Source organism: Leucopleurus acutus (assembly GCF_964270905.1).
Source record: "Leucopleurus acutus genome assembly, chromosome: 13".
Taxonomy (NCBI): domain Eukaryota; kingdom Metazoa; phylum Chordata; class Mammalia; order Artiodactyla; family Delphinidae; genus Leucopleurus; species Leucopleurus acutus.
Window position 1 is genome coordinate 23,549,142 of NC_139155.1, and position 60,568 is coordinate 23,609,709.

Consider the following 60,568-nt stretch of genomic DNA (forward strand, 5'->3'; position numbering starts at 1 on the left):
GGAGAAGACGGTCATCTATAAGCCAAGGAGAGAGGCCTCAGAAGAAACCAACCCTGCCAACACCTTGATCTTGGACTTGTACCTTCCAGAATTGTGAGAAAGTAATTCCTATTGTTTAAGCCACCCACTCTGTGGTATTTTGTCATGGCCACCCGCAATGGTTACTTTTAAGTGTCAACTTGGCTGGACAACCAGTGCCCATATATTTGGTCAAACATTATTTTGGACTTTCTGAGAAAGTGTTTTTGAATGAGATTAATATTTCAATCATGGACTTTGATTAAAGCTGTTTACCCTCCCTAATGTGGGTGAGTCTCATCCAATCAATTAAGGCCTTAATAGAACAAAGACTGACCTCCCCTGAGCAAGAAGGAATTCTGCCGGAATCCTGCATTTGGGCTGCAATTCTTCCCTGGGTTTCCAGCCTGCTGGCCTACCCTGCAGATTTCAGACTTGCATCTCCACAATCGTGTGAGACAATTCCTTAAAATTAATCAATAAATCTCTCTCTCTCTGTCTCTTTTTTTTTCTCTCTCTCTCACATACACACACATGCACACACACACATCCCATTCTGTTTCTCCGGAGAACCCTGACTCATATCTTGCTCTAGCAAACTAATACAATATGAGAAGTATAATTCAAGAAAGCTGTGTAAAAAAAATTTCAGAAGGCTCTATCCAAAATGTTACCAATAATTATTGGGTGGTAGAATTTGGAGTGTTTTAGGTTTCTTTTTAGTTTAGCTTATCCAGACTTGTGATTTTTTTTTGTGACCATGTGTTATTTGCGTAATGAAATTTAAGAAAAGATTTCCATTCGGAGGAATGTTTAGAAGCAAGGGCAGATAACAAAGAACCCAGAGGACACAGGGATATGGTGGCATGCATTATAATACCACTTATCATTAAGATTTGGATGAACCATAAATCAAAGTACATCTACTACAGTGAGAAAATCTCAGCATGCAACACAGTTAGCTTATGATATAGCTACTAAGGTTGTTCCTGGAATATGGGTAATAAACATGGGTCATTTTTCCTATCAACTCTATTTTTCTGCCATTTTCAGTAATTCATTCAGTCAGCGGGCAAGCTTTTGCTGGGCACCTTAGTGGTCCTTATGTCCAAGGACCTCACTAAATACCAGAGATTGAAAGACAAACAAAATAGACTCACTCCAATCGAGACGTTTACATTATAGTGGGGGAGATCATACGGTATAATGTGATACGGGCTCCCACAGGGTAAGAATTGTTTGTGCCCATAGGAGGGGCTGCCAGCCTGGGAGAACTGGGGATGAGAGGAGGCTTTTTAAATCATCAGCACAATCCTGCAAGTTAATTATTATGACTCCATTTTGTAGATGAGTAAACTGAGACTTAGATAGGTTAGATAATTTGCCCAAATCTCGCAGGTGGTAGAAGAAAGGAATGTGAGCACAGACTGACTCCGAAGTCCATGTTCTTTCCACTGTACTATGTGCTGTGTCTCTAATGCATTGTCATGTGGACAAGCAAACAAGTAGGTTACATTGAAATATAATCAATTTAATTTCTACCTTGACGTAAGGACCCTGGTCTATAAACTCTCTATCATTTGTCTTAGTCTTAATTACCTTATCCTACTCTTTTACCAGTTCTCTTAATTGCTAATAATTGTAACAACAATAATTAACATTTATTGTTTCCTATGTGCCAGATACTATACTCTATACTTAAGATAGTTTCTCTCGGGTATTCCCTGGCAGGCCAGTGGTTAGAACTCTGTGCTTCCACTGCAGGGGGCACAGGTTCGATTCCTGGTCCAGGAACTAAGATCCCGTGTGCTGTGAGGCCAAAAAAAAAAAAAAAAGATAGGTTCTCTCAATCAATCCTCATAACAACCTAATGTGGTAAGCTGTAGAATTATCCCTATTTTATAGACAGAGAAACTGAGGCTTAGAGGGTTAAGTGATTTTAAGTGTCAAAGCTGGGATTTGATCCCAGATCTAGATTTTTTTTTTAAAGTAGTATAGTATTTATTTTTTTTTAATTTTTAAAAAACTTTTATTGGGGTATAATTGATTCAGATCTAGATTTAGCCATTTTGCTGCAGTGCCAAAAACTAGACAACTGACAGCCTAAAAACTCTTTGCTGGTTGCTGGCTTTTTTTTTGCGGTACGGGTGCCTCTCACTGCTGTGGCCTCTCCCGTTGCGGAGCACGGGCTCCGGACGCGCAGGCTCAGCGGCCATGGCTCACGGGCCCAGCCGCTCTGCGGCATGTGGGATCTTCCTGGACTGGGGCACGAACCTGCGTCTCCTGCATCCTCAGGTGGACTCTCAACCACTGTGCCAACAGGGAAGCCCACTGGCTTTTTTTAATTAGGAGAAGATTCTGGAATGTAATTGATCTTCCAGATCACACAGGAATGATAGTGAATTTCTCTTCAGTTTCTGAGGAGGAGCTCCTTAAGGGAGTTTCAGAGAGTCTATTTCATTTTTTGTGTTGCTCTATTCATTAGTTGTCCTCCTTGGGATGCTGGGACTCTGGGTTGTACTAAGAGACAGACAAGGCTGCTGGGATGTTTGGATTTGGGACCAAGGGCACAGAAATGGACCCCATTGCAGATTCTGTCTGGGTAGCGAGCTTTGGTGTTCCGTCCCTCTGGAGCCACATCTGTGCTCCCCACAGAAATCTAGAGGGCTCTGGACTCTCTGCACAGAACAAACTAGGGAGTGTCCACAATGACGAGACACTGGGAGAATTTGTAAGACAAGACAGTTCAGCCCTGGCTGCCTGTTGACCGGGATGCTCTTTTCCTGGCTCAGGATAGGAATGGCCTCACATGAGAGGCAGGCAACAGAGGCAACAGATGTCCTTGGCGTCCCGGGGCCTGGGGAAGTCTTGGCAGAGAGGAAGGGGAACCAGCCCACAGCCAAGGGTTTGATTGGGAACAAGGCTGAGACACACCTGCAAACCCACTCACCTTCAGCATAAGGTACATCTGGTTCAGGTCAGAGGCAAAGAGGGCTCTCAGAACGTTGATTGCTTACTGTGAAAGCATTCACACTTTGCCTGTTTGCCAGGGAGTTTCAGAAAGCTCAGAAAAGCAGCAAAGGTTGTTCAGAGCCTAACTGACCCAGGGTGGACTTTCGTAAGGGTTGCCCAAGCTTTGGAGCTTAGTTGATAGGAACGTGCCTGACCTTCAGGGGTGGGGCCTGGGGAGGTGATAAGCCCCTGCTCCAGGAAGCACTCGCACACGGTGTCGTGGCGGCAGCTGTGAAACCTTAGAGCCTCTGAGAGTCTTGCCCAATACCCTGGTTGCTCGGGTTATCTGTGGACCATCATGGTACTCTGCCCTCCACCAGGCTGCAAGCGGTCAGAGGCGGAGTCTTAGCCACCAACTGCATTCTTCACCGGATGCCTCTGCCACGACTCCTCACCCCGCAGCCCGCTCCCAGCACTCCCTCCACCCACTGTGCACCCGCAGGCAGAGAACTTGAGAATTCGTAGGACAATCTACCCCACGCAGGCAGGGAGATGGAAGAACAGAAGAGTCGTTGCGATGGTGCAGGCACCTTTCAGCTTGGCCCAGATCTGGCAAGCTGGGTACAGCACGTGACCCTCATGGGCACTGAGAATCGTGATAGTCCTGGACAGTGAGAGAATGTGGCTTCCAGGAAGAGCCCAACCTCTGGTGGCAGTGCCGGTGGGGTGGGGTCCACCATAGCCAGGAAAGATCAGCACTCAGCATCCAAGGCCTGAAAAAGGAACACTAGGGACAGGCACCTGTGACACTAGGCACCTGTGACAACCTCTATGCTGGGGGCAAGGACACTTGTGCCCACCTGCTCGGGTTGACTGTGAGGGAGGGGTTTGGACCAGCAGTGGACAGATAAGGATCTGAAGGCTCTGTTTACTAAGGACCCATGGGCTTCACACTTTCGTAAGATCTGTTTCTGAACATCGCTTAGAGACCTTAGGGTCTGTTTTATACAGCAGGTGGGGGGTTAAGCCAGATTAAAGGTTATAAAGCAGTCATGGTAAATGGATTGATTTTTCCCTAAAAAAAGAGCATTTACTGAATCTGATTAACCTTTGAAAACCTGCTCTTGTCCTTCATTTTTACAAAATTTAAATAAGGGGTTGCAATGGTCAGTATCATACTGACACATGCAGACTTAATATTTGTTGAGTAAATCCACAAACACATACAAATTCTGTCAATTCGACAAATATTTGCTAGATGGCTAATAAGTGCCTTTATGAGGATTAGAATCTAGTTCAGTGGCTTAACTTTCTCCCTGTGACACGGTAAGAAATACATTTTACATTGTGACTATACACACGCAAAACCGGAAAAAAAGTTTCACCGAACGATTTTTATCTTACTGGGTGAAATGAATTCTGATTTTTCTATTCTGTTTTCTTTTTCTATTCTACTTCTTATTTAAAAAGCTGATGAAGACCCACTGAATTGATTTCATAACCTATTAATGAGTCACAGTCTGCAGTTCGGAAACACTAGTTGATATAAGAAGTCACTGAATTTTAAATTTCATCCATATTTAGCTAAAAGCTGAGGGAGTGAATTCAGAAGCTGGTGATCACGAGTAGATGCCTGCTTACCTGCTAGTGTTGTGTACAAAAGTGTGTCAGGGGAGCCACGTGGCCAAAAGGCAGAAAAGTGAGTGATCTCCCATTGACCCTGAAGGAAACTGGGAAATTAAATTTCCTCTTTGGCTATCTTCCCATAAACCAGAGATCATCATGATAGGCAATGACTAACATATCTGTCATCACTGAAAACACAAAGACTTTCCCCAGCTAACAAATCTTTAACTGAAGAGCTTATGACATATGCAGTTAACTAAGGGCAGACACATCTGAACGAGTCCCTCGAAGATACACTCAAACCAGAAACTGCTAGTTCTGGAGAAGCTGTCTGATGTTAATGACTCAGATTCTTAGAATTCTGACTCTTATCTGCTCAAGAAGTGACCACTCCTGCCTTTCTCTCCCCTTCACCTTTATAATTCTCTGGTAGCACCTATGATACCCTATTTCTTATACGTTATTGACTTATAAATCTGTCTCTCTCCTAGATTATAAACTGCTTGTAGACAAAAAAATGGTTTCTTCTCCATCTTTATATTCCCAGAATGAGGCACAAAATAAGAGCTTTGTCAATGTTTGTAAAACAATTGAATGATATTGGTTCAAATAGGTGGGAAAGGTATTAATAGGAAAAGTAAAGACAGTTAACTTATTGAGGAAAACTAAGTTGCAAAAAAGAAAACTGGACTTTATGAAAAAGATTTTATTTATTTATTTATTTAAAAATTTTATTGAAGTATAGTTGATTTACAATGTGTTAATCTCTGTGAAGCAAAATTTCTTCTACAGCAAAGTGATTCAGTTATACATATATATATTCTTTTTCATATTCTTTTCCATTATGGTTTATCACATGATACTGAATATAGTTCCCTGTGCTATATAGTAGGATCTTGTTTATCCATCCTATATATAACAGTTTGCATCTACTAATCCCAAACTCCCAATCCATCCCTCCTTCACCCCGCCTCCCCCTTGGCAACCACAAGTCTGTTCTCTGAGTCTGTTTCTGCTTCACAGATAGGTTTGGCAGATATATTTTTAATTGTTTGAGGAAGCTCCATACTTTTAGGAAGCCCTAAAGTCAAAACTTGTAAGCAGATAAAATCGATGATTCTTCGTTCCTATCTCCTTTCAAACAACCAACTTCCTAATTAACTAATTTAAAAATCTCATTGATCTTACATAAGTTCAGAAGCACATATACCTAGCAGCATGAATTTCCCTTTATTTACCCTCTGGCAATAATGTTGCTACATTTCAAGGCACATCTCCTGAATGTGCTCTGGGACTTCCAAATTTGGAACCATTCCGGGTTGACAAGACCTATTTTTTTTTTTTTTTTTTTTTTTTTTTTTTTGCGATACGCGGGCCTCTCACTGTTGTGGCCTCTCCCGTTGCGGAGAACAGGCTCTGGACGCGCAGGCTCAGCGGCCATGGCTCATGGGCGCAGCCGCTCCGCGGCATGTGGGATCTTCCCAAACCGGTGCTCGAACCTGTGTCCCCTGCCTCGGCAGGCGGACTCTCAACCACTGCGCCACCAGGGAAGCCCGACAAGACCTATTTTGATCGCAGTTGTAAAGTCATCCTGGACTAGAAAAACGCTGTTCTGTTCTACATTCAGCATGTGGTGCTTATTTTGATTTTTACACATTTTAGGTAGAAGAGGAGTGATGTCTGGATGTGCAGGGAGGAGGGAGGAAAAACAAAGATCTTTATTTAAGATCTTCCCAAAAATATACGGGGTTTCCATTCAGTATTTTGAATTTGCTTGCCTAAACTATTTTGGCAAAATTACTCTGCATCATCCAGTCACACCATGAAGACAAACATCTCATCCAGCAGGTCCTTATTGTAAGGAAACAGCAAGAAGAGGGAAGGGTGACTCCTGAGTTCCAGTGATTGGGCAGATTCAAGCTTTGGCCGTTAAGTTAATTCCAGGATGGATTTCACAAAAGCTCAGGTGGGATCAATACCGAAATAATTGTGATAGATCAAATGTCATTGTATAGAGCAAATGCCATTAGTAGAGCTATGCTAAGGGTCCCAGGCCACTAACTCCTCCAGGACACCATCTGGAGAAGTACTGTAACTGTACACTTAGATGGCCATTTGTGGTGCATGTGTGGTGTTTCCAACAATGAGGGAGTGGTGTGTGTTAGTAATACATAGGGAACGTTGCTTATGAAATTGGCTGCATCCAATTCTATTCCATTCCACGTGATCAACACCAGTAAAGAGAAGATCTTGCTGTTGCTTCCCAATCTGAGGAGGGTCACCAGTGTGATTCCTTATTAGGAGCCATTCAATAATGGTGTTATCCCCGCCAGCCTCAAAGTAGCCGTGGAGACCTTCACCCAGTGGCCATCTTTTATACAATAAAGAGAGAGCCTAGCTGGTCATGAACAATTTACTCTCCCCCCCAACACCGCCCATGCAAATGAAATTTGTGCTCAGCAAAAGATCCATTTACTTTATCTCTTATTGCATTTAATTAGCTGCTGGGAAATAAGAAAACGCATTATTTTTTAGCAAGCTAACTTATTACAGTTCTACCTCACTTCTGTAGAATTAAACTCAAGTGTTGCAAATGCCTCAAGCCAATGTTTGCTTTTGTTAAAGCAGAAAGAAACACTAAATATGTGCTGAAGGTTGTAAAGATTCAGATAAATGAAGGAATCATTTGCTAAAAGTCTGCTCTAATGGACCGAATATTTGCATCCTTTCCCAGATCCATATGTTGAAACTTAGTTCCCAATGTGATGGTGTTTGGAGGTGGGGCTTTTGGGGGGTGATTGGGTCACGAGAGTGGAGCCCTCAGGAAAGGGATTAGTGCCCTTACAAAGAAGAGCTGAGAGAGAGCTTGCTTCTCTCTCTGCTGTCCGCCATGTGAGGACACAGCAAGAAGACAGCTGTCTGCAAACCAGGAAGCTAGCCCTCACAAGACACCACATCTGCTGGCTCCTTGATCTTGGATTTTACTGTCTCCGGAATTGTGAGAAATAAATGTTTGTTGTTGAGCCACCCAGTCTGCAGTAATTTGTTATAGCAGCCTGAATGGACTAAGACACACACATGTGTAAAGCACTGTGCTGAGCCCACAGGTTTGGAGTGAGGTCTGCAAAGACTGGAACACAGGCCTTGCTTTCTACAGCCTCCCAACTCTGGGTCAGGGGGATAGGTTCTGATGTAATAATTTGAATACAGGGCTTCCCTGGTGGTGCAGTGGTTGAGAGTCCGCCTGCCGATGCAGGGGACACGGGTTCATGCCCCGGTCTGGGAAGATCCCACATGCTGCGGAGTGGCTGGGCCCGTGAGCCATGGCCGCTGAGCCTGCGCGTCCGGAACCTGTGCTCCACAGCGGGAGAGGCCACACAGTGAGAGGCCCGCGTACCACAAAAAAATAAAAATAATAATAATAATAATAATTTGAATACAAGTTGGCTAGTGATAATCTTGTAATCACCTATAATGGAAAAGAATCTGAAAAGGAATATTTTATACACACACACACACACACACACACACACACACATACATACAACTGAATCACTTTGCTATACACCTGAAACCTTGTAAATCAGCTATACTTCAATTAGGGAATTCTCTGGTGGTCCAGTAGTTAGGACTCCATGCTTTCACTGCCATGACCCAGGTTCAATCCCTGGTCAGGGAACCTAGATCATGCAAGCTGTGGCGTGGCCCAAGAAAACCCAAAAAACCAAACAACAAAACAAACAAACAAATAAACAAATGATACTTCGGGACTTCCCTTGTGGTCCAGTGGTAAAGAATCTACCTTACAATGCAGGGGACGTGGGTTCGATCCCTGGTCAGGGAACTAAGATCCCACGTGTCGCAGGCAAATATAAATAAATAAATAATAAATCTTAAAAAAAAAAAGATACTTCAATTTTAAAAATTAAAAAAATTTTTTTTTCAGGAGAAGGAAGGATTTATAGCAAGTAAGGAGAACACCAAGGATCTGTCCCAAAGCAGTGTCTCCAAAGAAATCAAAATTATTTTCAAAAATTGGCTAGTGATTAAGGCCATTGCAGGAGTGCAAGTGCATGGGGAGAAACTGACCAGGCTGTTAGGCCTGGGGAGGACTTTCAGGGTGGGGTTTGAACAAGATCTGGAAGAAGTGGTTAAACAAGCAGTGGTTACAGGGAGGGTAACCTGGGCATGAAAAATAGACACCGAGTGTAGACATTTTGGGGGGAAGTGACTGAGATAGCAGTGAGTGTGTCAGTGAATTGGGAGAAGGGCAGCAGAAAGGAAGAGGAGGCCATGTGGGGAGGTTAGGCAGCCAGGTGGCCAGGTAATGCCATCTGCATTTTGCACACCCTGGAGAGCGGGCGTCTCCTAGAATTCTGTCCTAGGTGTCTCTCTTGCCTTACATTAGTCCTGGCCCTGATTGTACAGAACAAACAACCAGAAGAGCCCTTAGGCTCCCAGCCTGTGACCTCTCAGAGGGCAGGGATCATGTATTGATATTTTTATTTGTATATTTATCTTTATATTCCCTATGCCCTCGTGTTGGGCAGAGAGCATGGCACCAAGGAGACTCTCAATAAATGTTTATTGAATGAATAAATATTTGTTTAACGACACAGTCAGGGCAACCAAGGCAAATATTGTCAGCAAATAAATACTGGCCTCTAAATAATCAGTCTCCAAACAGAAATTCAGCAAGGTAGAAAGAGTATTTGTTACATTAATGTGTGGAGGGAAGACCTTGCCCTGGAATGAGTTCAGTATTTAAAACTTATTTTCCAATGTGTAGAATGCGTATAACTTGGTCTGATACCCTTAACACTGGTCTGATACCCTTAACACTGGAACAAATGCATGATTCACAATACAAAACTCCGAAGTAGAAAAAATGTTCTGTAAAATTTATCCCATTCAGTGTGCTTTCCTCCTACATCCATTCCTGGAGGGAATATTTTTTGAAAGAAATACAAATAGTTCTTTTAAAAAAAATACATAAGTGTCACTCTATTGTTAGATTTGGGGTTGCTATGTTACTTCATTATATTAAATGTCACTTCTGCTCATCCAAGAACAATCTTTCTTTTCCTTCTCTCTTTTTTTTTTTTTTGAGGAATAACGTATCTGTGGCCTAAATAAACATTCATTTGGGAAAGTGAATTCTTAGCACAAAATTTGTAATAATGAATTCAGCTTTACTTTTATTCTAATAGAGTTTTAAATTCAGGAACAAATAGAAAGGAACAATTAGAACTCTCTTTTCTCTAGGGATCAAAATCAAAGGGAGAAAGACAGCTAATGTCCTTCTTCTACACCCACTTCGTACTGTAAAGTGAAGTAACACACAGTTAGTAGCTTTCTACCAGGTCCCTGGGTTTTAAATAATGGGCAACTCTGGAAGCACTGAATTTACACCCAACTAGAACCGAATTAATAGAAAAAAGTGAGTTAATGATACTCTTCATCTATGATTAAGTATATTCATTGTCTAACAGATAAATGACTTTAGTACTTGTTTTCAGAAGCACAAATTGAGAGGTGAAAATGCCCTAAGATGTACAGAGGGCTCTGCCTTCCTGCTTCTCCACCAGCCTTCTCCCTCCTTCCCCTCCTCAGCCCCACTGCTACAAAAAACAAAACAAAACACTGCAGCTTATTTTTTTAATGTGTTCTCTTGGGGGGATGTGCACAGTAATTAAGAAATATGTCTTAGACTTTTTTTATGCTTAAAAGTGCATGAAATAAAAAACACCTGTAACTATCTATTCTGATAATCCCTGTTGATTTTTTAAATTGAAAGCAATAAATATGTTTGGTAAGAAAAATTCAAACTACACAAAAAGGTATACATTTGAACTAAAAGCTTCCTTCTTCACCCAATTACTCTCCTCCTAGGAGACTTCTGTTAATGATTTCTTGAGTGCCCTTTTAGGAAAAAAAAAATGGCTATAGCAGCACATATTTCTTTTTAAAAATTTACGTACATTGATTTATAATATATTTTCCTCTGAACCTTGATTTTTTTACTTAATAATATACCTTGAACATCTCTTTATAACAGCACATATAGATCTACTCTATTTGTTTTATAATGCTCCCTAGTATTCCATTGTATAAAGATACCCTAATTTATTTAAACTGTCCCCTGCTGATGGACATTGCAGTAATTTATTTGATGTTACAAATAATATTTCAATGAACACCTTTTAACATATATCCTGATGTCATTCTTCATATGTATTTACAAGGTAACCAGGGTTAACGTATACAGTTGCATAGATTGTACACTGCACAAACTGCCTCATCTGTGTGGGCACCAATCACTTTATAGACATCATAACTTTATTTTAAAAGTATTTTATATATATATATTTTAAAAGTTTTTATTGGAGTAGAGTTGATTTACAATGTTGTGTCAGTTTCAGGTAGACGTCATAACTTTAAATACTTATTATGATACTTTCCTGGCAGATAGACATAAAATGTCTTGAGGAAGGGGTTCTTTTTTCTAATTTGCACAGAATCATCACTGCCCTGGGTGAACCACTATCAGCAGAACTGCTGAGTCAAAGGGCACATGCACATGGCCTTTTGATAGATATTGTCAAGTTTCCTCCCAAACTTAAGAGCTACAAAAAAAAAATTCCTAGTGGGTAAAATTAGGTGATTTGCTTGTTACCTACTTTCCCTTCCTTTCAGGGGACGATCTAACGTATACTCTCTTGAAGGAACAGAGACCAGTAGGAGAGAGAAGCAGCTGCTCTAGGCCCAGAGCACCTAAAGTCTGCAGACTTGATTCCTGAACAAATATATGTTGATAAAATTGACTTCTTTTTCTCTCTTCTTTTCTTTTTCTTTTTTTTTTGGCTGCACTGCATACGCGGCATGCGGAATCTCAGTGGAAGAGCGTAGTTTTAACTGGACCACCAGGGAAGCCCCTTTTTGTTCTTTTCTGGAGCAATTAAATGAACAATATTGGGAAAGATGCAGGAATGCTGTGACGGAGCTATGGTGGGAGGTCGGTATTGTGGGATAAAGATGGAATTGTTGAAATACATCTGTTGTGGGCTATATGAAAGAGTGCTCTATTACTGTAGTTTTCTCCAATCCCTCAAGGAAGAGTCAGCTGTCCCAGTCATAGCCTGGATTTCTAATCCAATACACATTATAGGGCACTTTTGGACATGGATGTACTGTTCTGTTGGTCAAATTGTGCCTGACGTCGTTCTCATTGTCATAAAATGCCTATACACTTGTCTGTCACTGGAATTCTATTGGATTCTAGTGTAAATGCAAAATTGAAGGAAAAGTAAGTGCAATCCTGAGACCGATTCATTGCGGAGGAAGGAACGTGTGAAGCAATGTCCACAGCAAACTGAAAATGGAGACAAGGAAGGTGAGGGATGGGGGGAAGAAACCAAGGTGGGGAAAGGTCAAGGTTGAGAGAAAGGAAGACCATAGAGAGAGTAAGAATGGCCTGTAGAGGTGAGTGGCCGAACCCTCCAATGACTCTGGTTGGTCAAAGCCGGAGAGGAAGCCCAGCCCCATCAACCAGGTTTGAGACTTTGGGCAAGTCCCCTGCTCACTCTGCCTGTCCCTCAGTTTCCCTATTTGTCAAAGAGGCCTGAGAATGACCCCCTTCCTAGGATTGTGGGGTACAACGTGACAAAGAGCATGAGAATGCTTGGGGATGTTAAAAGCAGGGACAAGACGACATGTGGTCATGTCTGTGGTCTTGATCTGCCTCTCACGGTGCTGTCTATTGATCCAATTCTCTTCTAGGATGGAGCTTGCGTAGCTTTCTCCCTGGGCCCTTGCAGAAACAGGAAACTAACACGAGAATCTTCAAAGTTTGCAAAACAGCATGGCCTGTGATGAATCTCTAGCAACTATCAGGGGCAGATAGCCTAAAAAGGTGTTATCATGTATTTCCCTCTCGTGATAAAACTCTAATCTGTTTTAATGTTTCATCTTCAAGGACAAAATGCAGCTGACAGCCGGCCCCGAGCTTGTTTAAAGGACAGCGGCGTTCCTGGAGGTAGTCACTTTGCCTTTCATCAGGATGAGTTCTGAGGGAGAAGCCTCAGCGCCCAGCTCAGGTAGGACAGCACAGAACATTTTCTGGATTCAACCGATTCCACTAAACCTTGTAGTTCGACACAGTTCATTGATTGCTACAGATTTAACCAGATGGGCTGGAAAATGTTTATATACGTTTATGGTTAATTTTTGGAAGTAGGGGTGTTGGTGATGGTGTGAATTAATGTCTCAGATAGGAAAGGTGTTTAAACTTGAACTTCTTCTTCTTCTTTTGCTTTTATTTGCATTTGTTTAATGCTGAATTTATTCTTGCACCATAAGTTTTTGCTTCTTCAGTTTCTTCTGGGGTATCTTCTTTTCTGTGCAACAATCTGCCCCTTTTCAGTAAGGCTCACTGGATGGTGGCAGAGGGAGTTCACGCAGGGGTGAATCGGACCATGAGCTCTGTAAATCCAGAGACACATCTTGGGGCTTTGTTCACCTGGATGAGCTCAATGCCCAGAGAGAATTGACACCAGAGCACTTAAGTTCAGCATTACACTCTGCATGTTAAAGCATTTGCAGAAAACACTCAGCACTCTTTAGGGGCCACCAATGCTGTACCAGCCCCACCGCCGTCGTGACGATGGAGGCGCACACATTGCTTCTGCAAAGTGACATCTTTCAGAGGCTTGGCGGTGTTTTTAGATATGCACACTTTGGTGGTCTGGGCAGTGAACATGGAGATTTGAACCTCTCGATTTGCATGATTCTGTCAGCTTCCTGGGTCAAGTGAGTAGCGAAGTATTTTCAGAGATCATTGCAGGCTATTTACAGAAGAGTTTGAAATATATTCTCACATCCTGGTACTAATAACGACTGCCAAGTAATATAGTCAGGAAAACAGAAGGCAGGACAGCTGGACAGTGGGCTGGATAAGGAAACGGCTGAGAGCGGCTTTCTGTTCATAGTTTGTAGAACTGGAGAGACTTCACAGGCTCCTGCTTCTCTGTGCCTGAGGGTATTTGAAGAAGAAGGATAAAGCCAGCGCTTCTCCCTGTGGCATCTACTATACTCAAAGATTTGAAACAAAAGACTGTTGCTTTTATATTAAAATAAACCAGATATGTAGTAGAGTGGGAAGCAAACAGGGGGCGGGGTGGGGGGTGACGTTTGAGAAGAGCTTCCCAAGGGGTGTCCGCCTGCCACGGGCAGCTCTGGGCTCCCATCAGTGCTGGGGGCTCATGGAAGAGTCTGGGGAGCACGAGGTCCCCTGGATCATCCAGGGTCCTCCATCTGGGACCCCGTGCCCATGCTCCTCCTGTCTCCCGGAATGCCTTTGCCTTTCTTCTCTGCCTCTCCCTGCTAAACCAGTAAGCCCAGGTGCTGATGCACCTTCTTTTACGAAGGATATCCCGAGGGACTGCTCTTCGTCACCTCCTCTCTATGGCCCTTACCGAGACCATATCTCACCTGCGTTCCCAGTGGTCTCCAGAGGGCACAGTGCCACCTGATGCACGCTCTGCCTTGTTGAAAGTAGGATCTCCGTAAGCATTTGGAGAACAAGGAATGAATGAATGAGAAGTTGGCATTCCCAATTAGTGGCTCAGCAGACAGCCAATTTGATTTCTTTTTAGAAGTGAAAATCAAGACAGACTTTGGCCTGACCTGGGGGAGGTTTCTGAAAGAAGATGAGAGGGAAGAAATTAAAAACCATTCCTTTTAACAGAGTTTACTGATGAGACTATGCACAAGGAGGGGCTTCTGAAAATCCTGACGCTAGAGATCAAGCCATGTTGATTGCTGCTGTCATTTGTCTTCACTTCCCAAGTCTAAATCAAAAGTGAATTGCTGATTGATTCATTCTGCCTGTTGCCCTTTTCATCAGTAATGCAGACCCAATAATTACCCTCTTTTGATTTTTTCCATCAGCCCCTGCACTTCTGACAGTAAGGAAATATTAATTGAGAGTGAAAACTGAGTTGTTAAACAATAAAATTAAATAATTATGGTATGTGAAGGACATCATCTCATCAGCCCATCAATCTGTTGCAATCGAATTATCAGAGAGACTTCCCCTCTCATTCCCAGAAAAACTGTGCTGTGTCCTAAGGCCATGTTAGGAGAACCTTTGTTCTTTTGGCATCATGTCCTGGTCTGGATGCTTCCCAAGTTTGTGCTGTGTCTGGGACTCTTTGGGGCTGTGAGCTGCGTCCTTTGTGGGAAGTGTTAATAGAGCTGAATTTGGATCGATAAGTCTCCTGGGTACCAATTCTGGTTGTGCCCTGATTTCCTCTGTGACCTTAAGCCAACCAGGAAAACTTGTCTGCCCTTTTGTTTTCCCATTTGGCAAGTGAGGAAGACATTATTTCTCTGCCAAATGTCTCAACACCTGAACACAAAGAAACTTTAGACACGAGGGGTTATTAAGAGTCTATCTCTATGACAAAGTGAGAGAGTGGCATGGACATATAGACACTACCAAACGTAAAATAGATAGCTGGCGGGAAGCAGCCGCATAGCACAGGGAGATCAGCTCGGTGCTGTGTGACCATCTAGAGGGGTGGGATAAGGAGGGTGGGAGGGAGGGAGACGCAAGAGGGAGGAGATATGGGGATATATGTATATGTATAGCTGATTCACTTTGTTATAAAGCAGAAACTGGGGCTTCCCTTGTGGCACAGTGGTTGAGAGTCCGCCTGCCGATACAGGGGACATGGGTTCGTGCCCCGGTCCGGGAAGATCCCACATGCCGTGGAGCGGCTGGGCCCGTGAGCCATGACTGCTGAGCCTGCATGTCCAGAGCCTGTGCTCCACAACAGGAGAGGCCACAACAGTGAGAGGCCCGCATACCACACACACACAAAAAAAAGCAGAAACTAACACACCATTGTAAAGCAATTATACTCCAATGAAGATGTTAAAACAACAAAAAAGAGTCTATCTGTTGTATTTCTGTCCATGGTGTGTGTGGGGGAGATTTCAGTCCTGAGTCACCAGTGAGACTTGGCAGAGAATCCTTATACTTGCAGCACAGATTTTATTTCTCCAGCTGCTCCTGTGGCCTGGTTTAATTTTATCTGCTTTTTGGTCATCCTAAGCACTGCACGGATTAGTTCAATGCAAGGATATGACCTCCTCGATCTTATTCTCACTCTTGGCAGATAACCCAACTCTGGTCTTACTGAGAAGACGGAGGCAGATTTGGATGAATTGAACTCGCTCATCCTCATTTTCACGCTGATGGATCTCCATCTCTGCGGTTGTCTCCCAGTTTCAGATAAAAAGAGGAGGCATCTCTCTCCCTCCTCCCCAGAGCTAACCCTGTCCCCTGTCCCCTTGACCCCTCCCTTCAGCTCTTCCTATTTCGCTTTTCACTGCTTGCATTACCCAACTCTTAGGCCTCCCTTGCAACTGTTTTCAAACATGCCCAAGCTTTATTCTATTTTAAAATCACACAACAAAACCGAAATGCCTTTCTTGACCTTGCTGTCTCTTCTAGTCTATTTATTGCCTTCCTTTTGCAGCAAGATGCCTCCATTTCCTCTTTCCACATAGCCCCTGAGCTCTGCAGTCTAGCTTCTTTGTTGAAATTGCATTCTCAATAGTCACTTGGGTGCCCTTGTGCACCCAAAGAGGGCTTTGTTTTAGCCTCATTCTTATTTTCTCAGGGCATTGGTTTTCTGTCCCTCTGCTTTTTTCTTCCAACCTTCCACTCTGATGTACTTCTCTGGTTTATATTTGCCCATCTGACTCCTAGTTAGATTTCCCAAACTTGTCTAGCATTGTGGCTAAGGGTCTAGGCTCTGACATAAGCCTGCCTGTGGGTGAATTCTAACTCTGCCACTAATTAACTGTGTGACCTTGGGCAAGGTCATCTCTGTGCCTCAATTTCCCCATTATGAAAATGAGGATCATAATAAGAGTCCTAACGTAAGAATCAAACAAGATAGTCTATGCAGTATTCACCCCAATGTTTGGAACATAGAAATAGTCAATGAACATTGCTTATTAGCATAACAATAAGCTCCTAGAGCATAACAATAAGCTCCTAGAGCTAAAATATAACTTTTTCCTTTTAGGACACATTGCCCACATCACCCAACACAGAGCCAGACAATAAATAATTATTGGTAAATAGATTCTCGCACTTGGATGGAGAGTCCAGGGAAGGATGGGGGGAAGGAAGCTCCCCAAATCTGCAAGTACCCAGGTTTTTTTGGTTTGGTTTTCCCAATAAATCATTTAAATTGCTGAGAGTTTAAATCAGTCGTTTCAGGTCCTGTGGTGTTTGTTGGGCTGGAAGGGGCATCAACGGTAAAGCTTTGGCTGGTGGTACACCAATCAGTCACAGTGAAGCTACTTGGCCTGGAGCACAGTGTCCTGTCCTGAGATTAAAAGCTGCTCCAACAGGGATTAAGGAGGGAAGCGCTGCAGCGGCTGCGGAGTACGGAGGCTGCCTGGAACCGGTCCATTGAGTGATGCCGCCATCTAGTGGTCTCACGGGGAACGGTGCTGGACAGAGCCCTTTCATTCGGTGCAGGGGAAGGACCCTAGAATTGAAGTCTTTTCTTTAGAAACTGTGAGTGGGACTTGGAATGAGGGACGAATAAGGGGCAAACACAGCATAGGAAAGGAGGAAAAACACCTCAGCACAGTTTGGCGAAGTAAAGGGCCCAAGGGATGCTTATGCCCACCTAGAACAACCTTGTGGGTATCAGAGGACAGTTCCCTCCCCCACTTCAATTCCATCTAAATTTTGATTTTTTTTTTTTTCCTCATATGAGTCTCTCTTTCCAACACTCTGCGCTGACCCGTTATCCTGAACAGACCCTGCTTCACCTTCTCATTTCCCTTCTTCTATGTTAGGAGCTCAGGCCTGGGAAAACTGACCCGACTCATCCCATCTGGCTGCTTCCCGAGGAACAGCCGCTCTCCGCGCCGCCCAGGACCTGAGCTTCGGCCAAACCGCGCTTCTTCACCACGTGACCGCCGCAGGTAAGGGCCGGCTGCTGGCTGGGGCGGCCCGGGCTGCGGCGAGAAGAGGCTAAGGTCCACTTGTGTTCCCCAGTCCCTTCTGGAATGTCACTCAGGTCGTTCTATCAGAGAGCTGACGTTCTCTTTGTAAAACTGTACTAGGCAATGTTGATGAAGCCGTTTTTTCTTTTCACAAACTATTTCAATCCATCTATGATCAATAGATGGATTATAGATTGTTATATTAAGACCACTGTATTAAGAGCTTTAGATGGGAGGGGACTGAAGGGAAGGTATGGATGCTTCAAACTGAAGTGTCTCTGCCGTGTGTCCTTACCTGGTCAGCGCGCAGGACACCGTCTAGGAGCTGGATATAGGCTTAGAACATAGTGATGGAAAGTATAGATTTTGGAGTCTGGAACTCTGCTCTGCCACTACTAGCTATTTTACTTTGGGTGAGTTTTTTGTATTACTCTAAGCCCCAGTTTCTCCTCTAAAATGGGCGTAAGTAAACCTGCCTCTCAAGATGATTGTAAAGGTTAAGTGAAGTACAGAAAAGACCTCATATTTGAGATATTGGGACTGGATTTTAGAAAGCTTATGGAAGAAGTTGGTTAAAGCAGTGAATTATAAAAAATGATACGTAATCAAATATTTTACCTTAAAATATAGAATTTCCCAATCTTTAATGTAGGGCCATGGCCTTTTCTTTGAACATGGATCCTCTAGTGGGCATTTTTTGATATGTCTCTCTTGCACAAGCCACACGCATAATACTTCATCTATGAGTTCTAGTTTTGGTTTCTGTCAATGTAGTGAGACTTTAAAGGCTTCTGGGAAGATGCGTGTAAAATCACTTTCTGTAAGATCATCCCAATTCCAGTAAATCATTCCAGATTATTAAGGCTGTTTCCAAACTTCTGTCCACATGAATCCTAATTGGACAGCAGTTATTTTTAGCAGCTTCCCATTGTTGAATCCTTCCAAAATATTCAATTTTGCTTTCACAGAAACAACTTCCTTTCTTTGTATACTCCTATTTCATCAGTTTCTATAATATTTAAATTTCACAATTACAGTAACAAGTACAGCTGTCATAAACTGATTCTTGGTAAGCCTATGAGGACTAGTGGAGCAGAAGTTAGCAGTGGGTACTGTCAGCCACAAGCATTGGTTGGTACCGTTCGTGGAGGGCCTGCAGAATACAGTTAACAAGTAGAGGTCAGCTAAACAGGCTCTCCTGCAGTGTATACAGAATGCTAAGTATAGTGCCTAGTATATACGTGTCCAGTAATAGTAGCTACTAATATTGTTATCATTAATACCTTCAGTGTTGGAAGGATTGTTACAAATCTAACAGTTTCTTCCCCTCATTTTACAGATAAGATCAAAGTATTATGTAATTTTGGCCTTCATAATATAGATTTTGGCTTTAATAAGTTAAAGGATTATTGACGATAAACGTAATATTTTGAGTCAGAAGGATTTAAATTTGCAAAGGCATCTGGGAGTCAGCATAAAACACAAAACTCATCTAAGTCACCCCAAATCCATGTCTGTTCAGGAAGACCAGGTAGGACCACAACATGGCAATGAAGACAAGCTGCAGGGTCGTGGTGACGGTGAAACTGTCTCCATCGGAGACAGGGCATTAGCACAGAGGGAAGGACTTCCCAGAGGGGGAAGAATTCGTTGAAGAACGTACACAGGGCTGAATGAAACTACAAGCAGAGCCTTGCCTTAGGTGTCCAGGTGTCCTCCCGGACTCAGTCACACTAGATGAGGCACCTGGGAAACCCAGAGCAACCTGCCAGAAGGAGGACCCAACACTCCCAGCAAAGAACGACTGTTTGGGGGCGAGTGGGTTTGTAGGTGGAGTTATGAACACCTAAGAATTCTTTGAAACCATATACTCTGTTTCTTCGTAGTTTATTTACAACATTCCTCTGAGAGCTCCTGTATTGCAACAGGTTTGTTTGATTGGGTTGGGTCAAAAGGACTTAATTTGCCAGAGAGGAGGAGGGAAGCCGGCAGCAGGGCACTTGGGTGGAGGGAGGCCTTTAAGAAGCTGCAAGCTCAGGAGACACAAAGCTCAGGTAAGGGGTTCTGCAGCCCCGAATGAACTTTTCTTCTGTGTTATTCTTTTTTTGTGTGTGTGTGTGGTACGCAGGCCTCTCACTGTTGTGGCCTCTCCCGTTGCGGAGCACAGGCTCCGGACGCGCAGGCTCAGTGGCCATGGCTCACGGGCCCAGCCGCTCCACGGCATGTGGGATCCTCCCAGACCGGGGCACGAAACTGTGTCCCCTGCATCGGCAGGCGGACTCTCAACCACTGCGCCACCAGGGAAGCCCTGTGTTATTCTTTAAGCAAACTTTTAATTTAAGAATAGTATCCAACAGGTGTGTACAAATCATAGCCTCTGCAGCTCGATGTGATTTTAATTTTATTTCGAAAGTGAAGTTCAATGTGCTTCACACACGTGTGCCCTCCCTCCCCAGGTCTCTGCAAAGACACTGACCTCTCCCCTCTTGTGCCCTCTGGCCCCAGCTCTTCCTCCCACTTCCGGGACCTCTTATGCCAGTGGCCTCAGGTGAGTGGAGTATGCCACTTCTGGAGGTAGTTAATTTCCTCTGGAGTATTCCGGGGGTTCTTCTACACCAGTGTGTGTGTACTGTCACAAGGCACCCTGTAAAAACGGGCAGTGCTCAGGCCCTCCACTCCCTGAGACTGATCCTGTAATTATGGAGCAGGCCTGGGGCTTAAAACAAGCACTCTGGGGGATTCTGATGTAGGAGGCCCAGCCAAAGAATGCTTTGCTTTCTCTGCGCCAAACATGGAGATGAGCCCTGATGACCCGAGACTGAACTAGATCACAGTTTTTATCTTGTGCTGTGGAGGCAGGAGGTGGGAGGTGGTGAGCCCTGTACTTTTCTTTCATTTTTATTAAAACTATTATTATTTATTTATTTATTTGGCTGCGCCGGGTCTTAGTTGTGGCATGCATATGGAATCTAGTTCCCCGACCAGGAATCGCAAACCCCAGCCCCCGGCATTGGGAGTGCGGAGTCTCAAACACTGCGCCACCAGGGAAGTCCCACCCTGTATTTTTCTAACCACACGCTGAATCTCCCAAGCAGGGCGTTCAACCCTCACGTACTTTGCTCTGCTTGAGAGCCTTCCATGACCTTAAAGTCTAGATGTGCCTTTTAAGAAGTGACAAGGCAGGATGCTTGGCTTCTGAGGCCTGGGGAAGTGGCCTTGGGTGGCTAAAGCCCTCAGCTGCTGTGCTAATGCTGCCAGAGAAGGCCCGTGTGAGGAACAGGAAACCGCGTTTGCTTTCCTTCCCAACGGAGAAAAGCTTCAGGCGTGATTTTCTTATGCCTCAGAACAGGGCCACCAGCTGTTTTTTAATGAGGTCTGTGCCCCCCTTGGTGAGTGACCATCAGCCTGAGGGAACTTTGCTGCTTCTAAGCTCCCCATACCCACTGTCCGGCGCCCATCGGCTCTGATCCAGAGCGTTCAACCTGAGGAGTGGCAGGTTCCATTGATACAGAAGGCTGTGTCCAGAAATTCCCCAGAAAGAAACAGCCAAGCATGTTTTCTGCCTGTGTGATTTTTTAAAACTTCTTGTTCTGGAGAGGAATCGCATAGTATTGCTGGTTTCTTTCTGTTAATGCATTGGTTCTCAAAGTGTGGTCCCCAGACCAGGAACATCCCAGCATCACCTGGGAGCTTGTTACAAATGCAAATTATTGGGTCCTGCTTCAGATGTACAGAATCAGAAACTCTGGGGACTGGGTGTGGGAATCTGTGTTTTAACAAGTCCTCCAGGTGATTCTGATGCAGACTTGGGTGTGTGAACCACTGGCTTAATGTAAAGTGTATGGGAACACCTTTTCACTCAAAGAAAATCTTGCTAGTTAGTGGGAGTGCAATTTTCTGGGGTGGGTGGGTGGGTTGGTCTCCCTCATTTCTATGGTGAGGGGAGGTCTGCAGGCCAGAGATGGAGAAGAAATAGAGAATGCGGTTCTGGGGTAAAGAGGTGTATTCATGGTTCTCTTGAGTGTCTTCTGACCAAGAGAGCATGACCTAAACCTGCTGGCGGGGGAGAGGCACAGAGATGATGGAGAAACCAAATCCCCATGTACCTCCAGGTCAAACAGAGTCAAATGTTCCAAAGCACAGCTGTTTAACAGGACTGGGCTCTATCCGTAACTTGCATTAAATAAGTTCCAAACTCCAGTAAAATCAGCGTGGCCAACCTGCCCTTGTTTGCCCAGGACTTTTCTGGTCTTAGCACTGAAAGTCCCATGTCCCAGGAAAGCCTTCAGGGCCAAGCTCCAATGTGTGTTTTTTGCACACCACCAATCAGTTCTCCAGTTCTCGGTGGATACTGACTGGGTGTCCTACATTTCAGTTCAATTGACTTCAGTTCAACTCAGACACTATCTACTTGAAAATAGCGTCAGACCCCACAGGTTAAGGGCTCAGTCCCCATAATGTAGAGGCCAATCACAAGTCCACGTTGTCACCTGTGCTTGTGACCAACATGCTAAAGATTGAAGGTTCTCGCAACCCTGTCCCTGGGTTCGATTAATTTGCTAGAGCAGCTTATAAAACTCAGAGGAACATTTTACTTCCTGAATCACTTGTTTATTATAAAAGGATGTAACTCAGCAACAACCAGATGGAAGAGATGCGTAGGGCAAGACATGGGAAAAGGGCAAGGAGCCTCCATGCCCTCTCCAGGTGCACAACTCTCCCCAAATCTCCGTGTGGTCACCAATCCGGAAGCTCTCTATCCTTTTGTTTTTTTTGTGGAGGCCTCATTACTTAGGCACGATTGCTTAAATCATTCACCACTGGTTACTGAACTCAATCTCTAGCCCTCCTCTCCTCCCAGGAGAAGAGGGGGTGAGACTGAAATTTCCAGCCATCTAATTACAGGATTGGTTCCCCTGGCAGTCAGCCCCCACCCTTAGGTGACCTAGGGTCACTTCATTAATATAATAGAAGATACCTTTAATCACTTAGGAAATTCCAAGGGTTTTGTGCCAGGAATGGGGACCAAGACCAAATATATATTTCTTATTATAAATCACAATATCACAGGGACAAAACAAGATGATTGGTCACTGGTCACCCTATTCAGTGACTGCCCACTGGAATTACCTGGTGAGTTTTAAAAATTACTGATGCTCCGGCCCACCTCCAGATATGATGGTAGATTTGGTCTGGGGTATAGACAGGGCATTAAAATGTTTAAAAGTTCCTTAGGGGATTCTAATGCAGCTAGGGTTGAAAACCACTGTTATTTCTCCTACTAAAAAAAAAAAAATTTAAAAACCAAAACAAATAAAGGTCAATGGTTCTGATGAAGTTGAACCCCTACTGCACACCATACACAAAAATTGACTCAAAATGGATCAACAGCCTAAGAGATAAAACTATAAAAATCTTAGAAAACATAAGGGTAAATCTTCATGACTGGAGTTGGCAGTGAATTCTTTTTTTTTTTTTTTAAAGATAGGTACTTTATTTAATTAATTAATTTATTTATTTTTGGCTGTGTTGGGTCTCTGTTTCTGTGTGAGGGCTTTCTCTAGTGGCGGCAAGCGGGGGCCTCTCTTCATCACGGTGTGCAGGCCTCTCACTATCGCGGCCTCTCTTGTTGTGGAGCACAGGCTCCAGACGCGCAGGCTCAGTAGTTTTGGCGCACGGGCCTAGTTGCTCCGCGGCATGTGGGATCTTCCCAGACCAGGGCTCGAACCCGTGTCCCCTGCATTAGCAGGCAGATTCTCAACCACTGCGCCACCAGGGAAGCCTGGCAGTGAATTCTTAGATATAGCGCGAAAAGCCTGAGCAACAATGACAACAACGAAGATAGATAAATTACTTTGTCAAAATGAAAAACTATTGTGCATAAAAAACATTATCAAGAAAATGAAAAGCCAACATACAGAATAGGAAAAAATATTTGTAAATCATATATCTGATAAAGGTCTACTATCCAGAATATATAAAGAACTCTACAACTAAAAAGCCAAAAGGATAGACAACCTAATTAAAAATGGGCAAAGGATTGGAATAGACATTTCTCTGAAAAAGGTACACAAATCACAAACAAACATACAAAAAGACACCAGGAGTTATTAAAAAAGTGCTAATCAGGGCTTCCCTGGTGGCGCAGTGGTTGAGAGTCCGCCTACTGATGTAGGGGACGCGGGTTCGTGCCCCGGTCCGGGAAGATCCCACATGACGCGGAGCGGCTGGGCCCGTGAGGCATGGCCGCTGAGCCTGCGCGTCCGGAGCGTGTGCTCCGCAACGGGAGAGGCCACAGCAGTGAGAGGCCCGCGTACCGCAAAAAAAAAAAAAAAAAGTGCTAATCAAACCCATAATGGCATACCGCTGTACACCCACTAGGCCGAATGTAATAATAATAATTTAAAAAACTGGAAAATAACAACAGTTGGTTATGTGGGGAAACTGGAACCCTTGCACGTTGCAGCCACTGTGGAAAACAGTTTGGCGGTTCCTCAAAAAGTTAAACGTAGAATCACCATATGTCTCAGCAATTCCATTCCTGGGTATATACCCAAAGAATTGAAAGCAGATACCAAACACTTGCACACCATTGTTCATGGAAGCTCTATTCACAATACCCAGAAGGTGAAAACGATCCGGGTGTCTAACAAGAGATGGATGGATAAACATATGTGGCTTATCCATATGATGAAATACTGTCCAGACCTAAAAAGGAATGAAGTACCCATACATGCGACAACACGGATGAACCTCAAAAACGTCATGCCAAGAGAAAGAAGCCAGACACAAATGTCATAATATTATTTGATTTCCATTTATATTAAATATTCAGAATAGGTAATCCATAGAGACAGAGAGCCAGTTAATGGGACTGGGGAGAGGGCAGAATGGGTAGTGATTTCTTAATGGGCATGGGGTGTTCTTTTGGGGTAATGAAAAAGTTTTAGGACCAGATAAACGTGGTTGCACAATGTTGTTAAAATAGCTAATTGTATGTTACATGGATTTCATCTCAAAAAAAAAAAATCAGTGGTTCACTCTTATCCACAAAATACAATTAAAACTAAACTCTTTAGCAGTCAGTCCTTCACAGCAGGCCTTTAATTACTTCCTGTAGCCTTATCTTTTACCACTCTCCTATTTTAACTGTTATTACTACCACTACCATGATACTACATAGAATCCCATTAGAATCCCAATGTGTGAAATACGCTCTGCCTCTCCATTAAAGCTCACCCACGTGCAGTGGAACGTCTCTACCAGTTCTTCCAGCCCACAGTCCTCTCTTATCTCTTGGAGCTCCTAACTTTTCATCCTTCAAAGCGTGGTACTTGGGACCCGGCAGCATTGGTGTCACCTGGGAGCTTATAAGAACGGAAAAATCTGGAGCCCCCGCCCGAAACCCACTGAGTCCAAACCTGCATTTTAACAAGTTCCTCTGATGATTCAAGTGCACATTAAAGTCTGGGACGCACTGGTTTACTTTAGTGGATCTCAAGTCAGGCTGTAGATCAGAATCACTTTGCAAGCTGTATTTATTTATAATGTATATTTTAAATAATATATACACATGGAAAAATTACAAATTCTATATCTCGTAAACAAAGAACAAACAGCATTGCTCTGGCCATTCGGGTTTTGTGTTTCCATACGAATTGTAAAGTTTTTTGTTCTAATTCTGTGAAGAATGTCATTGGTAGTTTGATAGGGATTGCATTGTATCCGTAGATTGCTTTGGGTAGTATAGTCATTTTCACAATATTGATTCTTCCAATCCAAGAACATGGTATATTTCTCCCTCTGTTTATGTCATCTTTGATTTCTTTCACTGGTATTTTATAGTTTTCTGAGTACAAGTCTTTTGCCTCCTTAGGCAGATTTATTCCTAGGTATTTTATTCTTTTTGTTGCAGTGGTAAATGGGAATGTTTCCTTAATTTCTCTTTCTGATTTTTCGTTGTTGGTGTATAGGAATGCTGGAGATATCTGTGCATTAATTTTGTATCCTGCAACCTTACCAAATTCATTGATTAGTTCTAGTAGTTTTCTGGTGGCATCTTTAGGATTTTCTAGGTATAGTATCATGTCATCGGCAAACAGTGACAGTTTTATTTCTTCTTTTCCAATTTGGATTCCTTTTACTTCTTTTTGTTCTCTGATTGCTGTGGCTAGGACTTCCAAAACGATGTTGAATAAGAGTGGACATCCTTGTCTTGTTCCTGATCTTAATGGAAATGCTTTCAGTTTTTCACCATTGAGTATGATGCTTGCTGTGGGTTTGTCATATATGGCCTTTATTATGTTGAGGTAGGTTCCCTCTATGCCCATTTTCCGAGGAGTTTTTTTTTATCATAAATATGTGTTGAATTTTGTCAAAAGCCTTTTCTGCATCTATTGAGATGATCATATAGTATTCATCCCTTAATTTGTTAATGTGGTGTATCACATTGATTGATTTGCATATATTGAAGAATCCTTGCATCCCTGGGATAAATCCCACTTGATCATGGTGTATGATCCTTTTAATGTGCTGTTGGATTCTGTTTGCTAGTATTTTGTTCAGGAGATTTGCATCTATGTTCATCAGTGATATTGGTCTATAATTTTCTTTTTTTGTGATATCTTTTTCTGGTTTTGGTATCAGGGTGATGGTGGCTTTGTAGAATGAATTTGGGGTGTTCCTCCCTCTGCTATATTTTGGAAGAGTTTGAGAAGGATATGTGTTAGCTCTTCTCTAAATGTTTGATAGAATTTGCCTGTGAAGCCATCTGGTCCTGGACTTTTGTTTGTTGGAAGATTTTAAATTACAGTTTCAATTTCATTACTTGTGATAGGTCTGTTTATATATTCTAATTCTTCCTGGTTCAGTCTTAGAAAATTGTACCTTTCCAAGAATTTGTCCATTTCTTTGTGGCTGTCCATTTTATTGGCTTATAGTTGTTTGTAGTAGTTTCTTATAATCCTTTGTATTTCTGCAGTGTCAGTTGTGATTTCCCCTTTTTCATTTCTAATTCTATTGATTTGTGTCCTCTCCCTTTTTTTCTTGATGAATCGGGCTAAGGGTTTATCAATTTTGTTTATCTTCTCCAAGAACCAACTTTTAGTTTTATTGATTTTTGCTATTGTTTTCTTCATTTCTATTTCATTTACTTCTGCTCTGATCTTTATAATTTCTTTCCTTCTACTTATTTTGGGTTTTCTTTATTCTTCTTTCTCTAGTTGTTTTAAGTGTAGGGTTAGATTGTTTATTTGAGATTTTTCTTGTTTCTTGAGGTGAGATTGTATTGCTATAAACTTCCTTCTTAGAACTGCTTTTGCTTCGTCCCATAGGTTTTGGGTTGTCATGTTTTCACTGCCATTTATTTCTATGTTTTTAAAAATTTCTTCATTGATTTCTTCGGTGATCTCTTGGTTTTTTAGTTGCACACTGTTTAGCCTCCATGTATTTGTGTTTTTTACAGGTTTTTTCCTGTAATTGGTTTCCAGTCTCATAGCATTGTGGTCAGAAAAGATGCTTGATATGATTTCAATTTTCTTAAATTTTCTGAGGCTTGATTTGTGACCCAAGATGTGACCTATCGTGGAGAATGTTCCATGTGCACTTGAAAGAAAGTGTATTCTGCCACTTTTGGGTGGGATGTTCTATAAATATCAATTAGATCTAACTGGTCTATTGTGTCATTTAAAGCTTGTGTTTCCTTATTTATTTTCTGTTTGGATGAACTGTCCATGGGTGTAAATGGGGTGTTAAAGCCCCTACTATTATTGTGTTACTGTTGATTTCTCCTTTCATGGTTGTAAGCATTTGCCTTATGTATTGAGGTGCTCCTATGTTGGGTGCATAAACATTTATAAATGTTATATCTTCTTCTTGGATTGATCCTTTGATCATTATATAGTATCTCTCCTTATCTCTTGTAACACTCTTTATTTTAAAGTCTATTTTATCTGATACAAGTATTGCTACTCCAGCTTTCTTTTGATTTCCAGGTGCATGGAATATCTTTTTTAATCCCTTCACTTTCAGTCTGTATGTTCCGTAGGTCTGAAATGGATCTCTTGTAGACAGCATATATATGGGTCTTGTTTTTTGTGGTTTTTTTTTGTTTTTTTTTGCGGTACGCGGGCCTCTCACTGCTGTGGCCTCTCCCGTTGTGGAGCACAGTCTCTGGACGTGCAGGCTCAGCGGTCATGGCTCACGGGCCCAGCCGCTCCGCGGCATGTGGTATCTTCCTGGACAGGGGCACGAACCCGTGTCCCCTACATTGGCAGGCAGACTCTCAACCACTGCGCCACTAAGGAAGCCCATGGGTCTTGTTTTTGTATCCATTCAGCCAGTCTGTTTTGTTTGGGGCATTTAATCCATTTGCATTCAAGGTTATTATTGGTATGTGTGTTTCTATTACCATTTTCTTAATTGTTTTGGGTTTGTTTTTGTGGGTCTCTTGAGAAAGAAAAACAGAGCTGGAGGAATCAGGCTCCTGGACTTCAAACTATACTACAAAGCTACAGTAATGAAGACAGTATGGTACTGGCACAAAAACAGAAATATAGATCAATGGTACAGGATAGAATGCCCAGAGATAAACCCACGCACATATGGGCACCTAATTTATGACAAAGGGGGCAAGAACATGCAATGGAGAAAAGACAGCCTCTTCAATAAGTGGTGCTGGGAAAACTGGACAGCTACATGTAAAAGAATGAAATTAAAACACTACCTAACACCATGCACAAATGTAAACTCAAAATGGATTAAAGACTTAAATGTAAGACCAGACACTATAAAACTCTTAGAAGAAAACATAGGAAGAAACACTCTTTGACATAAACCACAGCAAGATCTTTTTTGACCCACCTCCTAGAGTAACAGAAATAAAAACAAAAATAAATAAATGGGACTTAATTAAATGTAAAAGCTTTTGCACAGCAAAGGAAAGCATAAGCAAGAGAAAAAGACAACCCTCAGAATGGGAGAAAATATTTGCAAATGAAACAACAGACAAAGAATTAATCTCCAAAATATACAAACAGCTCATGGAGCTCAATAGCAAAAAAACAAACAAACAATACAGTTAAAAAATGAGTGGAAGACCTAAATAGACATTTTACTAAGGAAGACATACGGATGGCCAAGAGGCACATGAAAAGATGCTCAACATCACTAATTATTAGAGAAATGCAAATCAAAGCTACAATGAGGTATCACCTCATGCCAGTCAGAATGGCCATTATCAAAAAATCTAGAAATAATAAATGCTGGAAAGGGTATGATGAAAAGGGAACCCTCCTGCACTGTTGGTGGGAATGTAAGTTGATACAACCACTATGGAGAACAGTATGGAGGTTCCTTAAAAAACTAAAAATAGAACTACCACATGACCCAGCAATCCCACTACTGGGCATATACCCTGAGAAAACCACAATTCAAAAAGAGGCATGCACCACAATGTCCATTGCAGCTCTATTTACAATAGCCAGGACATGGAAGCAACCTAAGTGTCCATCAAGAGACAAATGGATAAAGAAGATGTGGCACATATATATAATGGAATATTACTCAGCCATATAAAGAAACGAAATTGAGTTACTTGTAGTGAGGTGATGGACCTAGAGTCTGTCATACAGAGTGAAGTAAGTCAGAAAGAGAAAAACAAATACCATATGCTAACGCATACAGATATGGAATCTAAAAAAAAAAAAATGATACTGATGAACCTAGTTGCAGGGCAGGAATAAAGAGGTAGACATAGAAAATGGACTTGAGGACATGGGGTGGGAGGGCAAACCTGGGGCGAAGTGAGAGTAGCATCGACATATATACACTACTGAATGTAAAATAGTTGGCTGGTGGGAAGCAGCCGCATAGCACAGGGAGATCAGCTCGGTGCTTTGTGACCACCTAGAGGGGTGGAATAAGGAGGGTGGGAGGGAGGTTCAAGAGGGAGGGGATATGGGGATATATGTATACATATAGCTGATTCACTTTGTTATACAGCAGCGACTAACACAACACTGTAAAGCAATTATACTCCAATAAAGATCTATATATAAAAAAAGGAGCATTGCTCACCACCCAGTTCCTCAAGAAATAAGTCCTAACCCCCTGCAGTCTTTGACCGACAGTGCACTCTGAGAGGTGTGAGGTGATCCCTCATTGTGGTTTTGGTTTGCGTTTCCCTGATGATCAGTGATGTTGGTGTTGCTCTTTATCTTTTGATGCGACTGTTCCATCTGCTCACCAAGGTGACATCCTGAGGAGGCCTCAGGGATGCGGCTTCTTTTCATTCTCACCCTGGCACAGGGCTTTGTGTGACGATGCTTGTTAATGATGAGGCTTCAAAGAGTGTCTGTGGCTCATATGATGATTTGTTCTTTTTTAGTTCCATGGACCAAACACAGAAAAGAATGCTGGACCAGCCCCTTTGCATCCCCACTGCCCAGCCCAAGAAGAAAAGGACATCAGTGATATCTTTCTTTTCCAAGGTCTGAGACAAATTATTAGGAACAAATGTCCCTGCTCAGCAGCCACTATGTGTACTTGCTCTTCTGCCTTCGTTTGGTTCCTTCCATTCCTTCTACTGAGGTTCCTTCTCCTGAAAAAAGTTTGATGACAGCTCTTTAAACACAAATAGGATGTTTATATGATAACAAGAAGATGAGTTGGGAAGAATTTAGCTTGCTGAGAACTTAATGATAAAAATATAGAATGAACTGCAGTGAATATTCGGAAATACTGATGAGACTTGGTAATCACCTGAATACCAAATAGGGCTGTGGGTCTCCTCTCCAGCCCCCACCCACTAATAAGGATGGTGAGGAAGTGGTTTGTTCTTGGACCTTGTCTGGATCTTGGTTCTGACTCCAGGACATGTTGGTATGTCCTGTGATGTGCAGAACACCAGGACCTTCCTAGCATCAGGGGTTAAATGCTCTAAAAACCTATCTCTTGCCTTGAAGTTAATTAGAGTTTAGTCCTTGAAGTACAGATTTCTGCATCAGCCACACAGCGCTTCCAATTTGCATTATTTATGCATTTCTTTTCCTAATCTTAATTGCTCAGATGCTCGCATTCTGAGGTAGGACATCCGTCAGGTGCCCTGAAATGCCTGTAGATGTGCTTTGCTAATTGTGTCAAATGCTGTTGAGAGGCTGAGTGAGGTGAGCTCTGAGAATTGACCCTGGGATTTAGCTACACTGGGGGAGAGGGGGTGGGGAGGGGGTATGGATGCCATCAACCTGATTGCAGAAGGTTCAAGGGAGAATGGAGGAGAGCAGCTGAAGAAAGCAAGTATAGACACGTCTTTCAAGCTTTAGCTACGAAGTAGAGCAGAAAAATGGGGAAGGGCTGGGAGAGGGAGAAGGGTCAAGGAATCTCTGCGACAGGAGGAACACAGCTTACCTTGTCCTCTTTAAGGGACCCCTATTCTCAGATCACATCAACACTTCTAAAGCCCCCTTTCCTCAGCTCTGTCACACCCACAACTGCCTAGACACCTCTCTCCATAATGCCCCCAAACCTACCTCAACATTAGCTCTGCATTATTTTTCTCCACCCCTTTCCCCTTCCTCCATCCATTTCTTCATTATGTAGATCAAACTAATATATTCCCAGCAAAATCCAGATGTCTTTAGGTGGAGAAATAAGGATTAAAATTGAGCGGGCAACACAGGATTTTCTTTAGAGGGAGGGATTAGGGTTGGCGATGGGTAGGGTGTGACTCTGAACACTCCCAAATCAATACATTTTTGACTCGCCACCCAGGTCTCTTGGAAACTGAGCCTCCAGAAGCAGGAGCCTCTGAAGAATGTGTCTTTCAACTTGGCAGAGAGAGCCTGCGACCCCAGTTTTAAAAAGCGTCATATGGCAATGAGAAGCCTAGGAACTATGGCCTGTGAGACCCCAGACAAGGTAGGAAGGGCAGGGGGCACTTGGCCAGCCCTCACGGCCTGGAGTCCTCAGCACTGGGATGGGGGGCTTCATGTACTAGTTGTCTACTGCTGTGTGACAGTCCATTAGGGGCCTGGCGTTTATTATCTTACAGTTTCCTTGGGTCAGGAGTCCAGGTACCACTTAGCTGCATCCCCTACTCAAGGTCTTGCAAGGCTGCCATGAAGGTGTGGGCCAGACTGCATTCCTTTCTGAAGTTCAGGGTCATCTTCCAAGCTCATGTGGCTGTTGGGAGAATTCATTTCCTTCCAGTTGTAGGACTAAGGTCCTTATTTCCTTGCTGAGTGGCCGCCCTCAGCTCCTTGAGGCCACCCTCTCACAACACGGCAGCTCACTTCTTCACGGCCAGTGGGAGAGTGTCTCCCACTCCTGTCTGCTAGATGGAGTCTCATATAATGTAAGGGAACCATGGGAATGATGTCCGTCACCACTGTCATGTTTGAGAGGCCACAAGCAAGTCACTGGCTCCTTACACACTCAAGGGAAGGAGATTGTACAAAGGCACACATGACTCATTTGGGGTCATCTTAGGGTCATCACACCTCAGGACCATCAGCCTTGGGAAACAGAGCTGCAGGAAGGATTAACACACAGCTGGACATCACCCTCCAGTGAATTTAATTTTTCTAATAATCAATGCTTGTTTAGTAAAAGATGTTTTCCCCACCTCTTCCTTCAGCATCTGTAAACTTAAGCGACCATTTTGCCTTATCCCCTGTAAAGGTACCCAATACACCCAGATCGCTAGATCGTCCAGGTCCACCACCCTCCTTGACGGGCCCTCCCCAGCCTCACCTACCCATAGGCCATGCTGCAGACTGCTCTCCTTCCAAGACCAAATTGGGCTCTTGGGTCGGGTTAACGGAAGCATTTGTACTTTGCTGAGAGTTGTGGCAGCAGGTGCTGAAGAAAGCCACGGCCTCTTAGTCCAAGTCCCGGGTTATTGGAAGATTAGGAGTGGAGACACTTTTCAACTCATGGGGAGCAACTCCTGTGCTGCTAATGCTTTCCAAACCTTGGTAACAGGTGAGAAAGTATAAAATGATGGTCCTGGACCTGCTGGTGCATGGACTGTATGACCCCATGAGTTCTGAAGTCATCCACGAGAGCCTGAAGACCCTGACCATCATGCTGGGCAAGATCCAGGGGAAAGGCTTTGGCTCCTTCTTCATAGACATCACCCTTCGGACCAGGACTTTGTTAGATGATGTAAGTGAGACAACGCAGGATGATTCCAGGTTCTTAAAGTCAAATGTGAGCCCTGGTTGGTGTGTTGCTCAGGAAACAAGGCCTCTATTGTTCACTATTTATTAAGAAATCTTGTTGAGAGATTGGTACCGTGCTGGGGGTTATGGACGACATATAAAGACATGTAGGATTTCATCACCGCTCTGCAAGGAGTTTTCACTGTCATGGAGCAGTGAGTACATGTACACTGCTGATGGTGATGCTCATGTGTACTCAACGCTCTCTTATAAATGTAACAGTAAGAGTAGCTTGCACTTAGTGAACCCTTACTGTGTACCAGGCACAGTGCTGGGCAATCTACATGGATTGTCTCATCTAATCTTCCCAATAACCCTGTGAGGCAGGCACTGTTATCTTCACTTTATAGCGGAGGAAACGAAGGCCTAGAAAGGTTAGGTAACTTGCCCACGGTTCACAGAGCCGGTAAGTGGATATGAAGCCAGGCCCTTTGCCCAGGGCCTGCACTCTTAACTGCCGGGTGACAAGGCAGGTAGAGCAAAAAGTGCACAGATACAGAAAACGCGAGGACTGAGAAGCTAATCAGTTAGCTTACCCCAGTTACACACACACACACACACACACACACACACACACACACACACACACACACACACAGAAAGATAAGACCTTTAGAACGGGGAACAGAGCGACAGGGAACTTGCATTTACTCGCAGAGCGTCTTGCGTGAGTTCCCAACACCTAATTCCCCGGGAGTAACCCAGCGAAAGCGAGGTGCCTGCCCCTCACGGGAGGAAGAGAAACCTCGAAATTATAAAACTTGGAGCATATAGAGGAGCTGCTGGGACATTTGCCTCTCCTTCCGCTCAGAGAGGCAGAGAGGCCTTTGCTCTGGGATGTAAACCGGCCCTCTCTGGGGCTGGGAGAGGAAGGTCTCTACTCCACCTCCCTGGAATATAAGCAGATATCTCCAGGCAAGCGTCTCTAAATCTCTCTGGAGGCGTCATCTTAACGGCCAGGGCTTGTTTGCCATGCAAGTATTTTTTAAACCCAGGTCGACGGTAGTGTTTGATCAGGAACTCCTTGGCATGGTGAAACCTGGGAATACTTGTGGGGAGCTGTTTCTGACAGTTTGTATCCCTGTCATAGAGTTCTTCACTGCCTGCCTGGGCTGTGCCCCATCACATGATTGTCAGACTCCCAGGGGGACAGGCAACCCCTTACACATCTCTGTACATCTCACAGCATTAGGGTCATGCTTCAGGTAGAGTTAGGTCTCAATAAGTGCTAGTTGAATTGAATTAAACACATACAATTAAACACATACACACACACACGTAGAACAGTGAAGAAAGTGCAACACGAAAGCAGTTTCTGTATGTGTCATGTGTGCTAAAAAATTGTTTTAAATACTTCAGAAGATGATCAGTGGTCTCCACTCTTGCTGAGTGTCTGTGACCCCCATTTCTAGGTGAGGAGGCCTGTCCCAGACCAGTCCCTTCTGGTTCACTTGGAGCTGGACAAGATCAAGAAACACTGATATAAAAATCCCTTCACCATGAGTCAGGAGGCTGAGTTGCTACCCTGGTTCGCTGTTCCCTGATGGTGTGACTCTAGGTGAATCACTGAAATGCCCTGAGCCTCTGTCTCCCTAACTGGGCAGGGAGATACTCGGACCAGACAGCTCCCCTGGGAGAGGGAGGAAGGGCTGAAGCCACTGACTTGCAGTCAGGGACAAACCAGCGAATCAGACCCAAAACAGGGAGAGCTGGCAGGGCGTCAGGGAAGAAACAGAATTGTTATTTCTGCTGCAGGTGGGAGAAACTCAGACCAGGGTAAAGAGAGATGGCCTGGCAAACATGCTGGAAGTAGTAAGCAGGGGATGGGTCGAATGAATTAGGGTGCAGCCCCAAAAAATCCCTTTACGTATTGACATGGAAAGAGCTCCCAGAGAGAATGGTGAAAAATCAAGGTGTATAACAGTGGGATGGTCCACATCCATTGGTTTAAAAATGTGGGAAAGGGCTATGTAATATATATTTCATTTTTTTCTTCTTTATTTTTTGGAGGAATCACACAAAATTTATGACTTTGTGGGGAGGGAAATTTGGTGGCGGGTGGAGAGGTGTAGGAAGGGAGACTTACTTTTTTGTAAACATTTTTGGTTATTTTGAATTTCGAACCAAGTAAATATAATCAATCTCCAAAATGTTAAATAATGAAGAAAAAAGCTGGGAAGCTGGGAGTAGCACCAGTGAGCCCCCAGTCTAACCCTCTCGTCTGCTGAAGAAGAGGTTCACTGAAGACTCAGCCCGTCTCCGCTCTGTCCCGGAGCCCGGCTGGCTGAGTGCCATAGACTGGATCTGATGTCCCACCTGTAACATGCAGCAAGGGACCAGGGCTGTGCTGTTCTCTGATGCAGCTGCCTTTTGGCACTGACCCGAGGTTTCTTGTTCTGTTCACGGGGGACCCACAGGAGAATGACAGCCTGAGATACTCGGCCTTTGTCTTGTTTGGGCAACTGGCTGCCTTTGCTGGGTGGAAATGGAAGAGATTTTTCACCCGTCAGGTGAAGCAGACTCAGGATTCTCTCCTGAGCCATTTACAGGATAGGAATCCCCAGGTTGCCAAGGTGAGTCCGTGACTCTAGCCAACAGCATGAAACCTCAATGCCATTCCTCAAGGGAGTTGGAATGCAGCCCTGCCGCGTGGAGATGCCAGGCCCTCAGTTCCTGCCAGTTCAGTTACGGACACTCAGCCGTGTATCCATGTGAATCCTGGAGAAAGTGCCTCGTCGATGGCTAATCTCTCTCTGAGCAGGAGTGTTGTTTTCCATTTGCTCTTGCCCCACTTGCCCGGTCCCAGCACCTGTCAAATGCCAGATACACTCAGGTTAATGGGGGTAGCGGGTGGGGGCAGGGAGGTGCTGCTTGCTCCGTGGGGCAGCACCTCCTATCAGAGGAGATTTATTCATGCCCAGTTAGCTTTTGTCACTGCACCTGGTACAGATTTCCCACCCTTGGCTTCTTAGTTTCCTATGAAGCTTTTGTGTTATTCTTGGAGAAAATGTGTCCTAACCGGGTTGGATCAACCTCAGGGCTGCTTTGGAGCAGGTGAGTGTTTCAAAACCACCAGGAGCAAAGGTTCCACCAAATCACCTGCCTTCTTTAAGGTCACGCATGAGGGAGGGCGAGAGAGAGAGGGACAGAAAGGTTGAGATTGAATTTAGGAATCCAGCACTACTTTTGATGAGACAATAAGGGCTGTGATAAAGTGTAAAGCTTTGCCCTCCCCACCAGCCCCAAAGTATAGACATGGTCGTTTTATAAGCATAAATTCTTTAAGATTCAAGTTTTCAAACTTCCTGGAAGTTACTTTCACTCTTAGTGGCCCCCAGACCACAGATTGGGTGCAACACTTTTCCTTGCTTGGGATTATAAAACTCTCTAACATTTTTGACAATAAGATGGTAATATTATTTCTCTCAGGCTTGCAAAACAACTTTTCGAGCCTGTTCTCCGTATCTGAGACAAAGGAAGGACTACAGCTTCCAGAGTGAAGAGGACCAAAGGAACCCTAAACTCTGCCGGCAGCTGGTGAGTGAGCAAGGGCAGGAGAGGTTCTCCCAGGTTCCCTGCCCTCCCAGTGTTAATGCAGAAGGTGGCTGGGCACATCAGGGAGTTACCCCCTAAAACGACTCAGACCAAGTATGTTTCAACTGTAATTGACCCATAATGCGATGTACATGGCAAAACACCCAGAGGATTATGCATAAAATATATTGGCAGTTCCAGCTTAGATCATTGGGTGAAATATATCGACAGTTCCAGCTTAGATCGTTGGGTGAAATATATCGACAGTTCCAGCTTAGATCGTTGGGTGAAATAAATTGACAGTTCCAGCTTAGATCGTTGGGTGAAATATATTGACAGTTCCAGCTTAGATCATTGGGTGAAGTATATTGACAATTCCAGTTGAGATCATTGGGTGAAATATATTGGCGGTTTAGATCATCATTTGGATAATGATGCCTCCTCCACTGAGAATCTGAAGATTGTTTATCCTCATGCTCTGCCTTTGACAACTGTCTGCTCGTTCTAGAGTCAAGGAGGTTTACTGACTCCCTTCCTCACGTGTCCCTTTGCCAATTTCTTTCAGAGCCACTATCATCCAGAGCTCCTGCAGTTCTTCTATGCAAATAAAATCCTGTAAACACAGAGCAGCAGGGAAATGGTTCCAGTGAACACATTGCTGGGGGCTGATATTCCCCCTTTTAACTCTTTGGATACTTCTGCTGCTTCTTGTGATTATGATAGAAAAGGGGGTGTTGGGAGAGCAATTGATGGCAAAAAATAATACTGTGGAATTGTATAATTACACCCAAAGTACATTCTAAATAGCTTTTATATGTCTCATTTTCTCCCCACAGAAATTTGATGAGAAGGTGCATACTTTAAAACATTTAAAGTATATGTAGATTCAGTGCTTATTTCTCAGCTATTTTCTTCTTAAGGATATCTCTGTCACCAATTTTTATTTATTTTATTTTTTATTTTTTATTTTTTTGTGGTACGCAGGCCTCTCACTGTTGTGGCCTCTCCCGTTGCGGAGCACAGGCTCCAGACGCGTAGGCTCAGCGGCCATGGCTCACGGGCCCAGCCGCTCCACGGCATGTGGGATCTTCCCGGACCGGGGCACGAACCCGCGTTCCCTGCATTGGCAGGTGGACTCTCAACCACTGCGCTACCAGGGAAGCCCACCAATTTTTATTTTTAATTTTACTTTTAATTTCTAAGGCTTAGGAGAATAACTACTACCTGAAGTGTATTTTTTTGTTTTTTTTTTTATCTGCTATTGATACTTTGCCATTTGCTAATAACATCTTTTTTTTTTTTTTTTTTTTTTTTGCGGTACGTGGGCCTCTCACTGTTGTGGCCTCTCCCGTTGTGGAGCACAGGCTCCGGATGCTCAGGCTCAGTGGCCATGGCTCACGGGCCCAGCCGCTCTGCGGCATGTGGGATCTTCCCAGACAGGGGCACGAACCCGTGTCCCCTGGATTGGCAGGTGGACTCTGAACCACTGCGCCACCAGGGAAGCCCAACACCTTTTCTTGGTGAGACCTATTTAAAGTTGGCCAAGGTACCAAGACGTTGGTGTGGAGGGGGATCATTAGCTTCTTATCATCTTCAACAGTCAGTGCCTCCAAGATCATTCCAAACAAGAATTAATAAAGAGAAAAAAATCGATGACCATGTGTTGAAAAACCTCAAGTTAATGGTAATGTGTGGAATAATAATAATGAATAACATACATTAAGAATGTTTGTAGTTTACTGGGCACTCTCTAAGCGCTTTGGGAGTATTACTTAATACTCACAGCAAGCTGTGAGAAAGGTACTATTACTACCCTCATTGTGTAGATGAGAAAACTAAGGCACAGGGAAATTGACCAAGATGACCAGTAATTGATGGAGCTGGAATTCAAACCCTGATTTCTGGAGCCTACGTTCAGTCATCGTGTGATACTGCCTTGTTATGGAATAATTGACGGATGGTTAAAAATGTACAAAAATAAAAGAAATTTTAAACACCCGCCACTTCTGCTCTTCTGTTTGACTCAGTTAACTAACTTTCACTTTTGTATGTACTAAGTACACATTTTTATTTAATTTGTGAGCTAAGTGTATATTTTTATTAATCATGTCTTGGCTCTTATGTCAATTTTGGGGTGATCAATCCTAGTTATAAGTAGGGTCACATTACTCTTATAAAAAGTTTCAAGAAATCTCTCATAGTCCCTCTCACCTTCCCTCCAACCAGATTGCTACCCAAGCTTCTCCTGGAAATCCTGTTACTACCACTGAACTTGGTGTTTGGGTCATACCTGGAACAACTATGTCCAGTATTGAAAATGGAAAACACAAGAAGGTCACACATGCTACAGAGGGATCTTAATGTCAGTTTGAGAGCGAGGAGCTCAGTGTTTCTGCCGTAGCTCTCCAGAGACAGGACCATGTAACACAGATGAGGGGCGAGGTGTGTCCTAGAAGAGACGGGATGTGGGAGGTGGCCGAAGGGGCACTTGGAGCCAGACATGAATGGGGTTTCTTTCTTCCTGTTTTGAAGCTTGGGTACTTGACCAGGAGCTCTTGGGAGTGACCCAGGCTCAGGAATGAGCTGGTGAGATGCTTCTGAGCTAACAGCCCTCTTCCTTCCTAGATGTTGGCCTGTTTGAAACTATGTCACAAGGTTGGTTTGTTCTAGAATCTGATGCAGTTCTAGTAAGTGATCAGTAAGTGGTGTGAGAAATGACTGCATTCTGCCAGCATTCAAAAAGGTAGGGGTAGAGTGGGGCAGGCAGGTTACATGCCCTAGAGTACAAACATCTGTGCACTGAATGCCCCTCAGTTGATTAAAAGTGTGGAAGACGCTGTTGAATTATTTGACTTTAAGACGTGTGGTAGACTGTTGCTTTGGTGGCCTCCAATGAATCATGCCTCCTGATACTCATGTCCTTGTGTAAATCTCTCCCCTCAGATCTGGGCTGGCTTTGGGACCTGCTTTAACCATTAGCATGTTCTGGAAGCACCATGTGCTAGTTCTAGGCTATGCTTTAAGAGCCCAACAGCTTCCTCTTTTGCAGTCTGGGTTAAGCCAGCTGCCATGTAAGAAGCCAGACTACCAGAAATGAAGAAGAATGTCTGAAGTCTCCATTTTGGAAGGAAGACCAAGCGAACCACCCAGAGATGCCAAGTGGAGGAGAACTGAGGAACCCAACAATACGGTTCAGCCACTCAGGATGGCTCTTCTCTTGCTCTCTGTACATGCCCTGCTCGGCCAGACCCTGCTTCACTCACATGACTATCCAATCCTCTTAATTATAGGGCTTAATTAGCCCCTGGTAACCAATGAGCCCACCTGATGTCAATTCCGCCTATAAATAGTAGCCTCCTTCTCCCCTGAGTAGCGAGACTGCTGGCATGTCCTGCCTGGAGTCTGCCGCACACGGTGGGGTGTTGCTCCAGGACCCTTTGTGTAAGATCCCCCTGTGCAATAAACGTCCCCACCGCTGTCTCCAGGCTCTTTCTTTGGCCTCAAGGCTGGGCAACTACAAGGCTTGCAGGCCGCGGGGTACAGCCCAACACCAACCCATGGTGAGGTCTGAGACCCAGACATATGACACAAGTTGGCCGTTCCAGCCAGACCCCAGTCGTTCAAGCTACTCCAGCTGTCATCATGTGGAAGAGACCAGCTGTCTCCATCAAGCCCATCCCAAATTGCAGAATTGTGAGTAAGTAATCAAGTGAGTGTTATTTTAAGTCACTAACTTTTGGGATAGTTTGTCACTCAGCAATAAGTAACCAAAAAAAAAAAAAAATTCCTCGTCACTAGTGTTGTCTTTTGGCCAGTTTTGTTTTGCTCTTACTAAGTCCTCTTTGAGTTTATACTTCTAGAAAGTTATGTCGTCATGGAATGTCAACATGGAGAGCAAGGGCCCATGCCTTGTTTTTATTTCCGTATCTCACTGTATCTATCCCAGCACCCAGCACATAGCAGATGATAAGGAAACATTTGCTAAATGACTGAATAGTTCCAAACTAGTGGGGATAGAGTCCAAACATTAGTTTGCCATTCTGGGCTCTCAGCCATGGGCTCACATGCTTCCCTTCCAGCTTTTTCTTCTGTTACTCTCTTTGCTTCAGTGAAGTTTGGCCCATCTCTTCCCTAAACACTGCTGGGTCTCTTAGGTTCCCTGCCTTTGCTCAGTCTGTACTTTCTGCTTCGAATCCCTTCACTCCCACACCCAGGCACACTCACACGTACACACACGCACATCTCGCGTGTATTTCTTGTCCCTACTCCAAGACCTGGGTCAGATGCCTGATCCCCTCAATCAGGGAAGAACTCGCATCTCGGAATGCTCAGAATATTCTAGCAATCTTCTGCCACTTAACATGTTTTACCTCATTTGAAAGTTTTTTAACCTACAGGTCTTTTCCCCCTCCGTTAGACTGAAGCTGCTAAAGGTTGTGCCCCATCTTGTATATTTTTGCATCTCCTATATGACCTCAAAGGTGCTCAGTAGGTGCTAGTAAATGAATGTTGATTGGGGGGAAAAGCCAGAAAGTCATCTGAAGCTATTGCCCCTTGGGAGGAGCCCGTTTTGACAAGTGAGGGTGATCATTTCTCTCCTTATAACCAATTTACAGGTTACTTTTATGCTTATGTATTTAAAGTTTTTCTTCCCCCATGAGATGCCTTTTAATTTGAATGCCAACCTAAAGACAATGCTTTGACATTTCTTACTTTGAAACACTAGACATAGGACAGTTGAATGAATGAAAGAGAAAGGAAAGTTCAAGTGCTACCATGCTAAGTGGTCAGGGAGGGGTGTGCATAAAACTTGGTCCCTGCTTTCAGGTCACTCATGAAATCGGTCTTTTTAAAGGGAAAGGAGGAGGGAGAGAAAAAGACACAGAAGGAAGTTGAGGACGTAACAAGTGTGATCAGTACTGGTCATTGGTGTGAACAGAATCCTGGAGAGTAATTGAGGGAGTGCTTTACATGTTATAAGAACACTAGAGTGTGGTTTGTGAAGAGGAATGGGCAGCCGAGTAGGAGAGCCAGCAGGTAGTGTTGGTAAAAAGGCAGACACATATTTCTGCTCTTCTATATTTTCCAAGTTTTCTGCAATAAGCATGTATTACTTTTACAATCATAAAACACATGCCAAAATGCTCTTTTAAAATTAAAGGTCAAAATTAAATGCTCTTTTAAAATTAAAGGTAAAAATTAAATGCCTATTGGTGTGTAACGTGATATATTTTGGAAAGCTTGGGATGGTTATTGTTCACTCTCAAGTAGTATGTGTTTGCCTTTGTCCTTTTGGGGCATTTTTTTTTCTTTATTTTTTGGCTGCGTCGGGTCTTAATTGCTGCACACGGGATCTTGGTTGAGGCATGCGGATCTTTGGTTGCGGCGTGCAGTCTCTTCATTGTGGTGCTCAGGCTTCTCTCTAGTTGTGGCATGCGGGTTTTCTCTCTCTAGTTGTGGTGCAGGGGCTCCAGAGCGTATGGGCTCTGTAGTTTGAGGCACGCGGGCTCTAGTTGAGGTGCGCGAGCTCAGTAGTTGTGGAGCAGGGACTTAGTTGCCCCACGGCCTGTGGGATCTTTGTTCTCTGACCAGGGATCAAACCTGCATCCCCTGTATTAGAAGGCAGATTCTTTTACTGCTGGACCACCGGGGAAGTCCCCTTTCGTGGCATTTTTGTTTTAACTTGTTGATGACATAACTTGTTGACAAGTGAAAGGGCTTATGGGTAATTATCAGGGTATTGATGATACTGAATTTCCATTCTTCCAGTCTGACCATAGGAGAATAAGGCTCTTGTTTCTATATTTATTTATGTGTTAAATGTTCTTAGAAAATCCTTGGGTTCTAGATAAACCCAATACATCCCAATTTACTGAGGAGAGATGGTTTGATATTCAAAGGCCCCTGTTATTTACCAAGTTAAGCACAGACTTCCAAGCCTGACATATAAGACTCTTCAGAGACAGCAACCTCTAATTTCCCTTGGCTCTTCTTAAATTCCTACTTCCTGAATACTTCACCCTCCATGTCCTTGTTTCCACCCACCATTCCCTGGGCTGATTCCAAATGCCCTTCTTCTTCCGAGGGAGAACAAAGCAGTTGGGAGGATGGGGCCTGGAATTAGCCACCCTCCTGCCCCCCCTCCCAGTGTGAATCTGGCTCTGCCACTTACCCATGTGACTCTGGGTAAGCCAGGGCAACAAGCCTCAGTTTGCTGATCTCTGAAATGGACACAATAACTCAACTCAAAGAGTTGCTGTGCTACAAATATTCAATTAAATAACACTGAGCACTTCACACAGTGCTTGTGTAACAGGGAAGAACAAAATCTGACTCCATGTTGGATCTGTTTCTTTTACATTTAACCTTTGCTCTCTGTTACTTTTTGTTACCATAATCACTAAAATGATGTTGTCTATAGCTGTTGGCATAAATAATGTCATGCCTAGGGGAACCCTGCCCGTCTGCCTGAATGTTAAACTAAAGTGCCTTTGTTCAGCTCACAGGGAGACTTTCTGACAGTGCCCACCTGTGAGTGGCTGCAGAAAAGAAGAAATTAACACATCCCCTCCCTGATGCTGGCCAAGCCAAGAGATATTTTGCAAGACTAATGGCCTTTTCCCTTCACTTCCTCACCTCCTCCCCCTCTCTGTTCTATAAAGGAAACTGGCATCCATACCTCGATAAGATGGTACTCTAGGATATTAGTCTGCCATCTTTTCAGATGCCTAGCTTTCCGAATAGAGTCGCTATTCCTGGCCTCAACACCTCGTCTTCCGGTTTATTGGCCTGTCGTGCAGCAAGCAGAGCGAGCTTGGACTCGGTAACAAATCTGGCTTATAGAAGGTGCTCTGGAAACTCTAGGTAATTTTGCTCCTCACCTGCAACCAGCTCTCCAGATATTGTTCCTTCTCTTTCTGAAGGCACCCAGGTCTTCAGCAAGGCCCACTCTGGTCTGGAGTATGGGGGTGTGAGTCTCATCCCAATTCTCCCCAGTGAATGACTGGAGCCCCAGGGGTAGCTGTGCATCCTGCTGCTCACGAGGCCCCCAAGACTGTAGCTTTGAGCCTGGCCCACCACCCATATTCAGTGAAGATGGTTGAGTTTATTGAATTGCAAATGCTGGTGCCTCAACCAAGCCTGAATCTGTCACCTTGTAGGTGTTGGAATGGCTTAATGCATCTTAATAAGAAAGAATCGTAACTGAATAAGAATAGCAAGTTGTTCTTTTCCACTGGGCTCTTGCTGGGGTGCTGTGACTGCTCAGAGCAGGAGGTGGGCCTTTTCTTGTGTCTTTTCTTCCTCCAGAGATAGCTTCAAGGGCTCCCTTCATTCTGTCCTAACAGCTCTGTTAATCATTCTGTGCTGTATCTTGGGAGTGATCTCTTGTTAATAATTAACGCCTTACCTTCTGTTTCCAAATGTGACTGCTGTAATCATGTTCCTTTCAAGCTAATGAGTTTCCTGCAGCACTTTGCAAATGTTAACCAGGAAATGGCCCAAATGTCTCCCTGCAAGAAGAAGTGTTTTTCAGAAATGTAGATCAGAGATTTAAAATGTCATTTCTTAACCCGTGCTACTAGAGGCACAAGCCTCTGCCAGAGCAACAATATGACCAGAAGTCCACAGCTTTCCACGTGCTTATATTGACTACATCAGCAGATATAGCCTCCCTGGAGAAAGAGAGAAACTTGATTCCCAAATGTGACATCATGTGCACTGGAAGGACACAGGACTTGGCAACAGAAGACCTGCACCCTGACTTTGTCACCTACTGGCTTATTGCCTTCAGCAAGTCACATAATCTCTCAGAGCCTCCGTTCCTTCATCTGTGAAGTGGGAGGGAAACTCACCACACAAGATATTCTGATGATCAAATGAGATAGTCTGTGTAAACTGTAAAATGTTACCCCAAGATGAGGTGTTATTTACATGGTAGCCACTCATTATTGTAGCCTATTTATACAAGGAAAAGCGGTGGAAAGAATGAAATACAATATTAACACAGGTTTCTATTTAAAAATAACAAACAATCGGGACTTCCGTGGTGGTCCAGTGGTTAAGAATCCGCCTTCCAATACAGGGGAAGCAGGTTCGATCTCTGGTCGGGGAACTAAGATCCCGCATGCCATGGGGCAACTAAGCCCGCGTGCTGCAACTACTGAGCCCACGTGTTCTGGAGCCCGCAAGCCACAACTAGAGAGCCTGTGTGCTGCAACTAGAGAGCCTGTGAGCTCTGGAGCCCACACACGACAACTAGAGAGAAGCCCACGAGCTGCAACTAAGACCTGACGCAGCCCCCCCCCTCAAAAATCCATATATAAAAATCTTAAAAATATAAAAACAGTAAAATTAGGTACACCACATCGCTTTACATCAACATGCTTTGCCAGATAACAAGTACCCCTGTTACTCTGTGAAAGGGGATTCCATTTACAAGTTCAACACGGATCTATTTTGTACAATTTAGTTACACCCAAACCTTTTCTATATGATAGGAAGAGTAATGTTCAGAAATCATGGCGATTTTCTTTTGGATCACTCAAATATTGGGATCAAATTTAACTCAAAACATTTATGACTCTGTTAAGGAAAAATAAAAGTTTCAATCTGTTTAGATTTAAAGGCTGCTAGAGTGACAGTTTATTTATTAGACCCTTATAAGCCTGAGAAAAACGAACCCAGGAATTGGGGATTTTCTGACCAGCAATAAAATCCACGCCATGTGCAGAACGCTGGGTTAAATTAATTCACTAGTGAGCTCATCTTACAACCTTAGCAAACGAATTCAATTCCCTAAACAAAAACTTTATGACATAAGGGAGCAAATCTAATTTCCTGTATTAAACATAGTTTACTTGTTTAGATGGTTAACCTATTTTATTTATGTGTTGCTTCTTATTAGCTACCAGTAAACAAAGAAAGGATATTATCTTGATAATGGAATATACACAGTTAAGTCTGTTTTCAGGCGTACCTCGTTTTATTGTGCTTCGTTTTATCGCCTTTCCCAGATACTGCAGTTTTTACAAATTGAAGGTTTGTGGCAACCCTGCGTTGAGGAAGCCCACGAGTGCCATTTTTCCAATAGCATTTGCTCACTGCGTGTCTCTGTGTCACATCTCTGTGTCACATTAATTCTCTAAATATTTTAAACTTTTTCAGGATTATATTTGTTATGGTGATCTGTGATCAGTGATCTATGTTGTTACTATTGTAACTGATTCGGAGGGGTCACAAACGTGCCCATATAAGACGACAAACTTAAATAAATGTTGTGTGTGTTCTGACTGCTCTACCATCCGGCTGTTCCCTTATCTCTCCCCTTCTCACTGGGCCTCCCTATTCTCTGAGACACAACAATATTGAAATTAGGCCAATTAATAACCATACAGTGGCCTTTCAGTGTTCAAGCGAAAGGAAGACGTATCTCTCACTTTAAATCAAAAGCTAGAAATGACTAGGTTTAGTGAGAAGGCACGTTGAGAGCACTGACAGGCCGAAAGCTAGGCCTCTCAGGCCGGTTAGCCACACTGTGAACGCAAAGAAAAAGTTCTTGAAGGAAATGAAGAGTGCTACTCCAGTGAACACATGAAGAATAAGAAAGTGAAACAGCCTGTCGCTGATGTGGAGAAAGTTTTAGTGGTCTCAACAGAAGATCAAACCAGTCCCAACATTCCTTTAGTCCAAGGCCTAATCCAGAGCAAGGCCCTAACTTTCTGCAATTCTGTGAAGGCTGAGAGCGGCAAGGAAGCAGCAGAAGAAAAGTTTGAAGCTAGCAGAGGTTTGCTCATGGAGTTTAAGGGAAGAAGCCGTCTCCATAATATCAAAGTGCAAGGTGAAGCAACAAGTGCTGATATAGAGGCTGCAGCAGATTAACCAGAAAATCTAGGTAAGATAACCAGTGTGGGTGGCTATACTAAACACCAGGTTTTCAATGTAGATGAAACAGCCCTCCCTATATTGGAAGAAGATGCCATCTAGGACTTCATAGCTAAAGAGATAGCTGGCCTCAAAGTTTCAAATGACAGGCTGACCCTTTTGTTAGGGGCTAATGGCAGCCAGTGACTTTAAGTTGAAGCCAACGCTTATTTATCATTCTGAAAATCCTAAGACTCTTAAGAATTATGAGAAATTTCCTCTACCTGTGCTCTATAAATGGAACAACAAAGCCTGGATGGTAGCACATCTGTTTACAACATGGTTTACTGGATATTTTAAGCTGACTGTTGAGACCTATTGCTCAGAAAATAAAGATTCCTTTCAAAGTTGTACTGCTCATTGACAATGCACCTGGTCACCCAAGAGCTCTGCTGCTCCATGTACAATGAAATTAATGTTGTTTTCATGCCTGGTAACAAAACACCCGTTCTGCAGCCCATGGATCAAGGAGTGATTTTGACTTTCAAGTCTTATTCTTTAAGAAACACATTTCAGGGGCTTCCCTGGTGGCGCAGTGGTTGAGAGTCCACCTGCCGATGCAGGGGTCACGGGTTCGTGCCCCAGTCCGGGAGGATCCCACATGCCGCGGAGCGGCTGGGCCCGTGAGCCATGGCCGCTGGGCCTGCGCGTCCAGAGCCTGTGCTCTGCAACGGGAGAGGCCACAACAGTGAGAGGCCCGCGTACTGCAAAAAAAAAAAGAAACACATTTCATAAGGCTATAGCTGCCATAGATAGTGATTCCTCTGATGGATCAGGGCAGAGTAAATTGAAAACTTTCTGGAAAGGATTCACCATTCTAGACGCCACTAAGAACATTAATAAGAGTTTGGAAGAAATTGATTCCAACCCTCACAGATGACTTCGAGAGTTTTAAGACTTCAGTGGAGGAAGTAACTGCAGATGTGGTAGAAACAGCAAGAGAGCTAGAATTAGAAGTGGAGCCTGAAGATGTGACTGAATGGCTGCCATCTCATGATAAAACTTTAGTGGAGGTGGAGTTGCTTCTTCTGGATGAGCAAATAGAGAGGTTTCTTGAGATGGAAGCTACTCCTGGTGAAGATGCTGTGAAGATTGTCGAAATGGCAACAAAGGATTTCGAATATTCCATGAACTTAGTTGATAAAGCAGTGGCAAAGGTTGAGAGGATTGACTCTAATTTTAAAGACGTTCCACTGTGGGTAAAATGCTTTTAAGCAGCATTGCATGCTAAGAGAAATAGTTCATGGCAGGAAGAGTCAGTCGGTGTGGCAAACTCAATACGTCTTATTTTAAGGAATTGCCACAGCTGCCCCAGCCTTTTGCAACCACCACCTCAATCAGTCAGCTGTCATCAACATCAAGGCCAGACTTTCCACCAGCAAAAAGATTATGACCCACTGAAGGTTCAGGTGATGGTTAGCATTTTTCAGCAGGAACGTATTTTAAAATTAAGGTATGTGCGTTGCTTTTTCCAACACAATGCTATTACACACTTAATAGACTACAGTATAGTAGAAACATTCATATGTACTGGGAAACCAGAAAATTCGTGTAACTCACTTTATTGCAATAGCTGCTTTATTGCAATGGTCTGGACCTGCAATAACTCTGAGGTATGTCTATAAACTTAAAAGACCTTTGCCCTACTTGGTTTATTTCTGGACCTAACTATTGATTAACCTCCTCTCTCTACCTTTCCCAAGAAAAATAATGGCTGGCCTCGCATTTTGGATTTCACAAGGCGTTTTATTAAATATGATTTAAACTTACATGTCAATAAGTGAAGTCTGCCTGAGAAATCAAAGCCTGTAACTCCCGGTTTCCCCAACATTAATGTAAGGCTGTCCCCAGCTGGCTCCTGGGAAGGCACTTCTCACACTGTAGCATGGGGAGGTGTCAGAAGGGGGGACGTGGGGTTATACCTTTTCTAAGGGGGATCCAAATCTTACCCTTCACGCTTCTAGGTGTTTCTAGAGCTGGAGCCCGTGGTGTGGGAAATGACCCACAGTCCACGGCAGGGGACTGAGCTTTGGGGCTTTTTTCATTTATAACGTTCTTTAATAACAGCAGTGAGTGGTGATCTCTCAAACAATTAAAGGCACCCGGCAGTTTTTTTCCGTGCGTGGGCGTGAAACAACCATTCAAAATAAAAAAACAAACTGGCATCTCCCTTTGCCACTTCTTTGGTTCATCCCTCCAGTCTCCTCTTTCTGGCCCTCCCCTGGCTCCCCTGGGCTGAATAAATGCAGTTTCTGTGCCATGTGATGTCCTTGCATGAAGGGGTGGTGGACAAGACAACATAGGGGGCTCACCGGAAATGGGGGTCTGACTAGGATGGGATTTGCCTGCTGGGTCTGTTGGGTGGAAGGTAGAAATCGTTTCTGGCCTCAAAACTCAACTCCTCCCTCCCCACTACGAACAGAGCTGCCCTCGGGGGCCCATCAGGCACTTTTCCTTGTTCTTCTGAGCACAGCCCTTCCGCTTGAGGTCAGCTCAGGGACTGAATGCTTAGTATTCAGTTTAGGCTTCCTACTCTTCCGCTGGGTTATTCATTGTAGCCCTGCCTGTTATGGCAGGTTTGAAGGTTGCCTGAAGAACTCTGAGTTCCTCACGCTGCCCTGGCCTTTCTAGGACTACTTAACAGCACAAGTTGAACTAACCACACAGAATCTGCAAGGAAGGCAAGCATAGTCAATTAGGATCGCTGTACACCTCCTCCTGCCATCAGACTGTCATTTCTTGACAAATTTAAACCTATTTCTTTGGTATTAATTCCAAAAATCGGTGGGGCATGAATGTGTGTGTGCGTGTGTGTGTGTACAAGGTATGTTTGGGTAACTGCAGAGAGAAAAACTCTTCCAAGCATACTCCACTTATTAAGGGACCTGTATCACAAAGAGTGCTGGAAAACTCAGTGCAGCTGCTTTAAAAACACCCCCATCCCACCGCAACAAATAGCCCAGTCTAGCCGGGCTCCCATTTTGTCTTCTCAAATTTTTCTTCTGAGGCACTTAGGATTTGACAACCTACTTTTGGGCTCTAGGGATAAATCCCTTCTCTGATCCATTCATTACATTCAGGGCCCTTAGAGACCATCCAGGACCTTGGCGCCCACTTGATCTCTTGAAGAAGGCCTTCTATATTAAGAACTGCTTCTCTTTCCCTGGGACCCCATTTGGAAGTGCTGCCTGTAGGATTCTGCCTACGTGGTGCTGATATGAGCTAATGTATTCACTTCAGCTGCATGGAATGTTCCTGGGAAGAGAGGTGCTCTGAGTGGATGACGGCTAACAATGTTGTCAGCTGAGGCAGCCTCGCTGGATGGGGATGGAGGCGTGAGGCCCTCCTCATTTCTCTGTATGGCCCCGTGACACCCCTTCTCACTTCCTCTTCTGAAAGTTGTCGCCAGGGGCCCTCAGCCCTGGGTGTAATTACCCTCTTGCAGCCCCTTGGCCTGCTATCTCAGACCGTGGATCCAGGGGGAGAACTTCTAGTGTGGGACCCCTGCCCAGCGGCGGGTGGCAGCAGCCCCAGGTGAACCTACACTTCTTAGTCTGGCCTTGACTTTTCTCTACTACAATCGATAATCAATAATTCCATATCCTATTTCATAAGGGCCCTGTTCCCTCTGACCTCCAAGGAGACAGAGCTGTTTATGACACATGAACAGTGATTGTGCAGTAGTACCCTCCTCAGGGATGTTTGCATTGTGTCCTGGGCTTCTAGTATACACAGTCCAGTATGGTAGCCACCAGCCACAAATGACTGTTGATTACTTTAAATATGGCTGGTCTGAATTAAGATGTGTTGTGAGTGTAAAAAAAATAAACTCGTAGTGCTCCATTGTGTGGTTGTATTATGATTTATTTAACCCATCTATTGAACATTGAAGATTTCCCCATTTTTGTTATTAGGAGCTGTATTGCAATAAACATCCTTATCATTTCATCCATGTAGAAGGATATATACTTGCTGATACGTGAAAGTTGAATTGTTGAGTGAAAGCATCTGTGCATTTAAAATTTTGACAGATATTGCCAAGTTGTTCTTTGTAGAGGCCGCACTAATTTTCACTCCCATGTGTAGTGAATAGGAAACGGCCTGGCTTTGCCAACTTGGTAAATTATCAAACTTTTTTTTTTTGGTCGGCTGTGCGGCTTGCAGGATCTTAGTTCCCTGACCATAGATTGAATCTGGGCCATAACAGTGAAAGTGCTGAGTCCTAACCACTGGACCACTAGGGAATTTCCTTATCAGACTCTTTGATCTCTGCCAATCTGGTAGTAAAAAATAGCATCTCACTGCAATTTTATGTTGCGTTTCTCTTATCAGTTGTGAGATTGAGTATGTTTCTGATGGTTTATGAATATGTCAAAGTAAAGTGGTCAGCTAGTAAAGGCTGTATCTTTGGGCGGGCAAGCTTGTCGTGATCCCTTCTGTTACCCTGAGCGGGCAGCTCTTTATCTACATAAAAGGTCCAGGGCAGAAGTTCTTGTGGTCTGGGCAGCCCCCCGTTAGATCTTCAGAGATGAAATGAGACCACCTGAGACACAGGGGACACCTGTTTGCCAGTCGGATCTTCATCACTGGCCTGGGAAGAAGGGTCTTCTTGGTGAGCAATCCCAATGACCCTCACTATGTCTGGGCAGATTGAAGGAGAGAGTGTAGGAGAGTTCCCTCCCTGGGAATGGGAGCTGGGGTCATCCCCAATTTATCACCCCACAAAGGAGAAGTCTGGCATTACAAATAAGAGGCATTATATCTTTGTAATTTCTCCAGGTTCTCAGTAGGAATTAGCTGTGAACATGGAGGAAGGCGTGAACCTGTCTTCTGAGCAGTGAGCAGAGGGATGTGGGTGTCTGCAGGGTCAGATGGGAGAGGAGGACAGGCTGGGACCCAGGAGCCTGCCGCATGGGAGGGTGGAAGGTGCAGGACACCAGTGTGTGTGTGTGAGTGTGCATGTGAAGGGGTGAGGGGACAGCAAAGGCTGTGCTGCCTTCACAACCCCAGTCCCTCAAGCTTCCTGAACATCTCAAGACCCCAGAATGCACGCACAGAGTGAGGGGGGACCCTCTGGTGCCTCAGCCAGCGGGTAGTAACCACCTTCCCAGTGGTTTTCTCAGAGGGAGAAAACCAAAGCTGCTCAGTGACCAGAGGAGGGCGACAACGCCCTGCCTTTCACCTTCTAAGAGGCATTCTTCAGGTGGTGGTGACTGCGGGACGATGGTTTAGGATTTCCAGGGCACACTCGGAATTCTCAGGGGAGAAAGGATATGTTCTTCTGCTGCAGGTGAAGTGGGGACGGGAAAGTATCATTCTTCACCGCAAAGGCAGGAAGTTTCTCTCATTTCTGTCTCCAGCCCTTCAATAGGAATTTGTTGAAGTCTTTCATGTGCTTAGTTGGCAACTGCCTAAGGGTCACCTTAGGCTGTTATGTGGAAACTGCAGGTGCACGTCTGGGCTTTTGAGATGTCCCTGCCCTGCGGCTCCCCTTGGCCTGGGTTGCCCCAAGGGAAGCACCTCTCCCTGTTTCCCGTGGCTGGCTAACTCCCCCTCACTCCGTGCCAACTCCTTTTCCATATGTTTTTTGTTGTGTTTTGCTTTTTTTTTTTTGGTGGTCATATTCATATAACATAAAACTCACCATTTAAATCACTTTAAGTGTGCAATTCAGTGGCATTTAGTATAGTCACAATGTTATGCAATCATCACCACTATACAGTTCCAGAACTTTTTCATTACCGCAAAGGAAAATGCTATACCCTTTAAACAGTCACTCCTATTTCTTATCCATTCCCCCCTCCAACCCAATCCTTGGCAACCACTAATCTACTTTCTGGATATTTCTTATATGTAAATGGAATTGTATTGTTACAATATATGGTCCTTTGTATCTGGCTTCCTTTGCTTAGTGTAGTGTTTTTAAGGTTCATCCATGTTTAGTGTTGTTATGACTTTGTGAAATGAACATTTGTTAAGTGGAGCACAGGGTGCTGGTGAGTCCCCTAGTTCAACAGACCACAAGAGAAATTGAAATAGAGACGTTCATTACCCACAGGTCCTGGCGGAAGTGCATGGCATACCTCAAGGGGCCATGTGGGAGGGTCAAGGCAGGGGCAGATAGAGAGAGACAAGACCCGGGGCACATGCCTTTATTAGGCTCCATGCATGGAGTGTTTTGTTTTGTTTTGTTTTGTTTTGTTTTTGTTTTGCCATAGAAGGGTTTTATTATTCCATGTCATCTTTCCTGAATTCTTTTTTTAAATTTTATTTTAATTGAAGTATAGTTGATTTACAATATTATATTAGTTTCAGGTGTAGAACACAGTGATTCAATATTTTTAGAGATTATACTGCATTTAAAGTTATTATAAAATATTGGCCATAGTCCTTGTGTTGTACAAGATATCCTTATTTATTTTATAAATGCAGTTCGTACCTGTTAATACCCTACCATACCTTGCCCTTCCCCGCTCCTCTCTCCCCACTGGTAACCATTAGTTTGTTCTTTATATCTGTGAGTCTGTTTCTGTTTTGTTGTGTTCATTCATCTGTTTCATTTTTCAGATTCTACATATAAGTGATAATATATGGTGTTTACCTTTCTCTGTCTGACTTATTTGACTAAGTATAATTTTTCTTTCTTATTTCTCTGTCTGACTTATTTGACTAAGTATAATACCCTCTAGATCCATCTATGTTGTTACAAATGGCAGAATTTCATTATTTTTTATGGCCGAGTAATAGTCCATTGTATATATCTACACCACATCACATCTTCTTTATTCATTCATCTGTTGATGGACACTTAGATGCTTCTGTATCTTGGGTATTGTAAATAATGCTGTTATGAACATTGGGGTTCAAGTATCTTTTAGAATTAATGTTTTAATTCCCTTCAGATATATACATGGGTGGAGTGTTTTGGGGTGCCTTGCTTAGGGCCAGATTGGTCAATTCATAACAAAAGAATAGGGTTTTGGTAAGCTCCACAGGGGGTCTCTCCTAAGGGATGCCTAAGGAGCACAAGTGCTGGGCAGTGGAGAGGCTGTTGATCACAAGGGCTGTTGGGGAAACATATCAGGAACTTACATATGCTTGTAACTCTGTGGATGCCATCTAGGGCATGTGCTTGCATGAGGGGATAGTGGCAGTTTAAGGTCCCTATAAGCAACTTGGCCAAACAAAATGTTTGCTGAGGCAGCAATACTCAGGAGTAGCTTAGCTAGACTCTTGACAAGCCTGCATCAGTACTTCATTCCTTTTCATGGCCAGATAATATTCCATCGTGTGGACATACCACAGTTGGTTTATCATTCATCTGCTGATGAATATTTAGGTTGTTTTCACCTTTTGGCTATTGTGAATCATGCTGCTATGGACATTGGTGTATAAGTATCTGAGTCCCCGCTTTCAGTTCTTCGGGGTATATACCTAGGGGTGGAATTGCTGAGTCATATTGTAATTCTATGTTTAACTTTTTGAGGAACAGCCAACTGTTTTCCACAGTGGCTGCAACATTTTGCATTCCCACCAACAATGTATGAGAGTTCCAACTTTGCCACATCTTCACCAACATTTTATTTCATGTTATTATTGTTGTTATTGTTATTATATCTTTCCTAGTGGGTATGAAGTGATATGTTATTGTGGTTTTCATTTACATTTCTCTAATAACTAATGATGTTAAGCATATTTTCATGTGTATGTTGGCCACTTGTATATCTTCTTTAGAGAATTGTCTATTCAAATCCTTTGCCCACTTAAAAAAAATCGGATTTTTTTGTGTTTTGTGGTTGAATTTTAAAAGTTCTTTATATATTCTAGATACTAGAACCTTATCAGATATTTGCTTTGCAAATGTTTCTCCTAGTCTATGGGTTGTCTTCACTTTCTTCATAGTGTCCTTTGATGCACAAACGTTTTTAATTTTGATGACATTTAATTAATTAATTAATTTAGTTGCCTGTGCTTTTGGTGTCATATCTAAGAAACCATTGCTAAATTTAAGGTAACAAAAATATTAACTCCTATGTTTTCTTTTGAGAGTTTAATATTTTTATTTCTTATATTCAGGGCTTTGACCCCTTTTGAGTTAATTTTTTAATTTGTTATGAGGTAAGGGTCCAAGGGTCAACTTTATTCTTTTGCATGTGGCTATCCAGTTGTCCCAGCACCATTTGGTGAAGACACTATTTTTTCCCCATTGAAAGGTTTGGCGCCCTTGTTGAAAATCAGTTGATCATAGATGTATGGTTTCTAGACTCTCATTTCTATTTCATTCCCTTTGCTTTTAAGCCCCCCGGACTATTTGAGAATAAGGTGCTTCCCTTCTATTTTCCTATTCCTTGTCACTCTTCTTAGTCACTATCATTGATGCTCTCTTTTCATTCGCCATGTGCTCCCCTCCAAGCCTTTGTCTAAGATTCTGTGATGTCTGTGTCCATGTAGACAATTCTATTTATGACCTGATCTCTCAGGTCTGAAGCCTCTTCTAGTCTAGTATTTTTCCCCTACCCTACCGTATCTGCCCACTTCCACTGATATTCCATTGACCTTGTTGTCACCAATAGCTCCACTCTCCCTAATCATAGTTTCAGAAATCCCAGGTTTCAACCACCAAGTCATACATCATTAGGGGATTGCAAATTAAAACAATGAGATACCAATACACACTTACTAGAATGACTAAAAGCCAACACACTGACCACACCAAATGCTGGTAAGGATGTGGAGCAACAGGAATTCTCATTTATTGCTGATGGGAATGCAAAATGATACCGCCACTTTGGAAGTATCCATCTTGCAACCGTAATAAGGCTGAACACAAGACCAAACTCCCCAAAGCGAACAGAATTTTTAAAATCCCATCTTTGAAGATATTGAAGGGTAAGATTAACCCTGAAATTGCCCCCTTTCTCGTGAGAAAATAAATCTTTCATTGTTGTTACTTTTAATTGATCTTCATTTACCCTCAGTTGAAAGCATCCTAATCCATGTATGAGTCTAATTAGCCCATTTTATACATAAGTAAACTGAGGTTAGGAGAAATTCATTGCTTTTAGGTAGATAAACTGCTTGTCCAAGATCACACAGCAGTAGAAAACTAATAAATTATCCCTTGCATGAGCCATATTTTGATTCTCCACAATTATCTAAATTGTGTTTTACAAATCTTGACATTGATACAAATATTAGATTTATGTTTCAGATGGGTAAACAATGATTCTGGAATGAAATAATTTGCCAGCAAGAGTTCTTATTTTCTGTTTTGAATTTCAGAAAAAACAAAAGAAATGTGTGTCATTTGAACTGAACATAATTAAACTGTCTTTCTTGAGACCTTGTATCAATCTGATTAGCAAGCAATTTTTTTTTTTTTTTTTTTTTTTGCGGTAGGCACGCGGGACCCTCCCAGACGGGGGCACGGAGCCCGTGTCCCCTGCAGCGGCAGGCGGACTCTCAACCACTGCGCCACCAGGGAAGCCTGCAAGCAAATTGTTTTTGCTTTTAGTTACCTGGGTTGTAAATATTCTCTCTATCTTCTAACTCCTTTTTCCAGAAGGGATTGATGACATAAATAACACAATACTTTCTGGTCCAAATGATTTGTTTCATAGTTTTTTTTTTTTTTTTTAATAATGAAAAGCTTATCCTATTTTAAAGAGACCCATGCAACTGATTTTATATTTCTCTTTCTAAAATAGGGACTTAACTACGCTAACTATACGCATAGACCTTACGTAAGCAATTCCTGTTAACAGCCCTCCACCAGACAAAGGGTAAAATCTCTTATATTGCGGAGGTGTAGCTGAGATGCAGCCTGGAGGGAAGAATCATGATTTCCTAGCCCAGTCACCCCAGCTCACAGGTTTGACTTACAAAAGTGAGATTCCGTTAAACTGAGGACCAAGGGGTGGAGGGAACTTCAAAGCCAATCCCAGGCCCAATTCTAGACCATAACATTAAAACTAGCCAAGAACTCTGGTTTTGAGTTACTAGCATGTGGGACTGACTAGAAATAGACTGGAATTCTATTAAATTTTTAAGGAAGCTTTATTGTCAAAGAAATTCCAGAGCTGGCAGACAATCACTGGGTCAGTTCTTAAGTTGCTCACAAAGAAAGGGCTGCCAAACCTGTAGGATCCTCAGAAAGGACGTTCTTTCCAATGGCCTCCTGAGAAGTGACTGTGGAAGACGAGCTTCCCCTTCAGGGAGCAGGACTCTGGGCAGCCGCTGGACTGCCACCAGGATAGGGAGTCCTCGCTATTCCTATTCTAGGGACCCCGGTGTGTGGTTTACCTTTCTTTTTCCAAGTGGGAGTTCGTATTGCAGTTATCCTTTTCTCTTCATAGCTGGATTTTGGGCCTGATGGGATAGACTGCTTCTTCTTTAGCCTTTGGTCACTGATTTGCTCCATCAAGGCCTGTTAGGGGATTGGTCATATCTCAGCGATCCTCCGTTTGGAGGTGGATGAAGCAACTAGCTCAACCTTTAGACACTCTCTCAGGGAGGGACTGAGCATACAGCATAGGGCCTGAGGTTTTGGAAAGTGTACTTACAAGAGGAAGGACGTAAATGGAAGTCAGGTAGCCAAGGGCTGAACTATATTAGATATTTTCTGGTTGTCTCTCTCTCCTCCATTTCCGTCTTTTCACCTGGAAATTCCTTATGGCAACAGTGAAAGTGGGTGCCCATCTGATAATAGTTCTTTGAGAAGTTGACCTCTCTCCTGTCATTTGTATGACCTTGGAAGTTACGACTGTTAAGCTACATAAAGTCAGAGTGATCTGCAGAATCCAATCAAATGTCATTTTGATGGATTCAAATGGATTCATGGATTGGAGGGAGACTATGAAAAGAATTCACAGGAGAAATAAGTAAATAGATAGTGAAATCCCATCAAGTGGCTGCCAGTGATTTAGGTACACAATCATTAAGATTTAATGAGGTAAGGTGTAATGAATTCAAGCAACTTAATCAGTAGGATCACCCTGTCAAACGGTGGTTAAGGTTAATCCGTTAGAACCACTTTACTAATAAATGCATATTGCAAGTAAAAATGTCCCTTTAGCTATGTGCCTAATGTTAAGAAAACTGATTCAGTCCTTTTCTATGAGTTGAGTTCATTTGAGCCAGACAAGTGCTGTCATAGTGAATTAATTTGTCACCAAGATTGTTGGGAAAAATCAACTTCCTACGACAAGTGCAGCTTATAACTCCAAGTGAACAAACACCATTTTCTACAATAAACATCCTTTCAAATGTAGTTACACAAAACAAACATATTAGTCTTAAGATTATAAGTCAAAAATCCTTGGAACTGTAAGAATAAAACTTTTAATACTACAACAAAGCTCTGTACTTTTTAGCAAACTAGACAGGATTTCAACTGTGATGACAAGATACAGAATGTGCATAGAATTAGCTTATGTTATCTGTTCACAGGTGTGTAAATATTCACTACTATTTCCTTTTCTACCTAATAAGATTTAATGGCTACCCCAGGACTTATGTTTGCAGAGCACCTGTATCAACAATCTCTCATTTTCTCAGGAATCTTCTTTAACAATGTCTGAGTCTTAGAGATTCTGCCTCCTCCTCCATTTTCCAGCCAAAGCTGAATGAAAAAATGTGTAGAATATGATCTCTGTTTCCATAATTCCGTTCAGAAGGCATGGACTTGGATTCTCACTGGCCTAGTGACTGTGCAAGATGTTTCTGTGTCTCCTCACCCTGGAGAACCACAGTTTCTGTTCTCACATCCTGTCAGAATCTCTGGTCAATTTGAGAAATGGTCAGCTGAAAGGTAACCTCAAAGTTTGCTTGGAAATCCACTAAATTGATTAGAATAACTTAATTGTCCCCTTAGTGTTGTTATGAATTGAATTGCGTCCTCCAAGAAAGATAAATGGAAGTCCTAATTTCCAGTATCTCAGAATGTGATCTTATTAGGGAATAGGGTCTTTGCAGATTTATCCAAGTTAAGATAAGGTCGTTAGGGTGGGCCCTAATCCAGTGAGTGGTATCCTTATAAAAAGGGGAAATTTGGACACAGACACACGCAGAGGGAAGACGATGTGAAGAAACACGGTGAGAATGCCGGGTAAAGGCAGACCGTAGAAGCTGCAAGCTGAAGGACTCTAAGGATCGCTAGCTGCCACCAGAGCCTGGGAGAGGTGAGGAAGGATTCTGCCCCGAGTCTCGGAGGGAGGAGAGCCCTGCTGCCACCTTGATTTCAGACTTCCAGCCTCCAGAACTATGAGAGAATACATTTCAATTGTTTTAAGGCATCCAATTTGTGGGACTTTGTTATGGCAGTTCCAGTGGGTCTTTAAACCTGGGGATGACTTAGAATTGAGAACAGAGATTATGAGGCAAAACAAACCCATGGTATCACTACTGTGTGAAATCTGGGAATCATATGTGTGTACTGGTATTTGTCTTAGCCTGCATCACCCCTAGGAAGCAGAGCTGCTGTGATGATGGCGTTTGGGCAGGTAATTTGTTTTGATAAGGAATCCCAGGGAATAGGAAGAAAACAATAAAACTGGGTGCCTGATTGAGTTGGTCATCGCTGTGGGTCGCTGAGGCTGCATCCTTCAAGCACCTCTGAGGAGCCCTGTGGAATGTACCATAGAATTGTCTGCCCGAGGAACAGTAGAGGAGAACATGGAGAGAAGCACTGGCTTCTTTCTCCCGCTGGATTTCCCCTACATGACATCAAATCCCTTACACTTCTGGGTCTGTGCATGTATGGATGCAGAGTTGTTCCCAAGGGGACCTTGGCCTTGGGTCTGAGAAGCAAGACAAGGGTGAAAAGCAAGAGAGACTGAGGATGGGAGATGCTGTCAGGCCTCGTCTGTGCAAAGCTAGGGGCCGCAGCAGTGACTAGTGCAAAGGATGTGAGGTGGGACACAAGAGTTATCCAGAAGGATTTGGAGAATTTGGCCTATTAGAGTACTGAACAATTAATTCTGATTTTAAGCTGAAAAGCGCAAAAGACGTGTAGTCTATAAACAACATTAGAACATTTAGAAGAACTTAACCATCATATTGATAAACTTTATTAGATTTCTAAGAATTACTTAAGTACTTGGAAAAGTTGTTCGGTTTGCCAGCCACTGACTTACTTTAAAAAGGAAACTGAGTATGCTGGATTTATCCATATAGTTAAAAATAGTTAAAGGAATTTAATTAAATTATAAAAGTCTCCTTAAACATTTTTGTGGAAATTTGAAAGACTTATAAATAGAACTTATTTCTAAATTGAACTTAAAAACTTAAGGAGAACCAGGACTTTGAGTGATTTGAATATTAACTTTAAATACCAAAGGAGCTCCTGAGTGTTCTTTTCTGTAAAAAAAAAAAAAGCCACTCCTAAAGACTAAAAAAAAATTCATAATTACATCTTCCACTCCTATGGAAATCATCATTCTTTCCTATACTGTTCATCTGAAAAGTGGGATAAATATAACATATCCATTTAATTTGCAGCTTAAATGGTGTTTTAGTTGGGGTTCTTTGGTTGCAAACAACAGAAAGCAATTTTGGCAAAGTAAAGGGAACTTACTGGAAGGATTCTGGATAGCTCAGAGAGTCAGTGAAAAGGCTGGGATGCAGTCTCTGAAATGGATAGGAATCACGTTTGCTTGGTAGTCTAAGAAGGGTGCATGGACTCTGCCCCAGCGCGATTCAGTTGCAGGTATCAGAAGCCACTCTGGCTCTCGTCCGCGGAAAAGGATTTAATACTGGGAGTTGGGTGCTTCCAAGACCCATGGAAAGGCCAGAGGAGCGGGGTGTAGAGCACCACCAGGAGACTCGCCTGCCAAGGGAGTGCTAACTTCGCCACTGCCAGGAAGTCCGAGAGTCCTACGAGCTGTCCTTCCCTCCCCATAGCCTCGCCTTTCCTGGTACCAGAGCATCTAAGTTCCCCGCAGGTCTCTCCTGGTGCTGCGATGACTGGAGCTCAAGCCACTTTCTCCTGCCGTGCACTGGAGAGTCGTCCTCAGCACCTGGGGCTGGCCCAGTGTCCTCAGCTCAAGCCTTTGTTGTGATTGATTCATTGCTGCAAAACAACTATGCCGATACCTCGGGGTGTAAAACAATGACCGTGTTATATCACAGATCCTGTGGGCCAGCAATATAGACAGGCATAGAGGACAGGGCTTCCTCTGCTCTGCAGGGTCTGGGAAGACTCGAATGGTCAGACTCTGGAGTCACTGGAAGGCTTCTTTACTCATGTAGCAGGTGTCTCTGAAGGA

The 60,568-nt window shown here is 43.4% G+C and overlaps 1 protein-coding gene across 2 annotated transcripts; it reads left to right on the forward strand.

The window, feature by feature from the left end:
- Nucleotides 1–30,020: 30,020 nt before the first annotated feature.
- MRO (maestro) lies at nt 30,021–37,002 on the forward strand (the record flags this gene model as incomplete). 2 transcript variants are annotated; one of them, XM_082852954.1, is made up of 6 exons in its annotated part: nt 30,021–30,119; nt 31,399–31,545; nt 32,611–32,793; nt 35,267–35,422; nt 36,279–36,386; nt 36,949–37,002. In XM_082852954.1, 6 exons carry the CDS (start codon nt 30,021–30,023, stop codon nt 37,000–37,002), a joined length of 747 nt encoding a protein of 248 aa, XP_082709080.1. The 2 variants fall into 2 exon arrangements, with proteins under 2 accessions (XP_082709080.1, XP_082709081.1); XM_082852955.1 differs by lacking the exon at nt 35,267–35,422.
- Between the last annotated feature and the right edge of the window lie 23,566 nt (nt 37,003–60,568).